Source organism: Juglans regia, chromosome 10 (assembly GCF_001411555.2).
Source record: "Juglans regia cultivar Chandler chromosome 10, Walnut 2.0, whole genome shotgun sequence".
In the NCBI taxonomy this organism is placed as follows: domain Eukaryota; kingdom Viridiplantae; phylum Streptophyta; class Magnoliopsida; order Fagales; family Juglandaceae; genus Juglans; species Juglans regia.
Genome location: NC_049910.1, coordinates 35,315,832 through 35,387,920, shown reverse-complemented (window position 1 = coordinate 35,387,920; position 72,089 = coordinate 35,315,832). Strand labels below are relative to the sequence as shown.

The window sequence follows — 72,089 nt, the reverse complement described above, 5'->3', positions numbered from 1 at the left end:
GCAAAATTAAAGACCAGCTGTAAATAACATAATGTATTCCATGTTTCCATATTTGTCTTATCATGTGCTATACAGATTCATTTTTTATGATGCAATCTCTACAATTTCTCTTCTTCTTGTATTTTAGTGTACGTCTCTTGCAAACAAAGATATCAATCTTTTTGGCCATTTCTTGCTTTCTTACTAGTAAATTATCAATACATCGCTTTGGGAAAATGAAAGACGAACCCAAAATATCTGACATGGATATACGAACCATGGTCATGTTCAATTTTTTAGAGCTCTCATTTGTTTTGAAGCTATCTTCAGCCTAAAAGTGAACTTTGCATAGTCTGAAATGATCTCAATTGATTTAATGCGTAATATTCAAAGTTTGGCAAATGTTTAAAATATGAAAGGAGTCTTTACCCACCCATAAAAGAGTATAATTATTTTATGCCTCATGTGATACATTTGGCTAAACAGAAATGCTCAAAGATTTGAAGATCAAACGCACTCTTTGAATCACTTTGGATGCTTGTTTTCCACGCCTTATTCTTGTACGGTTATGTTATTGTCTTCAACGGAGCTAGTTTCAATGAATTTTTTGGTATCTATTTCTAGATTCTAACTTGTATATAGATGTCATTTTATATACTTTCTCGTATTTAGGTCCTCATATTTAGGCTTCGCCTATTTATTTAATTTAATAAAAATTTATTTTAACTATCAAAATAATACAACCCTTGACTGTCAAAGTTTGATAGATTACATCAAAATGATGTGAGAAGCCGAAATGGGTGTGAGATAAATGTAAAAAGTTTTACTACTCGTTATCCTACACACCATACTTATTTTTTTTCTTACTAAACTAATTAAATTTTTTTTACTCATCATCTGAGCCTATTATTTTGTTGATTTTGTTGTAAATCAATCTTGTAATATTTGTTGTAAAATTTTCTAACTTTTTGTAGTGAATCAATTTTGTGAAATGTAAATCACTGAATCGGTGTTTTTCTCTCCCTCATTCCTCTCTCTCTCGTCGAGCCACCGACAGCAACGGCAAGCCAACTGAAGAAAATCGAGATCGACGTCGACGATTTTATTCCCCTTCACCGGCTAGTTTCGATCAAGATATTGGTATTTTCAATAAATCGGTACGGTTTCAATTTTGGACCATAACCAGAACTAGAACCGCACCAAGACCTTTGGTTTCCACCCCTAATGTCTGGTGTAAAGATGATGGTAGAATTTTTCAAATGTGAATCATCATTCAACATTTTTATCATGAGAAAGTCCACTTTTCCATTATAGCCAAGGCCATCCCTTCTTCAGTGATGAGCACGTCTTGCCATCTACAAGCTGCTCCCACTCCGTTTTTCTTCGGCTTACCTATTTTGGCTGGCAGAGTGGCTGCGTATTCTACTTGAATATACAGACAGGCCTACAGCACCTTCCATGTGCATCCATTATTTTCGTTCCATGAACAACCGATTACAACATAATTTGAAAAATGGTCTCCAGAGCTCTACTACCGTCAGAAATTAACAAGACTCGTAAGCATTATCCATGCTTCATGAAAATGGGCACCCAACATCACAAGTAGGAATGTAAATAAACCACCTGAGCTATTTCAATCACTTCCTGCAAAATAGGTAATATCCAGAGCATACATAGACTTAAATGAAATTGCCGTTTTCAAAAAAATTATTCAATGAGCTGTCCAAGCTTTCAAAGGACTAGAGAAGAAGTTGACAACTAAAGTCACAATGGTTTTCCAAACTGTATCTTGTCGAGTAATTAAAAGATATATCCAAAAACAACTAGTACAGTTTCCAAATAATAAATGCCTACTATTAAGATCTACTAACACTTGAAAACCTGAGAAGTTTGGAATTCTGCAAGATCTACTAACATTTATCTCTTAGAAAATAGATAAATGAAAAAAAAAAATCACTTACACTGCTTCCAATCTCAGCTACGTGCAGCATTATTATGAGTCCCAGAAACTCTCAAGCTTTTCTTGACAGAGATATTCGAAACAAAAGGATCTGCAATTATAATGACAAGAGAAAAGACAATGTGCATAGCACTCTTTATCCAGGATCTAGACCAGATACCGGATATACTCGACCCCGAAACCCGAGATTCAAACCCAGGCTGAATTCTAGCTCGAATTAGCCCGGGTTATGACTTGATCAAATACCCAGAATCCGGATTTTAGAAATCCAGAAAATCCAAGTACCAGGTTGTACGCATATTTTTATTTTTTAAAGTTCATATTTAAATAAATTTAAAAGCATAAATTTTTCAGTAAAAAGGCATATTTTATTAAAAGATTTTCAAGAAAAATCCATGTTTAAAAGCATAATTCTTTTTATGTAAAAGCCTATATTTATATAAAAAATTTCAAAACGAAATGTTGAAAATCAAGACGAAACGCATAATTTCAAAACAAAAATTTTCAAAGCATAACTTTTTTATATATAAAAGCCTTTATTTTATTAAAATAATAATATTCTAAGTCAAGTTGAAACGCATAACATTTGTGTTCTAAAAATATTAAAATGCATGTAAAACAAAAAAAAAAAAAAAATCCAATATCCATCTATGCATGCAACACAATCCAATCCACTACATATTACATTATTTATTATTTATACATTACATTACAAAATAAAAAATTACAAAATATGAATTACAAAATCAATAGCATGGTCTTCCATCAATGATTTTCTCACACCAAATAACAACGTCATGTGATTGGACTGAAAGAGATCCTACAAAGAACAAAAAAGTTTTGAACAACTTTCAGTCATTCGTGCAGAAAACTGGGAAGTAGAGAGTTATATTATGTTTTGACAGAAATCTGAAAGCAGAAGGTCAGGCTTACAAGTACAATGAAGAAACCCAAGCACATTACGGTAGAAGAGAAAGTAACAAATGCATTAAAAAAAACAAAAACAAAAAACCTTCAATTAACAAATGCATAATTCAAGCAAATACATATAATAATAAAATTTATTCTTTATTTTAACATAGAACTTCCCAAGACTCTAGTTTTTCTTCCTCTTATATTTATTAAAATTTCAATTTAGAAGGCAATTAGGATTATCCACCATTGTTCTTCAATTATGGGTATAGATCTGACACTGTTTTAAAAGCTTCAAGTCAGTTCCTTTCTTCATCGCATGGTTCATGCCAATGACACAACATTTTCCACAAAAATGAGCGGAAAGGGTTTCCACCCTTTGACTAATAGGTTGCACCTGTTCTTTTATCAAACCAAACGATACGGTACTAAATGATAAAAATCTGAAAGGATGGACAACAGTACAACTACAATGGAATTAGTGACTTGGTGGAATACACAAAAGTGAACTTTTTGTAACATACTTGAATTTTAACATAACCCTGAGTTATTATGGTTAGAAAGAGTAAGTGTGCAGAAGATTAAAACGAGGGTCAAAAAGACAGAAACAGGCCAAGAAGTTCTGGAGTGAATAACTCTAAACATAGCATAATGGCAGAAAAGAATTCAGATAGCAAAAGTCCTATTATTTCAAATAAGCTTGTTTGTATAAGCAAAACATCAAAACGCATTTTGCTTTTGAAAATTACAAAATCATCACAGATCTATTGATGACCCAGGCCAGATTACCTGCTTAGAAAGGGCCTTCTCAAAAGAGCCCCAAACAGGAAGGATGAATCCACCCAATACATTTACTTCCTGAATTCTTCTGCCACCTGTATAAAGGTTGCCTAGCTTACAATTGGGGCCATGCATGCACTGCAGGAAAATATACCATTAAGTTGTGTAGGAAAAAGAAAAATAACACTGATGATACAGGATAGGCCTATGCAAAATACCCGTTGAACCCGTCTGACCCGATGAGATCCATCTGATAGAGAACGGTTTTGCATCAACGTTGGGTCGAACCCGATAAATAACGGGCACACCCAACTCTTACAAAAATAAAACACTTCAGTGTGATCTTCAGACACAAACCTAGCAACCAAGTCGCCCTTGTTGGTCACCGATGATTGCAAATCGCTTGTTTCATTTGAACTAACATTAGATAACCATTAATCAGGTAAGATTTTACATAGATTTCATTTGCCCTTCCCCAACTTAGGCGACCTTTCCTCTTCTTCACTCTGCCTCTTCTCGCGTTCCCAGAAGTTCATCGCATTTTCTTGTTTCAACAAAGCCTGAACAAGACAGTTCAATCTGCTGAGCCCGTGAACATAAAGGCATCGAAGCCCGTGACGATGACGTTTACAGCATCTTTGTGGGCATTGATGGGACTCTAATATAACAAGCAAAGCTCTTCGTTCAAGCTCATGCACGACACTGCATCGAAGTATTTTATGCAAACGACGTTGCGATGGCATTGGATTTTGTTGAGATTTTCGTTTTGCTTATGAGAAATTTGGGATTTTTGTTTGGTTGTGACTGAGGAATTGGGTTATCTTTGCACTTGGGACAATGACGCAGCTAGTGAGGTTCTAACCGAGGAGCGTCTATTGCTGGTTCAAAACTATTTCCAAACCCCTTTTTCAGCGTGTGTTCAACCTTGGCCGTCGAGAATTTCTGGAAGGGCTCCCCTCGGGGTAAAGCTCTACAAAAAATAAAAAAATAAAAAAGAAGACGACTAAGGAATTAGGAAAGTTTTCTCAGAATCGGTGAATATCAAATGACCCGACCCGCATATTACAGATTGGGTTGTTTCTATCTGAGTATGCGGACGGGTCAGGTCGGGTCAAAAAGTAGTGCAAGTTGGACGAGTTGCAAGCCTAATACAGGATCAACAGGCAAATATCCTTTAATTGATGCTAAGAATATCTAAACTTGAAGAAATAAATTAAAAAATTTAAGCAAGTACTGCAAGTATAAAAAACACATCATAAGCATCTTTGCATGAAGTGTATGTTCCAAAGAATTGAGCCATGCACTTGAGCAGACAATGAAAGACTTCCATTGAATTCAACGACAGTGCCTCCTCCCCAAATCCCAATAATGGAAAAACAAACCTTTATCTAAACAGATTACTGCTAATACTTTTTTATCTACCCTATAAAGAGGAGTACAGAAACATCCATTATACTCATTGGTCGCCTAGATCAACCTCCTAAACCCATGAAGTCGTGCAGGATTGCACAATTGCAGAGTAATCATGCCACAATCAACCAAACAAGATTACAGAAACAAAATATTATTATTAAAAGCCACATCAACTGGGTTATAACCAGAGATACTTTCTTAAAAGACATTTCATAGAAATTGGTCTTTTAGAAAATATTGGACACACCATTTTCATAACTAGGACTCCAGAGGGTGTAAGAAAAGATCAATAAAATAAAACCAACAACAAAAAATAAAGCAAAGTGAATGGTGGATTATAACAAAGAGCAGGCAAAGCGAGGCCAGTTATCATTTTGGGGCAAATTTCCCTCAAAATAACATAACAACAGTGGGTATATGACCACAAGCTATAAACGGGGTCATCTCACGATCTGTAACCATCCAAGTCTACATCATGCAGGCACCAACCAACCACTAATTAATACTCATAATCAAGTAAGCAATGTGGTCATTTTTTTGGTGAATGAAAAATTTTTGGAAACAGACAGTGGGTGAAGAAATGAAAGAGGGAAATGAAACAAGGACATTTAAGGAATTATAAAAAAATATGAAAAGTTTCAAAGAGTGTTAAGAACGAGGGGCCAAATGTTATCATTTTCAATGAAATGGGGCTATTACTCGTTTCAAAAAAAAAAAAAGGGAGATAGAACTTTTCTTCAGTCGATAGAACTCCGGAGAAAAAAGAAACAAATCGGTACCGATAAACAAAACCCACAAACCCAAAATCTGTTTCCAGAAGATCTTTACCATCAAATCATCTGACTTACCGGAGATACCAAATCACAAAATTCACCCAAGAAAATCACAACCGTTCCTCAAATATTCCCAAGAACATATCACAAACTGAACAAAAAAATAAAAGAAACAATCAGATACAATTGAAGAGTGACTCACATGCCATCAAGAATCTAACAAAGAGATGAACAGCCGAACCATGGCCGTGGATCACAAAAACACAGTCTCTCGCCCACAAGCAACTCAGTGACCCACTTCCATAGCCATCAGTTTGCCAAACAAAAGCTAGAAAAATGTGAGTAGAAGGAGGAGAAGAATGAGAAAATGGAGAGTTGAAGAAGAATAAGAGGGTCAAAGGAGACAAAAAAGAAGACAGACTAATATGCAGGAGGCTAGAGTTTCAATGCAACAAAGATAGAGAAAGAGACTAGAGAGAGCTAGATCGTTCGATGGGGGTTTGAATAAGAGAATCAATCGGGCGGAGAATAAGAGGATGGTTGAGGTTCTAAGCAAGGGCATCTAGGGTTTGAATGAGAGAAAGAGAGAGAGCCAAATGATGGGGGGAGGGGGGGTTGTTCAATGAGGATTTTTTTTTTTTTTAAAAGAAACCAGGTACCCAATACACAAATTTTATTATTGTATCCGGACCAGATAAGTTCGGGTAAAGTAATCCAATTTCCGGACCAGGTAGTCCTGGGCCAAAAACCGCATCCAAAATCTGGTATCTGGGTTCCGGACTGGGCTAAGAAAAAACACGACCCGAATGAACAGTCTTAATGTGCATCTCAGTTGCCCTTGGTGGTCTACATTTTAATCTATGTTGATGATACCCCCTTCACAGGCTCCATCACAGCAACTGCAGACTCCATCATTAAGCTCCTTAATGCTGATTTTGCTATCAAAAATCTCAATGTTTTCATTGATCTTGAAGCTCCCCGCACAACTAACGATCTCTTCCTCACACGAGGCAAGTATATAGTTGATCTTCTCTATCGCAGTAAAATGGACAGAGCCAAACCTTCTTCTACAACCCCAATGGCATCTATCTACTCCTTTATCTGCCCCTTTTCCAATCCCAGCCTATATACAATAGAGTCATTGGAGGTTACCAATATCTCTCCTTCACTCAACCAAACCTTTCTTTCTCAATCAATCGCGTGTGTCAATTCATGCACCAGCCTTATCTAGCAACATTGGCAAGCTGTAAAAAGAATTTTTCGATATATGAAACACACCATTTATGTTTGCCCATTCTTCTCCAAACAGTCCAATCTATCCTTCCAAGCATTTTCCGATTCCAACAAGGCTGGCAGCTCTAATGACTGCTGCTCAACAGGAGCTTACTGCATTTATCTTTGTATCAACCAAGTTTCATGGAGTTCTCGCCAGCAGCAAAGGGCAGGCTGCTGTGATTGCCCGCAGCAGCACTGAAGCTGAATACAATCTCTCCTAAGTGAGCTCTGTTTTCCAGTCTCCTCTGCCCCAAAGCCACTCATATCCACCAACCCGGCATTCCATGCCCTCACCAAACATATAAAAATCAATTTCCACTTTGTTCGGTACTTGGTTAGCCAACAGTAATTACTTGTCAAGTTTATATCCAGTAAAGATCAGATTGCAAATGTTCTCACCAAACCATTGTCTCAAACTTGTTTCACTATTCGCAGCATCTATTCCCCCAAAATTAACCTTGCAGGGACATATTGATGATAAATCCTCTCCAGATTCTTCAGTAACAACCCAAGATTCAAGTTTTTAAACTTACTATCCATTGAACATATCAACAGATGGTACCTATCAATTTGTAGCTTTCAAATATTCACATACTTAACTTGTAATCACCATATATGAGTGTGCACATCTGTGCATACAACCAACGAGAAAACTTTTACAAACACAAATCTAAATTCTGTTTCTCTTAGGTAAAGGCGTTAACTGCAGTCTGCAGATTCTATTTGGCAGCATGCTCTGCTCTAACTTTCAATCATCAACTGCTTTCCCAAGCGTAGTCATCAACAAATCAAAATTCTCTAGTTTTTTCTTACCCAAATATTTTCTATAGCTCTAAGAGCTTTGAGCTATGGACATAACATATAATCTCATTGTAATTAATGCAGAGATCCAAACTATTCACAGGATCAACAATTTAACTATATAAGATCCATGTATCTATCTTAATCTACTAAGAACATATGTTCCAGGATCAACAATTTAAAAAGAAACGAACACACAAAAAATAATCAGTATGAAGAGTCTACAAAAATACTAATAGCGATTCCAGGTGAATATGCATATCAGACAATATTAGATGGATTGTAATGGGCAATCTCCCCATTACGCCCCAGTCAATTGTCGACAAAAAATACTTGCCAGTTAATGCAATGCAACATATTCAACAATTGGTTAACCTAAGCTTTCGGTCATATGGCAAAAGAAAGACTTCCCAGACCATAGACAATAAATAACAGAAACTAAGGACAACATCTCACACGGTGTAGTGACGGTATACAAAGTGCTGAAGCTTGAAATGATAACAAAAACGACTTAGGTTTTATGTACATGAGTTTCGGTTTCACACAACAAATACGTGGAGCAAAAAATCTCAATTCGGAGTGGCTAAAACCAGTTCATCCCTGACTCGTGCCTAGGCCAAGACCAGAGCGCAACGTTGTACTATATCTCAAGCAATCCAACACAAGCAGAACAAAATTCAACAAGTATCAAAATTAGTACCTGTAAGTCTTGGATGATCGAAACATAGATAACAAGTGCTTGGTTTTGAATCCCAATCTTGCAACCAAGAAATGCCACCGGTTTGCGCAGAAACCCTAATTATCAATGGCTGGCTAGCATCACATTGCAAAAGTGCAACTATTCTTCTTCAATTGCTCAACCAAATTAGATGAACCTAGCCAGAAAGAGATATATCATGTGAGATTACTATTACAGAATGCACATAATATGCATCGCTCCAGATTAATCCAGCCAATTTGATGTGGAGAACTATAACCGCGACAGTGAAAGCGAACAAAGGAACGATTTCTTCAGAAACCAACTTAACTGAATAATACAAAGCAAAAGAAGAAAAAAAAACTGAACAATAATAATAATACATCTGAAAACTATTTCAAATTGTTTTTCCAAGGCCATATATGGATCTAAATACACCATCAAAGATAAAACACCTAGGCTCGAGACTACCCCTACCAACACCTACGCTCTCTCCTCTCTCACTTTCTTCCCCTCTTCGCTGTGGCCCGCTTCGCCGGCGACCTCACGCTCTTGAGCTTCACGCTTTTAGCTGGAGCCTTCTTCGTTGCTGCTGCCTTCTTCGTTGCCGGCTTGGGAGGCGGGGCTTTCTTCCCGGGAGAGGTCCTCGTCGATGTTCTTGGAGCCTTAGCCGGCTTCTCCTTAGGTTTTGGCTTCGGAGCCGCCTTTGCCTTAGCCGGAGCGGCCTTTGTCTTCGGAGCAGGCTTGGCCTTAGCCGGAGCAGACTTCGGCTTCGGAGCAGCAGCCTTGGGCTTCACAGCCGCTTTTGGCGTTGGCTTGGCCTTAGGCTTTGGTTTCGGCTTCGCAGCAGACTTAGACTTTGCCGGCGCAGCCTTAGACGTCGCTTTCACTACCTTGGCCTTCGAAGTAGAAGGCTTTGCTTTTGGCTTCGGTTTCACAGCCGTAGCCGGCTTCTTCTTTTCGACTGCCGCTGCAGTTGGCTTCGGAGATGGAAGCTTGTACGAACTCTTAACTTTAACGAGCTTCCCAGAAGCCACAAGTTTCTTCAAATGAAACAACAAGAGCTTTTTGAAGTTCGGCGGAAGCTGTTTGTGCTTGTCCTCGACGAGCTTCGCGATCGCGTACTGACTCGAACCGGTCTTTTCCTTCAGCGTCACAATCGCTTCCTTAATCATCTGCAAATAGAGGCCACGAAAACCACACAATTAGATCCGACTCGCATAATCCAAATCAAATAAATGAATTCCTTTCGAAAACTAAAAGTAATACATACCACTTCATACGGAGGATGAGATGGAGGTTTTCTCGGTACGGGAGGCTTTTTGGCTTTGGGTTCCTTTGGTTTCCTCGACTTGCTAGCTTTGTTGGGGGCAGGTTTACCCTCTGCCGGTTCAGTGGACTCCGGCTCTGGAGCGGACTCAAGAGGAACGGTGGGTTGCTCTTCGGTGGCCATTGCAGGACCGGAAAACGCCGAAAGATAAGGAAATCTAGGGTGGGAATGAGGATTCGGGAGAGGATAAGACTGAGAGACTCGAAGACAGATTTAGATCTATGCGTCTACGTTTACTGGTAATTTCGTTGTGTGAGAGGATGACGGAAATGGAAGTGTTTAAATAGTCGAGCGCGTGGGGGCAATATCCAGGAGCTAAGCGTCGATTGGTGGAGAGGCTCGGCACACGGATCGCTCCATTTTGAGAATTTGAATATGAGCCATTGGATAAAAAGTAATCGACGGTAGAAAAGGTTAGATGGGGAGGGGAGGGGAGGACAGGGGGTTTAGGGATGGATGGATCTTGGGGTATGTTTAGGTGTGCTTTTAAGCTGGATTGATCAAGGCATAACTTGGGCTACACCAGTTGGATTTTAATGAGGTTTTTTTTATATTGTAGGGAATTATCTAAGCTTTCCAATGGGTATGTTTTATGGGTTATCTAGATTTATATTTTGTGAGTAATTTGGTTTTGAAGCTGCAATGGTCAGGATTAGGGTTTCTCTTGATGTTGTGGTGGTTTTGAGCGGTTTTAAGAGAATGCTTTGAACCAAATTGGGATTTTTGTATCTCATATGAAACTAGTTTAGTGAAGGAACCCATTACTTCAAGAATCGCAAAATTTCGATAAGAATCGGATATTAAACCATCGCTTCGAATGTCGTCGAAGTTGAACATATTCTTTAAGTATATGAGGTGTGACATAACACATGGAAAAACATGTCATGCTTATAAAATATGAAATTGGTTCATCCTTATGCATCAAATGTATAGATTACGAATGCTTAATTCATAGGATAAAATAGTGAATTAATTGTAGGTAAAAAGTCAAATGGTCATAGTAATGTTTTCCCAAGAGGATTTTTCTACTTTTATGTAACAAAAGTGCTTAGAATATAGCCATAAGGAACCAATAAGCACCATTTAATGTTATAGACATCTGTTTATCTTTCTATGGCTGCAGAATCTGTACATGATTGTGTATTTCTTCCTCAATGCAAAGTTTTTCTTGTTAAAATGCACACAACAGAGATCTTTATCCACTTTGATCACAATAGTAAATAGCTCCTCTGCTACAATTGATGTGATGAAGCCAATCAAATGGCTAGATATTTAAAATTCCAGATTACAACTATCTGAGCAACCTTATATTCTTTCAAAAATAGGTTCCCACATGTCCTTTAAAACATTGAATGCAATTGCATGCATATAAATATATGCCAATAACATTAACATTAAGTAATCTTCTTATTGATTAATCTGGATTATATGACCGATTAAGCTTATGTTTTTGCTATGAACTAAGAGTGAATGTATTGATTCCATTTTAGAGCTAGCTTTAACCATTAGGTGGCTCAAATTCTACCACAACATACACTTCTGGTTCTCTTTTACATCTTACATGTATAAGGATCTGATTGGATTGTCTTCCAGAAAGATAATCTGCCTGCAAAACAAGTACACATGTGACATATTCTTAGAAAGAAGCTCTCTCTACTTGGTTTTCTTCATAACCCATTAGAGTTATGGTATTGTTAGCCTATACCAGCCTTACCAGGCTTGTTGTTATGGTTGATTACGAGTGTGTTTAGATGGACATTTAACTACAAGGTGGTCGTTTGGTCCAAAATTGAGAAGTATTTAATCAAATATTTGATTTTTTTGATATGCAATTTAATGTGACAACTAACAAATACTGCATGCCGACAACAAGCATATAATATAGTTGCATAGTGTTTTTACCATCCCGTATATTACATCATTTTTCACTCTTACATAATGGCTTGTACCACTAGTTGTCAAGACAAACCTCGGACCTTCTAGAAAAGCCAGTTAAGGCTCGGTTTGGATTGAGAGTTAATCTCAACACATCTCGTCTCATCTTATCTCATCATTACAACTTTAACAAATTCTCACACAAAATACAATAAACAATTCAATTTTTTCAAATTCTAAAACAATAATAATATTAAAAAATAATTTTCTAATAATATTTTATTCAATTTCAACTTTCATCTCATCTCAACTCACTATCCAAACCTAACCTAATGAAGTGAAGGATTTGAGCCAACAAGAGCGAGTACGCCCAATGTCTTGGTTTGGCCTTAAGCCGAAGTAGTAATCATGATATGAACTCACAAGAATGAAATTTCTTGAACACACAATCAATTTAAAAACTCTCCAATAAAGTCAAAATCAAATTATCATTCCTTAGCACAACCAATTGCGAGTATTCGCGGGTTGGTGGGGGGAGACACATTAGTAGTGCATCTTATCCCCTTAATTGTGATTATTTTGTGAAGTAGCTCCTGAAATTTTAAATCAAAGATTAAAAAGGAAGGTATAATTTGGATAGATATTATTAGGAAAAGAAGATGGATTACTAATTTTGAAAAACCATTACTACTATCGTTAACAGAAGCAGGTAAGCTCAAGGCTATGCAGCATGCCCCCATGGTTTAAAGAATAAAAATGGCTCTAAGTTATATAGATTCCTTTTGTAATATAATTAGTCTTCCCCTCTCTTTCCTTTGAATTTCTAGAGATGATTACCTTAAGGTTAGTCTCTTAGAGCCCATGAATTACCATCTCATTGTCACTTACTTCTAATATCGAGGATATTTTTGTCTTTTCACACATTTTCGTCGAAGTTGATGGTGTTTTTATATGTATAAGTTAATTAGCAATAGGGTACAAGTTAGACATTCAAGTTTTAGGGATTAGATGATTATGACATTAACGCCATGACTTCATAGGAAAAAAAGATGATAATCACATTCGATACTCCTTTATTAGTTGTCTTTATTTATGGTAAAGGGATATACTTTACAAGTAAAAACTTTAAATTACAATAAATCTCAAAACCAAGCTTATATACTAAACTATAGCCCAAGGACTGAAGTGACAAGGTTTCAAAAGACATTCATAAAGGTATTAGATGTCTAAAACTAGGTACTACAACTTTATCCAATGCAAAGATGATTAGATCTCTCTAATGGACAATTTGGCTAGGTGTAAAAAGAAAGTTAAGATCATGAAGCCACTTCAAAACTATTTTGAACAATAAGACTGAGTGATTGGGAAATAGCCTCAAACTTGACAACATTTCTTGCCAACCATAACTCAAAGAGGACCAGCATAAACATACCCTTTCCTTCAAACTATGCTCGACACTTGAAGATCGAGCAGCCAAAGATGGAAGAGAAATACTGCCATAAACTAGCAACAATGCTGAAATCATGAAAAGATGTTCAATGTTACTCTGCTCACAACTTGTGTACTTCAAGGCATAAGAATTGCCAGCTTGATACATTGATCAATAGGAACACCATAGTGCCATAACTTCCGAAGAGAAAAAAAATGCAATTTTGGTAGGGAAGATAGAATTGCAAATTAGTTTAGAGAAAGGAAACACAAAAAAGTGAGTTCTCAAAAGACTTCTCGTTTGTTTTCACAATTCTTCACAACTCATCTCATCTCATCTTATCTAATCATTACAACTTTCTTAAGTTTTTACACAAAATAAAAATAAACAATTCAACTTTTTTAAATTCAAAAAAAAATAAAAAATAAATATTCTGATAATATTTTATTAACTTTTAACTTTAATTTCAACTCATCTTATTTCATTTGCGAAAATAAACGAGGCAAACTGATTTGGAGGTAAATGAGCCATCAACTATATGCTTCATTTTATAGAATTCAAGCCCCTTTTCAATAGAAAATGGAGCTTGCAAACGTATAAGAGGAGGGCTGTCAATAATTTTGAGTTTATAAGTATTCCAACCTGTGGCCTTTGGGGAAATAAACACCTTTCAAAGACCATTATTGATGCACTACAGTGTAACTTTCGTTAGCTAGAGAGATTTTCATAAATAAGGATGATAAGACTTTAAAAAATTAAATCTTGTGGCATATATTTCTTAATATATCTCTATCGTAGAAGAGTTGACCAATGAGAAAAATAGTAAAGAAAACTCCATGCCTAGTTACATTGTAGACTACTCAAGACATCATCCAAATTTTTAATATCCAGCTCACCCACATTAAAAGGCATGTAGATTTAAGCCAATAAATCTATTTTCTTTCTAGGGACCCTGATCCCTTGAATTTCTTTCTCAACCTTGAGTTTCTTATAAGTAGGAGAGAGAGAGAGAGAGACATATTAAGTGGGCATTACAATATTTATTGATACCTGCAACATTAGACGTGTAATAAATATTGTAGGACACATTTTATGTGTTTATATCTCTTCTACTTGAGACCCTCAAATTTAAGTAAAAACACGGGAGGAACTTTTTTTCTCTTTCTAGTGTTATGATTTGTATCACCCCAAAAGAACTCAATAAATTTTCCACGAATCGCATCCAACTCCTTTTTTAGAAGATTTAATGGTAACAAAATATGTATAGAAACTAAGTAAAGAAAAGATTATACGAGAGTAAGTGTCCAAAGGAGACTCCCCTTCCAACCAACCACTTTTTTCCTCAGCTTTGCGAAGAGTCACTCAAACATAATGGTGGTTACTCAATTGAGGGGTGCTACCCGCCCCCGCATGGGCTTGGGTGGAAAATGTTTCCCTATACCCCACCCCCCATCCATGCGGGGGTGGGGTACCTCGTCCACTGCCCGAGATGCGGGGGTGGACCTCCATTCGTCCGCCCCCGCCCCTACTGAGTCTTCGGCCCAGTTCAGTTATATGGGTCATTAATGGCTTAGAATCTGTTTTTGAACCACTTTAGACCCATAATTTAACTAAAAAATATAAATATATTTAAAAAATGAAAACAAAAAACAAAATACATAGATAGAACTATTAAATATATACTAAGTTTCAACTAATACTATTAAGTATTAACTAATTAACTAATAATCATCACTAAGGCATTAATCTATTACAACTTACAATTATACAAATTAAGAGAACTAATAAACTATTACAATATTACAAACTCATCTAAAAATAATAAATATTACAAATTGTACTAGCAATATTATAATTAATTGTAAATTAACAAAATTATAACATTTCAATTTGGGGTGGCGCCGTGGCGGTGAGTTCACTGAGTGGTGAGTTGTGTCGACCACTGTAAGACTAAAAATCAAGATCATAAAAGTTAATAAGTTATAAAACCTAAAATATTAATAAGTTAAAAATAAAACGAATTAGAATTATAAAGTTATAACAATGAAACAAAAATTTAAAATGCAAAATATTAAAGTACTAACCAATATGAGATTCGGCCATTGGAATTTGGGATGAAGATTAGGCCGATGAGCATAGATCGATCATTTGGATTCAACATATGTATATTGAGAATATAAAAGCTAAAAAGCATATAAACAAAATAATTAGATACTAAAATATTATATAAAATTATAAATGCAAAAAATAATTAAGGAACAAATTGTACAAACTATGGCAATGGTGGGTTCAATACAGAAAGTCATACTACATCGGAGGTAGCCGTAGACGCCGTCTCATGTATCACTATAACAATTAAATTTGAAATGAATTAAATGAAAATAAATAAATTAAAAAATGAAATTTAAGTCTCATGATTACCAAATCCAGACTGATCACCACCATCCTACTCGACGTCGGCCTCCTCATGCTCAAGAACATCTGGAACATGAATTGAAGTTCCCTTAATCCAATCTGCGTGCAAATCACATCCTCTACAGTGATAAGAGCTAATGAACTCTGAAATGAATCAAATACATGTCCTCTGGTACTAAAGGTTGACTTTGAGGCTACGATGCTAACAGAAATTGCCAAAATAATGCACACACAGTGACACATTGTTCATCAATCATCAACGATTCAAACCACATGCACAATCAAGTCACCAAAGCACACAATTCACAAAATCTCATCATCCATCTTCAATTAAACATCATCCTTCCTCCAATCTCCATTCCATAAATCACAAAAAATAAAACTTTAACATTGTTTCTTACCTTCGGCAACAGAGATAAAGACGAAAGGCTATGGCGACAGCGTACTGCTCAAGACAACGACGTTATAGTTTGCTTATTCTTAAAAGGCGATGGAGATTCGAGAATCGGAGATGCAGAGAGAGGGAGCGAGACTCAAAGAGAGAGAGAGAGAGAGAGATGAGAGAAATGAGAAGAACGGGGCTCGCGCCGGGGGGGGTGGATCTTAACAAATAACGAAACGACGTCATTTTGTAAGTCATTTGTTATTAAACATCGTTTCACGCCTGGGGTTTATGTATTTATATATACAGAAATACTTATATATATAATTATATATATTATATAGGGCGGGGCCACCCGCCCCTTGCATCTGGCGGACGGGGTAATCCGCCCCGCCATACGGAGGCGGGGTGGGCTGGGGCCCTGCTGCCCCCTACCAAGATAAGTAAGGCCTCGTTCACTTTCACAAATCTTTTCAATTCATCTCATCTAATCATTACAATTTTTCTAAATTTCTACATAAAATAAAATAAATAATTCAATTTTTTCAAATCCAAAACAAAAATAATATTAAAAAAAAATATTTTAATAATATTTTATTTAACTTTCAACTTTTATCTCAACTTATCTTATCTCATATGCAAAAACAAGCAAGGCCCAAGAACTTTCTGCAAAGAACCTTCAACAAAGCCTGTTGCTTCAGCCACCAAGAGCTTTCTGCACCTTGGTACATATATATGCATTAGAAATACACCTTTTTTATGGTTAATTTTTTGGCTTTCATAAGCATCTAAGTTCAACAAAGATGCCATGATCTTCCTAAAACCATTAGTGAAGGTCATTAAGGCATCAACAATAAAAATGTACGAAGTATGATCACAACCTTGTGGGAGAGCATATGATACAACAAACATGCATGTCTGGACAAGAGATGATGGAGTGGATCCCATTGCATTAAACCCCTACCAGTAGAGGAAAATCCAACATGTGTACCATTATAGCAAACAGAAAAAGTTGGGTACCTTTTTGTAACAAAGCAACTAAAAGGTTATTGAAACCAAAGAGGTGAGAACCTTAGAAAGAAAGATGAAACCGTATTTATTGGTTTTTTTTTTTTTTTCAAGTAGCAATGGCATGCCCTTGCAGTTTTCAATTTGCACAATAGCTTAGAATTCTTCATCATTACAGACCGATCCAAAGAGCATTTTCCTTGGACAGGAGGAGACACAAAACTTCACTGAAACAATGGGGAACGACTCCTTAGGCAAAAGACGATGTGAAAAGTTCTGAGCAGAGCTTCCTCCATTGCACGAGGAGTCTGTCCAAGCTTTAACTAAATGCATGTTAGGGATTGGGGTAAGAAATATAATTTATAGTTTTAGGGCTTATAGCTTATAAATTAAATAATAAGTTTTACTATTAAAAGGTTATTTACTGTTTAATAACTATATGTTTAAAGTACTTTCAAACATGTTATGTTTGTTTGAAAACAAATTAAAAAAGTAATTTTCGAGGTAGAAATGAAAATTATTTGAATTTTTAGAAATTATGACCATATCCATGAAAATTTAAAAGTTGTAATTATCTTAAAATTGTATGGATATTTTTGTCCATTAACAGTCTTTTTAAAATTCGAATTACGTTCCGCATTATTTGAAAAAGTACATTCGTACTTTTTAACTTATTTGAGATTAAAAGTACTTTAATATGTAACACTCAAACAACTTTTTTTTTTTTTATTAAAGAGTTTTTAAGACTATTTAAACACTTTTTAAGAGTCTTACCACAACCCCAAACAAGACCCTAAGTGTACTGTCCACTGTAGCTTCATTAATAAATTAATAAATACATGAAGTTGATGATCTACCAAACCCACAACCACAGGCTTAGAGAGATTACATTTAATCGTAAAATTGAATAGTAACCATATAAAGTGGTGAACACAACCACAATTCCCTCACCCACCACCTATCATAGTGAAACCCAATCAACACTAAAGATTCTTCCCCTCCAATTTTGCATTAACTTGTTTCTTTGATTAAGGGGTTTTATTTTATTAAGGTTTATTAGTGAGAAATGATTTTCTATTAATTTAATTACTTTTATTACTTTTATTAAGGTTTAAGTATTTCTAGATCCAATTTTCTATTGGTCCTTGCTAAGCTCACTTGAATAGTAACGAGAAAACAAGAAAACAATGGTAAATTACTAAAAAAATACTGTCGCAACTCTCACCACATTCTCAAATGCATCTAGAATTATTTCAATAATGGGTATAATTGATGACATTATCAAATGTTGAGGGCTGATTTGATCCGGATTTTACACCATCCAACATGAGATTGACCCCTAAGTTAGTTATTAAATTTCAACAATAATGCTAGATACAGTTATGAGTTGTGCAAAAGCCGCACATTCATTTTGAAAAAAAGTGAAATCCATTATTAAAAAATTAATTTTTTTATGTAAATCTTATATTTACTCAATTTTGTTTTAAAGAAGTGCACGGCATTTACGCACTTTATGAGTGCAAATACCATTTCTGAAATTTTAAACAAATTGAGATGCAAAAGATTCCTACCCATATTTGAAAAAAAAAAAGAGAAAAAAATAACAATCTAAATCTTTCTATGCCACATCTTTGTTTGCTAATCCCTCAATCCTCCATCAAAAACTTCTAAAATCTCAAGGAAGAAAACCAATTGAGATGGAACAAATCAATTTAACGCCAAAAGAACTAGATCACCAAACGGATCGGGACTCCATCAACTGTCCTTTGGTGTTGATGGCATTGCTATGCCCATATTTGGAAAGCAAACCTTCGAAATGTGAAATCTTCCTCAGGTCTTTGAAAGCTTGAACTCCAACTTAATCCCGACTCTAGCATGAGCTGTCTTCTAGGCTGTGTTTGTGTAAGATAGAGGAGCGCCCACATGGATAAACCCCTCCTATGTCGTAACGGCATGTAACGGCCATGCGTTACATGCTTGAGAATAAAAGTGGCAGTGGTGACTTTATTGCAGGGATTAAAGGCTGGCCTTAAAGGCCAGCCGTATGTGATGCACATGAAAGGCTATATATAGTCCCCATCAGATGGTTCTCTGACAATCCTAAAAAGTACAAAATCTCTCTATATTTTTATTCTCTCTTGAGAAAGTATCTAGGTTGTGGGTGTATTGAATGTTACTCTACTTTATTCTACGTAGTACACTTCACCACCAAGAGGAGACGCTTGAGACTTGCTAGATTATTTGTTTAGGCTGGATAGACTTGTGGAGCAACTCAATAAGCTGTGTTTGAGGTATTCCATTGTGCAAACTTACATTGGTATTAAAGTGTATTTTTTTAAGTTGCTTCCAGTTTACAGAAAGCCTATTTTTTCGCATGTATTTTAACTGCAATGAGTGCCACTTATATATATTTTTTTTAGTTTTAAAAATTCTGTTGGCTGCCTGCACCAACAACGGTGATGCACGCACTCTGGTGGTGTCTCGTCCACCCAAGTGCAGGGCACACCCTGGGGTGATCTGCATACCCAGGTGCAGCGCACACCATAATGGTGCTTCGTGCACTGCGATGTGCATTGCTGGCGGTGCCGCACTCACTATGGTGGCGTTGTATGCACCCTGGGGTGCTGCAGGCCCTACACTGCGGACCATAGTGGTGTTGCGCGCACTGCTGGTGGTGCAGTGTTCACTGTGGTGGTGTAGCGCCAACCAGGTGCTGAAGGAATGCCGTGTCTCAGCAACGACAACGACAACGACAACGACAGCGGTTGCTTGTGTGTGTTTGTGGCGGCCGCAGTGTGTGTACTAATCATATGAATGGTACCCTAGTGGAGGTTGAAGATGATTTATGTCATCTAAAATGGGCTTGGGCCCTTCGGCCCATTATGCTTTAAAAAAAAAAAAAAGTTGATGGGATAATTTTTAGTGACCCAGTGTTTATAAGCCCAAAGTTGTTTTTCTTTAAAAATAAAACAATGAAAGTGGTACACCTGGGTTTTGAACCCAAGACCGCCTCATAAAACCAATCTGGGCGAGCCACTGGGCTACAAATTTCTCTTGGTTTAGGTGGGGTTTATAAATGTATTTATTATACATTTTACTCTTTAAAAAAAAGCTTGCATGATTTATTTGTTTAGATACAGGTTTTTTTTTTTTTGTTAATCCATATTGTTATATTTCATGTGATCTTTTATTTAATATTTTAGATTAAATGTGATTACATGTATGTGTGAAATGAACATGTGGATATATGCTTATTTTATCAACTATGTATATTAGGCTTGAATGTTTAGACATTAGCCTTCATTTTTTTTAGTAATAAAATAGTAAGTTCCCACTAACTAGTCTTAGTTAGTGTTGTTAGTATGAATGATAAGTTGAAAGAACTGTAGTGACCCTAATAAGAACTGTAAATTCAATGTATAGTCAAAGGATTACAGTAACCCCAATAAGAACTGTAAATACACTGATGAGACAAGAAAAATAGACTATAATGGTCTTAAAAAAACCATCTTTGTAGACTGACCTAACAGGTTGTCATAGTCTGAGTAGTTGTCTTGTAGAATAGCCCAAAAGGTTACTATTATTTTAGTAGGATCTATCATTACATGTGATTAGGGCTAGATGACTACTTAAGATAGTGAGAGTATATTTGAGATTCATTTGGATTTTATCTCCCAAAGAATTTTTAAATTTGCGCAAAAATTAGGTTAGAAATTAATAATTAGACATTGTGGCACAATAGATGATTATAAAGCATAGTGAATTTATGATTTTGCGACATGTCTGTATTATTTTTTTTCTAACTTGGATGGACGCGGTATATTTCTTAGGTGTGTGTGTAATATCCATTTTTGCGCATTTTACAGTGAAATGGCATCCAAGATTATAATTGCCGATTTAAACAATGGGAGAAACTAGATAGGGAGAACTATGACATTTGGTATAGCAAGATCTAATATGTCTTAGATGAGTAGAAGGTCTTGGATGCCTTAACTCACTCCTTTAATGAGCACGAAAAAAAGGACTCAGACCAACACAAGAAATCAAGATGCCTACGATGAATGGCTAAAAAGAACCGTTGTGCACGCATTATCATGTTAAGCAGTATGCACAATGATCTCATGTATAAGTTTGAAGCCTATGACACAGCCCAGAAGATGTGGCAAGCACTAAAGATGATGTTTAGGGGAACTTCAACCACAAGTTTGTGTGGATTAATTATGAGGTTTGAAGACAGGCAAGCGCGGGAAGAAAAAGTCAAAGTTAGAGTGCTTCAACTGCGGAAAGAAAGACTACTTCACTCGTGACTGCATTGAGTTGAAGAATATACACTCTGACTATTCTCGCATTATTTTTGTAACTAGCCATGTGATGGTTGCTCATTCATATCCTGTGTGGATTGTTGATTCAAGAGCGACCGAGTACATAGTACGAGATCAAGTCAGTTTTGTGGAGTATCGTAGGATTCCAACTGGGAGTCATGATATCAAGGTGGATAATAGAGCTAGCGTGGAGGTATTGAGACTTGGTACCTACAAACTGGACTCGTGGGGTGATCACACTCTATTTCTCCACGATGTGCTATATGCTCTTGAGATTCGATGAAACTTACTTTCTTTAGTTACTTTATGAAGATTTAGTTTTCGGATTGTATTTGAAAATAATGATGTTTCCTTGTATTTGGGCAATGTTTTTTTATGGTTTTGTTTTTTTATCAAACGGTTTTATGACAATGAATTTGGATTATTCAAGTATGAATGAGTCTATTGCTTTTCTTTCCGCATTTAATAATTTGGATTCATATAAATGGCATGCTAGGTTTGGTCATATAGGATAAGAAAAAATGACTAGATTAGCTAGAGAAGGCCATATAGAAAATCTCGTTAAGGTTACGTTGCTTACATGTAAACATTGTCTAATGAGAAAATCATTTGGAAAAGCCACTAGGGCATCTTTTCCCTTGCAATTAGTTCACTCAGACATCTGTGGTCCAATGAGTGTGGGGGCAAGACACGGAAGTGTCTACTTCATTATATTTATACATGACTTTTTACGTTATGGTCATGTCTACTTAATCTCTCATAAGTCTGAATCATTGAAATTCTTTAGGCAATATCTTAAAATGGTTAAGAATTAGTTAGGCAAAAACTTAAAAGCTCTAAGGACTGGCTGTATATGTGAATATCTCTCTGAGCAATTTAAAAGATTCTATGATGAAAAATAAATCAAAAGACAGTTGACAATGTCAAGTACGCCGCGGCAAAATGGCGTGGCAAAAATAAAAAATCAAACATTATTTGAGATGGTTAGATCAATGATGACGCAAGCGAACATACAAATTTCATTTTGAGGAGATGCACATTTGACTGTTATCTACATTCTTAACCAAGTGCCCTCTAAATTTGTATCTTCCATCCCATATGAACTATGGACCGGCGAGAAACTTAATTTGAGTAACTTATGGCCATGAGGTTCAACGGGTTTTGTTCACGATATTTCTCTTAAATATGATAAGTTAGGCCCTAAAAGAAAGAAGTATATTTTTATAAGGTACTCAGAACACTCTAAAGGACATGTGTTAATAGGTGAACAATCTAATAGAACTATAAAGGATGAGGTTTGTCTCGATTCGTCTGATTCTAGCTATACTAGCGTACATGGATTTGGAATTCTATTAGATGGACGTTAAGACAACATTTCTCAATGAAAAACTAGATGAGAAGATCTATATGGATCAACCCACAGACTTTGTGATCAAAGTTCACGAGCACAAGGTGTGCATGCTCAAAAAATCTATATATGGTTTAAAGCAATCATCTAGATAATGGTATCTCAGATTCTATTGAGTTATTCTCTCAAATGGGTTTACGATGCCACAAAGGACTATTGTGTCTATGTCAAAAAGTCTAAAAAGAGTTTCATTTACTGTCATTGTATATTGACGGCATATTACTGGTTGGAAATGACAAAAGGGTGATAGTCGCCTCAAAAGAGTGGTTATCCTTCAATTTTGAAATGAATGACATAGGTGAGACAAAATTCATTTTTGGAGTTAAGATCTATGAGATTGATAAAAAAAACTCATGTGTTTGTCTCATCAAACTTACATAAAAAAAAGTTCTCAAGCGCTTTCAAATGTGTGAATGTAAACACATTGACATTCTTATTGCTAGAGGCGAGAGTTTGTTTAAAGAGATGTGTCCCACGACTCAAAGAGAAATGGAGAAGATGACTCGTGTCCCTTATGCTAATGTTGTGAGCAGCCTAATGTACGTAATGATGTGTACTTGGCCAGACATATGTTATACAATTGGCTTGGTGAGTAAATTTCAATCTAATCCCAGGTTGGCTCCCTGAAAACTAGTCAAGAGGATTCTGAGATATTTCAAGAGAACTGCAAATTATATGTTGTGTTATCAGGGTTCAGATTTGCAGCTGAGCATGGTAGCTCTCGCATATGTTAAGGATTTAAAGTATCATGAAAAAACCAAACACATAGATATCATATATCACTACATCAGAGACATGGTGGCGCAAAAGGAAGTGATTCTAAAATACCTTTCTATGAGTCACATAGTTGTCGATCCCCTGACAAAACCTATAGCAAGAGATACTTTTGTGGCTCATATTAGGAATTTAGGACTGCGTAGATTGTGAATGTAATTTATGATTTAGTTGATATTCAGATGTAAAATTTCCTGTAGGATATTAATGCAATATGATTTTCTTGAGTTCTTTTTTTATCATATTATTTTCAAATACACACACAAGGTATGTCAACAGGCTTAGATCAGCTCACTCAAACGAGCAATCACCTCTGGCGCTTGAGTGGCGAGTGGAGATGAGATATTATTTCCTTAGGTACTTGTCTAAGGGAATAAGTTGGTTGACATAAATATTTGTTGTCTTAGTGAGAGCTAAGATAATATCTATTGTATTGAGATGACCATGCAGGGTACACCCACAATTCATGTGGCCTGTGGTTAGCCATATGTGAGATCTTCTTTGGCATCTTGGAAATGAGCAAATGGAGGGATTCGAGTTAGACATTTAATGAGCGGCTAGACTAAGGTCTATATGGTGTTGATATAGACATATGTTCTTTGAGAAAGAAAAATTCATCGTAGCATGTATTTTATACTGCATGTGTCTTATTGACCAAATGAGCAAGTGAGTAAATGGTTCTTTTCTTTCCCATTGTGTGAGTCTCATATTTTGTCAAGTGTCTTTTATTTACCTTTACCTATGTCATAAGATGGAGTTTGTGGCGCCTTCTACTTTGGTGTGCTGTCTATGACCATGATTGATACAATCTAAAGAGGTATTGGTAGGAAAGCAGTTCAATCAAAGTTAAATGACATAAGGGCGAAGTGAAGACTATTCGACATCTTATCTTCGATGGAGTTTGCCGACTTTGAACTATGGCGCTACACATTGGTAGCGACTAAGGTTGTAAACACGTCGAAATGATTTTGAGATAGTCAAGCATTGTTATGGGTTTTTTAAACTCAAGAGGGTTCGAAAATGCTTGATCTGATGCGATCGAATGAGTCTAGGACATGATAATACACAAAGCACTAGCAATAGCTTATTCATCTTTATCTTTATCTTCATCTTTGCATAATTTGTTTTTAAATTCATCTATATTGACTTATGCATCTCTAAATTTTTACATAACTAGTTTGAAGAAGCACTATTCACTCTTCAAACATTATTTTTAATGTTTTTTCTCTCTCATACCCATTAAAATCAACTTTATAGAATTTGTATTAAGATGATTTTGATATATGAAATTTATATTAAGTTGATAATACAAAATGTTTTTTAATACATGATAATATTTATTGATAAAATTGGTTGTTTTGATATATGAAACTGATAATATTTAGATATATGGAATCTTTATTTTTGAGCAAATGGTGCTAATTGTAAAATATATAAAAAATAATAATTTTAAGAAAAAAAAATTAAAAATAATAATAATTTATTATTATTTGGTTAAAAAATGCATAATCCAATATGGGGGTTTTCTTGATATGCAAAATAAATATTCAAAAGATGTGGTTTTGAAGATACATATAGATAAATCAATGTTAGTGCTCTTAGGGATGTTGTTATGCTGGTCTTCTGTGAGAGAGATTTGGTATAGTGCTCCCACCTTTCTTTAAAGCCCGGCGTATGTGATGCATAGGGAAGGCTATATATAGCCCCTTCACATGGTTCTCTGACAATCCTAAAAAGTACAAAATCTCTCTATATTTTTGTTCTCTCTTGAGAAAGTATCTAGGTTGTAGGTGTTTTGAGTGTTATTATAGTTTATTCTACGTAGTACACTTCACCACCAAGAAGAGACACTTGAGGCTTACTAAATTATTTGTTCAGGCTGAATAGACTTGTGGAGCAACTCAATAAGCTGTGCGTAAGGTATTCTACTGTGCATTCTTACAGTTTAGATGCTGAGGTGATCTCAGATGAACTGAGTTGATATATGAATAGTAATATTTTGTGAGTCTCATTGAGATTTTTTCTAATGTAAATAAGTTGAGATTTGTGTTTGAATGTATGAAGTAGATTGAGATGAGTTTAACTTTTTTATGATAAGTTAAAAAAGTAGTAGGCCCCATCAATGATTAGTTTGAGATGAGTTGAGATCACTCCAACAACCAAACACAACTACTCTTTCTCAAACAACAATGACGTATTTTTATTTGTTGATGAAAATGGAAGTTGTTTACTAATACTTACCCAAACAATAGTTGTTAAGTGACCTTCAAAAATTGAGAAAAAATTTATCTCTAATTTTTAATTTAAAGAAATGAGCTTTGGAGCTAAAACAAAAATCATCATATTCTTCACGAAAATGAGAGGTTTGCTGAAAGTAGTCACAATGTAAAGAAACAATTGCAAGAGGGAAAAATGTGAAGAGAAAAATTTGACTAATTTAATGAAATATGATTTATGTTGAAGATAATATCAAATCATGAAATCTTGATTTGATTTACACAATTATCAAATCACTTTGATTTGATTTTCATAATGATTAAGATATTTATCTTATCTTAATGTAATTTTTCTATAAATAGAGATCTATGCCTTGTATTTAATAACAATTGAGAATGACAAATATGTAGCCCTCAAAGTCTATCTTCATTCTTCTCTCTTCTCCATCTTCTTTTTTATTTTATTTTATTTTATTTTCTATCATGGTATCAGTGCACTTGGCTAACGCCAAGCTTAATCCTATGGAATATATATTCTTCCGCTAACTTTAACTTTCACAAAATTTTCATCGCCGTTCAATTATGTATCGTCTCAAATCCATGCATCTGAAATATCTTTTTTTTAGCTGTGAAACCTTTTTATTGGGTTTTAATATGTTATGAGCATTGTTTGAAGCCTCATATCTAATTTTGATCCTATAGTTGACGTAGGCCATATATAGTCTATTGTTAGTCACAACTCTAGATTTGATATTCTAGTTGCTAGCCACTTCATCACTAGCACCATCATCTTATCGGCGACCAATTAATGGATATGAAGGTTGCTCTCAAATTTCAAACCCAAGATTTCAAAGTTTTCCACTTTGAGTTTGAGGGGGGATGTTAAAAATATTATATTGATTTGATTTTATATTGTCTTGACTTAAATTTCACAAAGTAATTTGATATTATCTTGATTTGATTTTCGTAATGATTAAAATATTTACCTTATATGATCTCAATGCAATTTTTCTATAAATAAGGATCTATGTCTTGTATTGAATAACAATTGAGAATAGCAAAGATGTAATCATTTAAGTCTGTCTCCATTCTTCTATCTTCTCCATCTTATTTTCTATTATATTTTATTTTCTATCATCAATTGTATGTGCATTTTTTAAAAGAACATTGTAAAGTTAAGATGTCAATTTATCATTGAAGAGTGTAAAATCGTCTTTCACATTCCATCCAAAATGAAGTTAAATTCGTAAATATAATATAGTTATACTCCAATCTGTTTAAAAAATACTCCATTATTCACTGAATCTTTCATTCGGTTTTTAAATCTATAGATGTGAGGCCCAACCAAAAACCGAGACTCAGCCCATTGAAAAATCGAAGTAATTTTTGTCCCTAATGCACAAACCCAATTTCCCTTCCTCATTCAGCCAACCCTTATCATGTCGTCTTCCCCGCCCCACTGCAAACCAACCTCAACTCTGACATTTATTGGTTGAACCCTAGCTTACACATGTGTCTTTAACCACCACCCATCTCCACCAACTAGGGCACACACTTGTTCCGCCCTTAAGGGCCTTCCCATTCTATAAATGGCATGAAACCCATCTCTTCGTCTACACTGCTATAGCTGAGTACCCCTACCCGACGGCACCTTCTCACCCTCTCGGTTTCCCCTCTCATTTCTTTCGGTCTCACACTCCCATATTTTCCTTCTCTTTCTCGCACTCTCTTTCTATTATCTCCTATCCCTTTATTTTTTTTTTTTGTCACTGACATCGTTCGATCTAAGACGACTGGTAAGCTTTGCCAATCTCCTCCCTCTCTCGATCTCGAAGTTAACCCCGCTTGGGTTCAAAATCCCTAAACTCAGCCGTGCTCTTTCCCCCTCCGGTCATCACCGTCGTCAATTTGCCTCGCCGTGCTAGTTTGACATCAACAACAGTGAGCTCCTCCTCTCTCGATCTCTCTATCCATCTCACTCTCTCAATCCCATAAAGCCCAAACCTATTTTTGGGTTCAAAATCATTAAATCGTGCCTCCTCCCTTCGGCCACCGTCACCGTCTCACCACTCCTTCCCTGTCCGGCATCACCACAGTGACTCCTCTCTCTCTCTCTCCATCGCTTTCTCCTTCTCTCTAGCTCTCCCCTTGCTTAAGTCGCCTACCACCTTTCTTCTCCCAACATTCCTCTATCCAAAACCCACCCCAACAATTTTTGGCCACCCACACCAAGACATACCTCCTATTTGCCCAAACACTCTATTTTCTCTCTCTACCCAAGACACAGCCACCACCCACAAGCTCTAGGAGACCCTTTCACCTCTAGCCAATGGGGATAACCACGGGAAGCTGACAACGTGAAGCTCGGGACACCAACGTCCATCCAAAAATTCTCCCCTGCACACGATTGTAAGTGACTCTTTAAACCAAATTTGAAAATGGGTGTTGTTGAATTTTTGAATTGTGAACATGCTATGTGACCTCTGCTTTGGTCATGTGCCTCTGTTATGGGAGTTGTGAATTTTTGTGTTGATCCTCTATTTTGGTCGTGTGCCTCTGTGATGGGAGTTGTGCATTGTTGTGTTAGTTCTCTGTTTGGTCGTGTGCTTGGTGGTGGGAGTTGTGACTTGTTGTGTTGGTTCTCTATTTTGGTCATGTACTTCTGTGATGAGAGTTGTGAACTGTTGTGTTGGGTGTTTGATTTGGGCCTTGCACCCCTATGACGAGAGTTGTCAATTGATGTGTTGGTTATTTGTTATGGGAGTTATGACTTAATATGTCGGTTCTTTGTTTTGGTCGTGTGCTTCTATGATGGGAGTTGTGAACTGTTGTGTTGGGTTTCTAATTTGGGCCTTGCACCCCCTATGATGGGAGTTGTGAATTGCTGTATTGGTTCTCTATTTTGGCTGGGTGCCCCTGTGGTGGGAGTTATGGATTGTTGAGTTGAGTTTCTGATTTTGGCCTTGCTCCCCTATGGTGAGGATTGTGAACTGCTATGTTGGTTTTTTTATTTGGCCCTTGCGCCCCTGTGGTGGGGTTGTTGTGGTTGGTTTTGGTTTGGTTCTCGAGTGCTCTGTTGAACTCGTACTTATTGTCTATTTGATTATTTATGTTGCATAAATAGTGTTGTAAATTTCCTGTTTTAATTCTTGTATTACCGAGTTATGTTGTTGAGATTCTTCCCTCATTCATACTATTTTTCAGTCATAAAGAGGTGTTGAAATTTTTCACTTTTGTACTGGTTTACACTTGTGAATGTTTAATGAGAATTTCCTCCCTTGCACTAAATTATAGATTGTGAATGCTTGTTGGAAATTTCCATTCATGAATTGTTTTTCATCATGTAATTGTTGCTGAATTTCTTATTATTGGGTTGTTGATAACATTTAAAGCACTTGCTGAAATTTTTGTCATTGGGTTATGAATTAGTATGTAAATTGAATTCTATAATGTTTATCGATTTATGGGTTAAATGGTTTTATGTGGGTGTGTGAGTATTACGACCCCAAGTCTAAATGTGGTATTATTTTAATGGATCTTCTTTGGTTATTCGGGAGTGCATAATATTGAGTGACATCTCCGTCCCTTTGGTTGTCGCTGGGTGACAACATGCTCGGACAAAACGGTAAAGCTCTAGGGTTGAAGTTGTGACCTCTCAAATGGCAAAGGCCAAAGGACGTCGTGGTCAAGGACGATGTGTGAAGCCAGGTGCCACTCGTAACGAAGTCACATGCAAGGTCGTTACTTGTGGTGTGGCGAAAAGAGACAGGGTGTGTGGATGAGAGACCATAGCGCACACGTTAATAAAATGTATGTTGTTGAAAAACGGGATTTCTGGGTGTGTTTCAACTTGCTTGGGATTTGTGTTGAGTACTTGAATTTTGTTAAGTGGTCAGATTTTGGTTGAAGTTGACCATTACTCTATGTTTAATTTATTTAAATGTGAAATTTCTATTATCATCTTTCCTAGCAATAATTACTTGCATAATTTTCATTTTCACATGTATGCATTTTTGGGTATTGGTCTCCGTTTCATGTACTGAAATCTTTTAAAATCTCACCCTTATGGTTCCACGCTCATTAGAACAGAAACTTTTGATGCAGATGGAAATTTGGTGGTAGTTATGGGCATGGAGATAACACAGTTAGAGGATTGAAGATCAGAGCTCTTTCCCCACTTTGTTAAGTTACCATGTTTGAATTTTATTGAAAAATCGGATGATTGTAATTATTTTTTTGCTCATGGTTTGGAGACATGTGGCTTATAGATATTTTGATTACGACGTATTTTAAATTTTCTAGTATTGTTGTTTAGATTTAATGACAACCATTTTTCTTATTTTTCATTGCGAATTAATTATACACTCTTTATTGAGCATGTGAGCACACACTTGTTATCACAACATGCAAGAAGTGAATGACCTATGCAGCCAACATCCCGACGTTACGACTTTCGCCGATCCGATTCGCATGGAAATCGGGGCATCACAATAGGTTTTCGAAAAAAAAAAAAAAATTTGTACTCAAGTTAGTATTTTGAATAAAATGGTCCTTCCGTCCATAAATCAAATGAAAATTTACAAAAAAAAAAAAAAAAAATGAAGCCAGAAAATTTTCTTAATGAATTTCTTACCCAAAAAAACCTAGTTTCTGAGCTCCGATTGAGTTACCGAATCTTTTCCGGGTAATTTGAAATAAAAATCGTAATCCACTTCTCATTTGTGTTACCCTATAAATATATAGACAAATAATTACTCAACCCTCCCTCGCTTTCACATACCATACCAGCGCGCAGCTGTGAAGTGAGATTTGGTTTTTCAAATATTCAACCATGGTGAATGTCCTCTTCACTATCAAGTTTGCCTCTCTTTTTTTATTTGCTTTCCTGAGAGCCAAACGCACATTTCAATCACTAACGCTCAATCGTTCTATCTTTGTGTTTTTATTAGGCGGATGTGGAAGCCGATGTTGCGGCGCCAAGGCAGCTGAAGAAGAGAATGTTCAAGAAGTTCAGCTTTAGAGGTGTCGATCTGGACGCACTTCTCGACATGTCCACCGACGAGCTTGTCAAGCTCTTCCACGCCCGCGCTCGCCGAAGGTGATTTAAGAGGAATAGCCTCGAAGCTTAATTTCCATTTCTATTTCGAAAATTAAGCATATATGTATGCGTATAGTCACAGATGTATGCATATTTTGAAGGATATGTGTGTGATTGAATGCATATTTATGTCATATGTTGATTTGGCGTTAGGTTTCAACACAGGTTGAAGAGGAAGCCAATGGCGTTGATAAAAGAGCTGGGTAAGGCGGTCAGTGATTATTTTCGTGTTTTCTACATCTAATAGTTGACCGTTTTTATTATTATTTCTGTGTTTTTGACATATGCCAGTTGGCCTTATTGATTCGTGGGTGGCATACCTCGGCCATGATACCACTGAGTTAAAATTTTATGAACACAACTCTTTGTAAATCGTACATCAAAATGATCAAGATGACCAATACAGAGTGGAATAAAGGCCAATTAGTATGGCCTATGAAAGAAATCAAAGCACAAAACCAGCCACGAAATCACAGGAAAAAAAAAAAAAAAAGAAGAAGAAGAAGAAGAAGAAGAAGAAGAAGAAGCAAATTAAAGCAACTCTGACATTGATAGATTGTGCTTTTAGAAAGCAAAGTAATTAACAGATAAGACTGTCATTTGCTTAAGCTTTACCTGAAAGTGTCATAAAAGTCTTTCTAAAATTAATTGCGTGCCAATTCTCAACATCAAATAGAGACTTCGCAACATACATATCCAATAGTTTGATCAATACATAGAGAAAGTTGTAGAGGATAAAATCTACTGTATGAAAAATAAATAAGACAGAATAACCTAAAAAAAAAAAAATTCAATCCTGGTAAGGGATGAAAAGAAAGGAATCTAATCAATCCTTTTTTAATTTCAGGATCTATGAGATTTGAGGAATTGAGACGTTTGGAAACAATTTTCATCTTATCTCATTTCCTTCTCAAATATTATTAAAATACAAATTTTTTCAAACTAATCATTACAAATTTTCTAACTTTTCAAATAAAAAATAAAAAATAATTCAACTTTTTCAAATCTCAAAATAAAAATAATATTAAAAAAATTACATTCTAACAATATTTTAACTTTTAATATTTTTTATTCAACTTTTTCTCTCTCATTTCCCGAAACCAAATAAATACTTATCTCAAACTGTCTCACTGCTATTCACGAACCATTTTACTGTTCACAAAATTTTCATCTCATCTCATTTTCTAAGCATTCTCAAAAACTTAAAATTAATAGAGTTTGAGATAGTTTTAACGTCTTAGTAGGCATAAGAGAAATTCAAGAAATGTGATTATCTATTTAGTTTCCTTTTCTTTTCTTTTTTTAAAAAAGCCACCTAAGTTAGCTGCACTATCCTAAGCCCAAGATAATGAAATTTTTAAGGTATAGTTAAATGGGTTTGAGCAATCTAACCTAACAAGCTTAACGTTCAACTAGGCGTAAAATAAAGTATGTTACATAAATACTGGATCTGGACCTTATACTATCTAATGTTGTCCAGACAATAGACGATGTGGACTTCTCATTGACATTTAATAATGTGTCGGAAAATTAAAGAGGATCAAGTTCAATTGGTCATGGAAAGTATGTTTTACTTCCATTCACAGCCATAATCACACGCTAGAGGGCATCTCTACCTTGTCGTGCAAAGATTAAGGCCCCGTTTGGATACAAAAATAGTTTCATCTTATCTCATCTCATCATTACAATTTTTTCAAATTCTCACACAAAATATAATAAACAATTCAATTTTTTCAAATCTCAAAACAATAATAATATTAAAAAATAATATTCTAACAATATTTTATTTAACTTTCAATTTTCATCTAAAACTATTTTATCTCATCTCACTATCCAAGCAAGCCTAAAGGAGTGTCTTTGTAGAGTTTACTACAAAGAAGTTTACTAGTGCTGAGGAAATTTTTGGCATTTGGGGCAGGCATAGTCTTAGATGAGCATGTTGTCTTATAGAAGTACAATATTATTATTGCAATGCAAATTAAATGGTAGCTTGGGAGTTGATTGCTTTATCTAAATTCATGAGCCAGGCTGGTTTGACTTGGTTTGTTTACATCAGCTTCTTTCTTATTTTCTGCAACTTTTTATTTTCTTTTGCAAGTCTATGTGCAGCCACAATAGAACAATAATAAAATCATTAATAAACTAATTTTCTTGCTGACTATTAAGATGTGTTTGGATGTTGAAGTGAGGTGAGTTAAGTTGAGTTAAGATGATAAAATATTGTTAAAATATTATTTTTTAATATTATTATTATTTTAATATTTAAAAAAGTTAAATTGTTTATTATATTTTGTATTGAAATTTGAAAAAATTATAATGATGAATTGAGATGAGTTGAGATGAGTTTGACAACCAAACTCACCTTTATAGTTAACTGTAGAGGTTTGGTTTTCCTCGAAGTAAACCAATTTGTGATTTGATTTCTGTTGAAGTAAACCAATTGGAGATTTGACACTTGACATGCTTCTTGTCTTGAAGCTTGCTTGGTGTCCTTGAGATCCGAGCAAGAAAAAAATGATACAACTGATGGGAGAGATGTGTTAAGCATCAACATTACTTGCTACGATTGCTGGTCTCCGTTAGTTCAAAAAATTAGTTCAAGCAAAAATTTAGTTCCTCCATGGCTAAAAAACCTATGTTATAAAGCCCAATTCTGTCCCTCTTTACTTCAGGTGCACGGTTTTTGTTCCTCTAGAGAGGTTGAGGATTTTTGGGAATGGAATACATTTCCAGATATTGACATAGCTCAATACTCTCTGAGAAGGTTAGGGATAGATCATCGTGCTCAGTGGTGATAACTTTAGATATAGAATAAGAAGATATGGACGCCTTGAGGAATGCGCTCAAGCTTATTTATAATTAAGTTGCATCGTTCTCAATGAGTGGGTCCTTGCTATGTAAGAAGCACAATTTGTTAGGAACTCGAAGGATGGAATGGTGTCACAAAATGTGAACAAGATGTTGTAACGCCCCTTCTTGTAGGTACGGAATGTTTACATTCCTAGCGTAATGCTAGGTAAAGAGATTCGACACCATAAAAAACAAATACCTCATTTATTGAATCATAAACTAACTTAGCGCAACAGAGTCTCATAATAGAAAAGCTAAAACATACAAATAACATAAACTAGTTCTATGTATCAAAATTAGTTATTCAACTGTGTAATCATAACTAGACCCATGTGGCACTAACACTTCTTCAAGGTCTAAGTCTTTGAAAGAATAATCTACTAACGGCACTCCCGCTCTGTATCCACGAAATCATAATTTGGGACGTTAAAACATAAAACATAGAAACAAACAAATGAGTCGAAAACTCAGTAATAGCAAATCATATTGTAAACTTAACTTAGCTTAACATTAGGCTTAATTTTGAAAACTTACGTACATCGTCACACATAACATATAGATCATTCATTCGTAACATAAGTTGGATCAAACATAATTATGGCAATACATGTAACATGGATGCATGAATGATTGGCTCCATGCATTTCCTATAATTCATACATAACTAATTCATCTTGTCTTTCATAACATAGTGGCCATCATAACAGACGTGGATCGGTCCAATAGTTGTTGACCGCATAAATCATTTGGTGAACTACGCTTGGATCTGTGGCACCGTATAACATATCATAACCTATAGTAAAATACGCTTGGTTCCGTGTTATCACATAACATATGGTGAACCACGATTGAGACTGTGACACTGCATAACATATCATAACATGTGGTGAAACACGCTTGAGTCCGTGTTACCTCAAAACATCATAGCATGCATGTGGTGGACCATGCTTAAGTTTGTGGCTTGAATATCCACCCATATCATAAGGCAAAACTCAAAGCTTGTCATTCATTTGTCTTCTTACTAACTTTCACAATGCTACTCTTACTTAAAAAAAAAAAAAAAACTTTCACAATGCATGTGAGCATGTTGACTTCATGAATTTATATGGCGTGACATACTCTTGTGCATGACATAACGTTAAACATGGCATATTAACATGAGCCTTACGTAACATAGCATAGCATAGACATGGCATAACATAATTTGAACATTACATGGCATACGTGTGATTTTCATGACATATTATCCATTCTAACAACAATTCATATCAGCATAGCATACATAGTCTCATTCACAAGCATATCATCGTAATTCATCGAGGTTCATGAAAAAGGGCTAACCTTGAATTGGCTCGTAATGTAGCATAGGTAAACATTACATTTTTCATGCAAAACAGAATATTTACAGCACACATAAAGTCATGATCATGCTACATACCTTTTAGCACTGCCTCTTGAATCTTACTTTGTAGTTCTGAAGCACTAATTGTTACTAACGTTTTTAGAAAAACGTGTCACAACATTCGACTTAATTAATCACATGCTAGGGAAATTAATCTAATAAAATATTTGGTTATACACTAAAATTAATAACTACAAATATCATATAATTATTTAAACGCTAATATCATATTTAATCTTTCAAATATACTTAGTAGCGTAGATTAGGCTTTATACAAATCTTTAGACAAGCAGCAGAAATCTCACTTTATAACATAGTTCAAAACGTTTAGAAATAACATCTGAACCCTTATAATATACTCCTGTAAATTGGTTTGTAAAAAGATTAATACTTAATAATATAATTTAACTCCTAAGCATTTTCTGAGAAAAATAAGGTTTTTGGGCTAATATTTGCCCAAGCAAAACCCAGCCCATGTAAAACAATATTAAAGGTTTTCTGTAAAATACAACCAGTCCAATTTAAACAACAAGCCCACATGAAGGCAGGCAGACCACTTAAAATGTTCTAACAGTTTTTGAAATATAATAAAACCAAGCCCACGTGAGAAATCAACCCATTTAAATTAACAAAAAGCACCTAGCTGAATGGGATTAAGGCCCAGGCCCACTTTCCATTTTAAAGATATACTATGGAGATAGCAAGGAGCTGAGCCACATACACACAAACGGGAAGGCATGGTCGTGGGACAGAGGAATTTGGGACTCATTGAGAGAGAAGGCTGAACGCAATGGTGGCTCTAGCGGCCGGACTAAAATCGAAAGTCAAGACGGCCTCTTCTGGTTGTGACGGAGAAAATCTGAGAAAATAATTTTTGTGGTCTATTAGACCAAGAACCACAACGGGAAGAGAAAGAGGAGGAAGAATCCGGTGTGGGCTTACCGGGAAGGTGTGAGTTTGATAGGAGGCAATTGGTCGGCAGTTTCTGTGGTTGTCCAAGTACCTCCAACCCTTGTAGTGGTTGAGGGTGGTTGAAACAGAATATATAGAGGTGATTTTGGTTATTGATGATGGAGAGAGAAAAAGACAGAGAATAGGTCTATGGGGTCGACGCATGTCATGGGGGAAGGAAAGCTTACTGACGGTGTCTTCTGTGTTGGTTTCCAGAGCCTTGGTTTGCTGTGAGGAAGGCTACGGGGCTTTTGTTTATATATATATATATATATATATATATTATGTGTATATGTGTATGTATATATATATTATATATGTATAAGGGTTTCTTTGATGTGTGAAAAATTGTTGGTTACCAATTAGGGGATGGTTGGAAACAATTTCCATCTTATCTTATTTCCTTCTTAAATATCATTCAAATATAAACATAAATATTTTCAAACTAATCATTACAACATTCCTAAACTTTCAAACAAAAAACCATTTAACCTTTTTAAATCCCAAAATAAAAATAATATTTTAACAATATTTATACTTTATAATATTTTTTATTCAATTTTTTCTCTCATTTTCCAAAACCCAATAAATATTTAATACAAACTATCTTACTACTATTTACAAACCATCTTATTACTATTCATAAAATTCTCATCTCATCTCATTCTAGGAAACCAAAACCGATAGATATGGGCATGTAGAGAGTGGTAGAATCTCACTCAAATAAACCACCATTTCAAAACTGATCTTTAATAATAATAATAATACTGAAAATAATAATACTAATTATAAACTAGCAAAAATGATAATAATAATCCTAAAATCCTTAACTTAGAACCCGTATGTTACAGATGTGGACAAAGGCAACCTTGGGGTTAAGGTTGTTGAAGGGAGGTGGAATGTTGTGGTCCAATATTATTTGATTAATAATTATTATTATTGTTATTATTATTTTTTTTAATGTCGGGGAACCTTTGCAGGGCCCTTCGAACACACCCCTGCAGAGTAAACCTCGGTCCCGTGCACCGTACCTTCGGAATTTTCCCTACACGGAACTAATTAGTAGTTATTTGGGTATTTTGTTTGTGATAAAATTTGGGAAAAAGGTCAAGCCTCTTGATAACTCAGTTTACTTGATATGTTAGGTGTTTTATGTTGTTTAGAAGTTGAAGGGCAGGTTTGAGGGGTGAGATGATAATTTTATGTTTTGTTTGAGAGTTTAAAATATTGTGTTTTAATATTATTATTGTTTTGAGATTTGAAAAATGTGAATTAAGATTTGAAAAATTTGAATTGTTTATTATATTTTATATAGGGATTTGAAAAAGGTGTAATGATGAGAAGGGATGAGAATTTTGTATTTCATCCTACCTCCCAAACCTACCCTCATAGTTTAACATTAATATAATCATTGGTGAAGTAATTCTCTTGTCGAGTATTATAGTTAACCATAGAGGTCGATTCCCCTCAGAGCAAACCAAATGGAGATTTGATATCCCTCGAGTGAAATCAGAAAACTCATTTCTTCCTGTTAAACTCCTATCAAAATCTAAGAATCTTTAATAAGGCACTTCTTGGAAAATGGCTTTGGTGGTACCATTAGGAAGGGGAGTCTTTGGGGCTATTATTGAGTTGAAGTATAGGAGCTTGTTGTTTTGTTGGATGGGGTTTTTTTATTTTTTATTTTTTTTTGGGCTGCGCATGGTGTAAGTTTGTGGAAGAATATTAGAAATGGATGAGAGATATTTGCTTGTTTTATTAGCTTCGCTATTGGAGAGGGATTCAGGATCAAATTTTGGTATAAAACTTGGTGTTGTAATTCTGCCCTCAAGATTGTGTTTCCTTCTCTTTTCCAAATGGCTCATGATCAAGAGGCATCAATGTCAAATCCTTTAGACAACTCTAGTGGATCCTCATAGTAGAATGCTTGTTTTCTTAGAGCTGCCCATGATTGAGAAATTGGAGTTATTTTCGAATTTTTCATTTTATTGTATGCTTTGAACATTGGCAGTATCAAGGAGGAAAGGTGCCATGGATAATATTGGGAATAGGAAGTTCATTGTGTGATCTTTGTACAAGGCTTTGTTATGTCAAAATCATATTTTGTTTCTCTGGAAGTGCATTTTGGAGAAGTAAGGTGCTGCCTAAAATTGCTTTCTTTGGTTGGATTACATCTTTGGGGAAAATATTGACTATGGACAATTTGAGAAAGCGTTTGTCCATGCTTGTAAACTCCTCAATACTAGTAAACTCCGAACGATCGTATTATAGATATATCTTAATCCCTGGACATTCCAAGTTAGAATCGTGGGCTTCATAATACAATTGGTTTTGCCCTCCCTCTAGTCCTCCTCGACTTGGACTACCTCGCTTAGCGTCATGGTTGACTGTCCAAGTAAGACGCTTTAACTCACTGCTCTTCTTAGATCTTGATTTTGTTCCAAGTAAGTGGCCCATCTCAATTACAGTGAGTACTGCCTTGAATTGGTCCTCAAAATCCTCCACATGTAATCCCCACACACTGATGTATCTCGTTGATCACTGGTAGAGATATCAGGGGGACAACATTTTCTGTAGACTCTGCTCCAAAATGTAGACGAGGCCCTAAATATCTCATCCACAACGCCATTGTTGATGTCACCACTATGTCCAAAGTTATGTGTCGACCCCCAATGTGCTTGAAGAGGTACCGAGAAGCTGGTTCCCTCCTTCATGGGTGGTGGAGCCATGGTCACCATTTGAAGTTTTGGGTTGGCGGAAAACCCACAAACTCCCAAGTCTCCATAATATCTTAGGTTCCTTCACTTCCGGTGTGGGTGTCGTCGTCTCAACGGAGGGAACATTGACAAGGGGTGTGCCACTCACCGACGATCCTTTATGTGCTACTTTGATAGATGCTACACATCCCCAAGCCTCGATGTTACACCATTTTCCTTCAACACCAGCGTGAGTGTCGTCATTTCATCGAAGAGAACATTGACCAGGGGTGTAACACTATAGACACTTTTGTATCACCCGTGGCAGAGGGCAGTCTGTTTTGGCTGTCTTTATATTGATACCTAATGTAGAACCCACTTCGAATATAGTTGACCCAATTCTCCTTTTGACCCGCCACACTCTCCTAGGTCTATTACACCCCATTCCTGTAGGTTAGGAATATCATGTACATACGCAAATAAAGCCAGGCAAGAGACGTGCATAATTTATTAAATATGAAATTCATAAAAGAGTTATTAAAATAACATGTGTCCTAAACAAACTAAATAAAATGATTGCCATAAAATAAAATTCACTAAAGTTCACTAGTATTCTCCTTCTAAGCTTGGCTCGCTTGCTAGTAATCATTATCCTTACCTGGGTGGTTAAAAATATGAAATAAAACTAAAATGACTCGAAAGCTCAGTAAGATATCCATCACAATGTAAACATAATAACCTTAAGGATTTTCATAAAAATTTTCACTCTGAGAATTAAATCGTACTCATGTTAATGCTATGCATGACTTGTCTTGATTTATCTGAATTAACTGATTGATTTGACTTATCTGATTGGCCAACACACATAACCTTGTGTGAAAGGTCGTGCACCAGCCTCACATCCCATGCTACAAGGGGAGCTGTTGAGTAGCATTTTGGCATACTATGATGAACCACGTTTGAGTCTGTAGTTTGCACATTCACCCATGAATTTGCATTGGTACCATACATCTGAATAACCATCTGATTAAATTGATTTGATCTTATACTTGATCGTAAGAAAGCTTACGTGTCTTATGCAACATGAGATGCATGACATACATAATCCGTACATACTTAGAAAATGCTGAATTAAACATGATGCAGAATTAACATAATCATGTATTATGATGAATGACATGCTTGCATAAATCATGACGTGTGATACATAAAAATTGGTTGACAAAGAATTGGATTTAATAATAATCTATCTAAACTAAATAACGTGTGCCGATCCTAATTTATAATCAAGCTATTTACCTTATTGCTTTACTTTCTAGATCTTACTTCATAGCTCATTACCTATACAAAGTACTAAATGTTACTAACATTTCTAGAAAAATATGTCTTAGCATTCTGATTAGTTAATTACATATCAAGAATATAATTAATAATTATTCAATTATACTAAAATTACTAAATAGTGAACTCATAACATATTCCTTTATTTTCTAATTAAAAATATAACATAATAATTTCATCAAAGTCAGTCAAAATAAAAATAGATAGTTGTTCTGATAACTAGACTTGATTATACTAAAAATTCAATTCCTTGAAGTTTATTACTATAATCAAACCATAAATTAATATTTGATAATATAATTTAAACTCTTAAATAATTTATGGGCTAGCATAATTATTCAAGTAAAACTGAACTCAATTAAGCCCAACTCAACTTAAAAATAGTTTTTGAAATAATTAATTTAAGTCCATTGAAACTCAAGTTAAAATTGGAATAAACCCAACTAAAACAAAAGCCCATTTGGGTTCAGCCCATCTAAAAAGGTTAGAGTCATTTTGATAATAACACTTAAAAGGCTTCCCAACTTTTACAGGAGGGCTACACATCAAAGGGTTTTTAATGGAAACTGTGTAAATGCTAAGGCCTCATTTGTTTTCGTAGATGAGATGAGATGAGTTGATATAAAAGTTGAAAAAAAATATTGTTGAAATATATTTTTTTAATATTATTTTTGTTTTGAGATTTTAAAAAGTTGAATTGTTTATATTATTTTATGTGAGAATTTGGAAAAGTGGTAATAATTAGATGAGATAAGTTGAGAAGTTTTGTGAAAGTGAACGAGGCTTAAGAAATCTACACATGATTGACCGATAGGAGTTAGAAGTGTAACACCCCGTATTTTAGTGTATTTTTACTGAATGATTATTTTTATTTATTCAAAAATTTATTCTCTTGTTTTAAAGTTGTTGGATTTTTAGTTGGTTTACTTTTATGATTTTAATTTTGTAAAAATTATTTTTTTTATGTACTTTCTTAATATTAATTATTATTATGCATTTAAATTTCTCTTTATTTTAAAATAATTTATTGTTGGATTTAATTATTTATTTTCATTTTAATCACTATGTTTGAATTATTTTATTTTACTTGCTGTTTTGAAATTGTTTCCGTTGGATCATTTTTATAACCCAAAATGTAAGAATTGGATCTCATTTCTTTCCCTCACTTTTTTTTTTTTTTTTCTCTTTTTCTTTTCTTCTTTCTCTTTTTTCTCCTTATTTCTCCCCTACTCTTCCTGCGCGCAAAGGCTCTCTCCCTCGTGCGATTCTTTCTTCTCCACCCAGCCACCGCCACGCGCCACCTTGTGCCTCACCGCCCAGCCCACTGCCTTCCCCACCGGCTGGCGACCCCACCCCTCCATTTACAGCACCTCTCACGCCGCCATGAGCCCCCACACACGGCTTGAAGCCGCGGCGTTCTTTGTGCTCGCGCTCCCTCCGGCCACTATTTCTTCACCACTTTATCATCGACCTCATAGCAACCTAATGCACCCATTCTCAACTCCGATCCGCCAGCGGTGAAGTCCATCCAACTCCATTTCCGTTTTGAGCATTTTGGCCTTAAACTGCCCTCTACGCCGCCACCCACGGCCAACCACCACCACCACTAGCTTCACCGACATCCCTAAGCCCTACCCTATCAATCTCGGGTCTTGGTTTGTCCCCGTTCAAAAGTGGGTTTTTGAGACCCACGGCCACAATGCATTTGGCATTATTCTGTTGTTGTGTTGTCACTTCTTGCAGCTCCGTAATCCTTCAGAAATTATAAAATAGCACTGTAAGTATTTTCTCAAAAAACTTTCATGATTTAAATGTATTTTTGTACTAACTCATTTCACTGTGAACTGGTTGGTTATGCCGGACTGAGTTCGAGGAGTACGGGGGTCAGATGAATTGGTGGATAAAGTTGTTTGTGTGTTTGGGCTGTGTTGAGTGTTGTTGGATGTTGGTTATTGAGATGTTTCATGCACATGGTATATTTGCACGTATGATCATGTTTGTAAAGGAAACTAAGTTTTCGTGTAATTTCATTCATGTTCATGTGTTTATTGAAAACTGGGTTTTCATGTGAAATGATTTTTGGGTGCATGTGTATCACGACCCCAAGCCGAGATGGGGCATTATCTCGGTGGAGCTCATCTGGTCACTTGGGAGTGGAATATACTGAGTGACGTCCATGGATTGTCGCTAGGCGACAATGGGATCAGACGAGATGGTCTCGGGCTAACTCCGTAGCCCCTCTGTTGGCGGGGGCTAAAGGATGTTTGGCCACAAACGCGCTGGGCGCGGAACTGGGCATCGCTACGAAGCCAGGACGTGTAGATGGTCCCTAGGGGAGATTATGGTGCATATGGTATTAATGGATTAATGGACTATTTTTTGGGAAAGTAGCGTGTGTTGGATATGGATTTGGTGTGAATCATTTTCTGGAAAAATGTTTTACGGATATGTTGGGCCAAAATGAGATTTTGGTGTACATTGGAAAAATATTCATTTTCTGGGAAAATGACGTTTTGGGGCATAATGCATATTTCATCATATGCATGCATTATTGTTGGTGGCATTAATGCATTCTTATCTCGTGGTTGTTTGGATTATACTTACCTGTGGTATCGTTTATGGTAATGCAGATTTCGATGCAGATGATGCTGAGGGCAAGTTTGGGGATTCGGCTCCGCCAGAGGAGTGATCTGGGATCACTCGTTCATGTATTAGACTTGTATTATATTTATTTTGGATGACTATATAACTCTTTTAAACCACTTTTACTGTTGTTTAAATTGTGTTAACAATTCTAGTACTTAGTTGACTTAAATTATCCGCTCCGTTGTTTTTGTACACTGTTGCATATACACACACTTGGCACTATCATTGAGATGCGTGACAGTGTTGTCACCATCCAGGTGTCTCGATTCCCGTGTTCTTGTACATGGGGTTCGGGGGCGCCATAAGAAGCATAAAGGCCCATTTTATATTGCAAGGAACAAAGCCTCCTCTAGAGCAATGAAGGAACCGAGAACACTTGGGGAGAAATAGGCGTGCAACAGATCCTTTGAGAGAGGTAGAGGGCGACAAAACAATGGCTGGGCTGAGATCGATGGTGGCGAATGTGGCAGAATGGCACTGAGAGATGCAAAACCTCATATCACACCCAACCCATCAAGTTTCATTGATAACATAGCAACCGCTGCCCCTTTAACTCGACAAGCTGGTTTTGCATCTCTGTCAATGTATTGAGCATCTCTCTTTCAACCATATTGTCATTGGGAAGATCAAACCATCCCTTGTTGCGTAAGAAATAGTTCTTAAGCTTTCAGAAGAGTCAGACCCCATGTGACTTGGGTTCTGTTCGTGCATGATTTCACAATTTCTCTTCTTGCCCCTATTATCAAACTGAGTCACCGAAGCATGACCCATATTCAAAGCTTCTGCATATCATCACCTCGCCACTGTGGTTGCGCTCTATATTCTTCTCTTCATGAGCAGATGTGTTTTGGATTTTTCCCAATGACCCATCTCCATGAATGCTAAAAAAAATAGAGCAATGAATCTACGTAACTCGACAACAAATTTCTTCCAACCCAGGCATTCATACCCTTCCGGAATGACTAGAACACCTCGCCAACCTCCTCCACCATATTTGGTTACAGTTAAAAATCTACCATGTACATTGGAGCATTGTTGAGCCTAGAAGGCTCTATTTCCTTTGCACGTGTTTAATGAATTTTGATTGTCTCTCCGCCTAAAACACTGCTTCCACTGTAGCTAGGGGTGATACCCGCATATGCGAGGCCCCCCCACCCCGGTGATTATAATAACTTTGTATATGTAGCTAATTGCTGACCAAATACAAGGATTTTTTTGTGTTAATGGTGGTCTTATGTTGGAACAGAAACGTGAGGCACCACCCGGTGAGAAGCCAGAGCCAGTTAGGACTCACCTCCGCAACATGATCATTGTACCTGAGATGATTGGTAGCATTATAGGGGTTTACAATGGCAAGACCTTAATCAAGTTGAAATTAAGCCAGACATGATTGGACATTATCTAGCTGAATTCTCAATCAATTACAAGCCTGTCAAGCATGGAAGGCCCGGCATTGGTGCTACCCACTTCTCCAGGTTCATTCCTCTCAAGTGAAGATTTTGCATGTGCCTTGAAATTGCTTTCCCTTGACCATCTATTTTGTTTATTATGTTTTATCTATATACATTAGAAGTAGATATTACGGTATAATTATTTTGGTGTCATCTACATTTTTGTCGGAATTTAGTTATTTGACATTCTGAGCTTCCCCCTATTTTGGTGCAATCAGTTAGATCGCATTCTGAGCTTCCCCCTAAATAAAGTAGATGTTCAATATTAAAGAAAGAATGGATTTAGTCTGATCGCTATTTTATTCTATCTCTGCCCTTCTCTCTCACTGCTGGTTACTTAGCCAAGCCTGGGTGGTGGTAGAGGCTTCTCCAGGTTTCACTTTCTTTGCAGGCCTTTTCCCCCTTTCCTCGACAACAGAGTTTCCCACTTAGATTTATCGTGTCCAGTAGCCTCTTGCTACCCATGCGAGCCACCTAGATGGCTTCTCAACCCAATGCTCTTATCCCACCAACCTTGTTACCTTGACCTGCAAGTTGCAACCCACAACGTGAGTCATGAATCTCACACTTCATTATCGGATGATTATGTCATTGTTGCAGGATTTTCCACTTCTTTTGTCTAGGGTTCCATGCTTCACTATCTGTTGCAACCTCCCAGTCTTCTCAGCCTTTGGTCAAGAAAAACATGGGATCGCACCAAACATTTTGGCACCATGTTCTAGTCTTTTTTTTTTTTTTGGCATTTCCTTGCACTTTACTGATTGTCTTTGGGTGATTGTTGGGGTTGACCCTCACTTGGTATCCTAGTTAATATTATAATGAGTTGGTAGTGAAGGAAAGAGGTTGGTCCCCATGTTTTTCTTGGTTTAATAAATGAAATTATTACTTCATCGTGACTTAATCCCTAAACTTTGGTTTTGTACAATGAGATATGTTGGGGAGTAGCCGGAAGCCGTAGCACACTGTGAAGGAAAATTTATTTATTTATTTATTTTTTTTTTCACCCAGCACGTTGGGTGTGCTGGGGCTTCTTCACACAGTAGAGTGTGAAGAAGAATTTTTCTTGTACAATTTATATCATACTTAACATCTCAGTTGAAAACCACTGTTCGTTTTAACTGAAGTGGCTAAATTAAATTTTTATTTCATTGGAAAGCTAAATTTTGATATTTTGATTTTTTGTGCTTCTATACATTTTTGGTAAGAGAAAATCTTGGATGCAGCCACTGTTTGCTGTATCCAAATTGCACACATTACGTGTCGAAACGTGGGGCTTCGGAAATTTTCAACACATTTTCAATTTTCATTCTGTCTCTCCTCCCGCGTTAACCTTTCTTCTTCCCTCCCTGTTTCTTTTTCCTCTTCTCCCTTCCCGTTTCTTTCCTTCTTCTCCCCCCACCCCCTTGAGCTCACGAGCTCCTCTGCACTATGATTTACCGGACGCGGCTCTACATTGAGATTTCGAGTTCCTCTGCACTGCGATTTCGAGTTCTCAAGTGATCCTAACGATTTCTTCTTCTTCTTCTTCTTCTCTGAGATTTCTTCTTCTTCTTCTCTAAGATTTTTTCTTCTTCTCTAAGGTTCGTCTTCTTCTCAACTATTAAACCATACACATCTCTTTCTCTCTCTCCGATCAAACTTCTCAGTCATTGCAGATCCTCTCTCTCTCTCTCTCTCTCTAAAAAAATACCCCAAAACAATCATCCAAATTTTTGAAGTTCTAGCGGTAACAAGAAATGGATACGGAAGGCTTATCAATAATCTGTGCCAGTCTCAGAATCGCTGAAGAGGACGAGAACGGCAATCGAGTCGGTTACTCAAAGGGCGAGTACTGTCTAGGTATTCATTCTTTTTCCCCACAATTATCCCTTTGGTTCCCGAGAAAATATGCCGAAAGTAAGCTGGGAGTTTACGATTTGTTATTTTTTTAGAGTTTTGTTTCCCAAAGGTTGATTGATGTTACATACGTCGTTAAGTTGCCCACAAATTTCCGTTTGATTCCTAAATAAGAACTATTAGGAAAATTTTGAATTGTAAATTTACTTTCCCAGTTGACTGTTTGATTCTAATTTTTCTTGAAACTAATTAAACCACCCTATTTGATCGCACCCTTTTTGTAATCTTTGGGTGAAATTTGTACTGATTTTCATTATTTTGAAACGAGTCCTTCTATATGAAATCCACTGTAGCGGTGCACTCAAATGCACACACTACGTGGATGCATTTGGGTATTTGTTTTTTTTTTTTTAATCACAACGCACGTTTTGATTCTAAGACGTATTTGAAAATTGTATGTTTTGTTTCATCCCATTCGAATTCATGCCGCGAAAACCCTGCTCCATCGCAATCTGCGTCTACTTTCACAACCCAGCACCTCCTGGCGACGCCGTCTCTCTCTTCAGTGCCACCGAGCGGCACTCCTCCGTCTGCCCAGCGCCTCCACTATCCCACGAGCTCGTTGAACGGAGCAAATTCAAGCTACATCTTAAGAGGAGCAGAAAATCCTCTACTTTTCAGCTACATCTCTTTAGCTCCCATTTCGAAAAAAATGCAACAGGCATACTTACCTTAATCTTTGTACAAACACTTTGATTTGGAGAGAAACAGGACGTGAAGCCGCATAGGTTTTCGATACATCGTATCAAGACGATTATCCAGAGTGAGAACTCCGATTTGCGCATTACGCAGGAGGCCCTTTTTCTGGTCAACAAAGCTACGGTATTTTATCCTTTTATTTCTATCATTCACGGATTTCAACTCGGTTTCAACCCAATCACAAATCTAGGGTTTTCAATTTTTATTTTTTGGATGAAGAAAATAAATGTGTTTGTGTTTATGAAGGTTTATTTCAATTGTTTGCAGGAGAAGTTCCTTGAACAATTTACTTAAGATGCGTATTCATGTTGTGTTGGGGACCGTAAAAAATCGCTCGCTTACAAGCACCTATGTAGTGTCTCTAACTGTCTTTTCTGTCTAAATTTGTTATTGACCGACGTATTTCTTGTTCGATAATTGCATTGCCTTAGAAATGTGTCATTATTGGTTTGTTTTCTCAAACACTTTCATTGATCTCGTTAAAAAAAAAAAAAAATAGAACACTTTTTTAAGATTTGGATGAACTTTGGCCAATTCTTTCGTTTTAGCTTTTAACACTTGGCTATCTGCTCTGCGTCAGTAGTTGGTTGTTTTTAATGATATCCTCTTGCTTGCGTTGCGTAGATCTTGTTGAATAGCTGGGGTTCATGATCTTGATTATTTAAAATCAATGAAGCGTTGAAAATAAGTTTTATAATTTTCAATGAATGTGGTGATCTTTGTTGCACATTTTCACGGTTTTGGTTCATGATTCATGGAAGGAAACGCAACACCAATGCATTGCTACCTATGGTTTTTAATATTTTACTTGTTCTATCTAGTAAAGTTGGGGCCTTTGTGCTGCATGACTTATGCTTTCTTTTGGGATAAATTATAAACTATTGTGGCTGCAGTAATATCGATTGCATGAAAAAATCATTAACAGACCATTTTCTACCCTTGATTTATTAGAAAGCTTAAGGGATGCTTGGGAAATGAGATGACATGAAAAATATGTGAATAGTAGTAAAATGATTTGAGTTATGGTGTTTTATTAGATTTTGGGAAAAGAGAGAAAAAAAGTTGAATTAAAATATTATAAAATTAAAATATTGTTAGAATATAATTTTTAATATAATTTTTGTTTTGGGATTTGACAAAGTTGAATTGTTTTTTGTGTTTTGTTTTGGAAGTTTGGAAAAACTATAATGATTAGATGAAAAAGTTAAATATTTGAAATTGAAAAGTGTTTGTGTTTGAGTGATGATTGGGAAAAAAATGATATGAAATGAAATGAGATAGGATAGGATGAGATGTGATGAGTTGAAACCATCTCTATTCCCAAACAACCTCTAAATTTCAGACAATTTGCTTGTTACTTCAATTGATTCTACACTCAGCTTGTAGAGGGTTCAAAGACTCTTTAAATGTTTAATGTCCCTTATCTGTGCTAGATTTTTTGCAAGTCAATACCGTTATTTTTATTCAAGCTGTATTAAAATGCTTCTTTCTCATTTCAGCATCGGTCATTTGTAAAACGAGGAGATATGAATTTCTTTCAGGTATTTGTATGCTTCTCTTGGTGAAACATTTCCATGTTAAATACAATATATTCTAAACTTTTCTGCAGTTTCTGATGTTATTTACGTGTCTGTAGATCTTGTCCCTGAGAAGATAAAAGCTGAAAATGCCTTGGCAGAGAGAAAAGTAAATGAGACAGAAGTGGGCTAGGTCCTTCAAAATGTGCTGATTGGGATGATAATCCTGCAATTGCTTAAACAAAGCTCATTTATTGCCTTGGATCATGATCTTCCTGCTCAAAGTGCTTAGTGTACTCAAGAAACCCATTACTTGGACAATTGTGGAGCACATCCATGTGTGATCACATCTACCTCTTAAGGGTCTTACAACAGTTGAACCATGTGCATGCTGGTCTAGCAAATGAAAAACAGTTGGATACATTTGATAGATCACCTCGTGAGATGGCCAGTGAGCTGGTTTGAATTGAATTTAGAGTTCTGTAGATATAGTTAATTTTTGTTCTATGAATTTTTCGAGCAGATTGTTCTTAATTCTGGTCAAGTGATCATTGTTTGAATTGAATTCTATTTAACGGTTATCGATTTTAATTTTTAATTATGAATATTAGAGTGAAAGATTAGTTTTAACACAGCATGGCATATTTAATCTGGGTTCTATAGTGATAGGAAACATCCTGCAAACCTATGAACAAACTTTGCATTACTCAATTGGAAAATATACCCTATATTGATCAGGGAATCTTGCTAGAACTTTGGATTACCATTCCAGGAGGAATGGATCTAACATCCATATGCTTATGCTTCTCTATGTATATCTAACACTCCTGTTCTATAAAATGAGTTTGTTCCTCCAAATCAAACCCAGTGTTGCAAATTTATCCATAGCAAGCTTTGATTTTATTTGCTCTTTCAATCTCAATCCATTTACATACTGGCAGTATCATTTGAGTGGCAACCTCAATAGGTTCCCTCTAGAGTTTGAACTTCTCTCTCCAAAATACCATACTCTGGATTTGGATGTTACATACTCAAGACACTCATCAGGCACATCCCCCTCCCCCAAAAAAGAATAAACAAGATGGAGAAATAATCAAAACCCACCTACATTTAAAACCAAGTTATAATCATCTTGGCAGTGTTCAATAATAGGTATCAAATCTTTTGATACAGTGTTCCATTTACAGACTTGCTTAAGCACATCACGAGTTTGTGGATCGTCACGCCTCAAAAACCTTAGCAAATCCTTCAAATTATCTGCAAAAAGGTTGGCAGGCAATGAAGTATGGTAAACCAAACCACTCAAATCTCTGCACCTCAGTGGGCCAAAAAAGGCTAGTGTAAAATGCGACTTCCTCTTTTATTATAGGAAGTTAAAACATTAAATTCCAAATCTTATGGTTTTCATGGGACCATAGACAACAAACTCTTGTCAACTGATAATACATTATCCTACCTTAGGCAAGCTTTTAGATTTCTGAAACCCAATGTCAATACCACATAAACCACAAACTGTAACTTAACAATTTTAGTGACGTAGTTATGATATCAGTTTATAGAGAAAAATAATAATTTTTGAGAAATTAAGGCAGTACATTGCGAAGTGTTAATTGAATGAGAATGATAAAAAATAAAAAATAAAAAAACAACCTTTAAGTGAGACTATTTTTAAAAGAGTTCTTCTACGGATCAGCCCATTGTTCACGACTGTGGGCTGATCCGTAGCACACCTTAGCTGTCATTTTCTCTTTTTTTTTTTTTTTTTTTTTCAAATGCAAAACGTGTGTTTTGCAATTTGCACGGTAGTGTTTTTACTTCCCAATTCGAATTTAGCCCCCACGTCAAATCTTCTCCCCGCCCGCGTCGAACCTCCTCTGCCCACCGCCACCGTCTCCTTTGCCCACCACCACTGAAAAACGTGTGTTTTCCCTCCTGATGGAAAGACTCGTTTTACCCAAACCCAAATAGTCAGTGCATTTCGAATCCTAGGTTCATCCCTTGTCTCCAGCTCCCTCGTCTCCAGCACCCGTGTCGCCTGCCCAGCGCCACCCTGCGACGACTATCCTCCGTTTGCCCAGCGCCGCCACTCCCCAAGAGTTCATTGAATGAGGCAAACCAGGTTGCATCCCGCGAAGACCCCCCTTCTCTCTCGCCCAGCAACCCGCATCGCCATCCCTCTGCCCAACGCCACCCCGCGACGCCGTCCATCTGTTCAGCGCCACCTCGCGACTCTCATCCGTCTGCCTAGCACCGCCCCTCCCCACGAACTGATTTAATGGACAACGACACATCTACGGTGGAGCTCTGTTTTGCCGCCGCCCCTGCCCAGCTTCGTAGGTAATTGATTCACCATTTTTTCTTCCGTTTTACCTTCCATATTGTGAACCTCAATTCAGATGCTGAATCAAATGGTACTGATTTTAGTTTCGGTTGGTGGTATGTGCATAAGCATTTCCCTTGGAGTACTGATTTTAGTTTCGAATATGACATTTTTCCTTTTGTTTGCTGGATAAAGTGAAGATGCTTGATAACTTTTTTTGGATGTAGGGATATTGATTTTGCCAATTCAAAACTTTGTGGATCTAAAGAAATATTAAACAAATAACTATAGGCCGTAAAGACAAGCATTTTTCAACCATTCTGCCTAATAGTTTTTTTTTTTTTTGCAAGTGGTGGGTCTTTGCAGATTTTAATAAAATTATGTTGTTTAATCAGCAATAGTATTGAAAACAGTTAGGCCCAATTATGAAAAGTTTCCCCTTTTTTTTATTGTTTTCTTTGTATCTGTCCCTTTGGCATATGTATTTCTCTGGTTGTCCCACCACATTCTGTTATGATCATCAACTTTGTTGGTTCATATTAACCTTTCTTTGATTTGGTTGCTTGATTGGGATTAGTAAATATTCTAGGAATTAACTTGGATAAATTCGACTCTTTGCTGGCACTATATCATGCAGAGGGTTACTCTATGGACAACAAATTTGAATATTCAATCATTCATTTCGGTCTTTTTCTAAATCAATAGTTGTTGAGAGAGTGATACCAATCGGTCCTTGAACATGAAGATTGGGACTTTGTAGGCTAAACGAAGTCGATGAGGCCAAGTTGTAAACTATAATGCGGGTTTATGTAGAAACAAAGGAAATAGCCTTTGGGTTTGTGGTAGAATAGAAGAGGAGAAGAGATATCTGTGAGTCCTTGAACTTGAAGATGGGAAGCACTATAGGTTCCCAATATAGGAGGGGACTGAAAACAGTTACTTGGATTAGAGGCTGTATGATTGAAATAATGATGGAAGCAAGATTCTAAGGTGCTATCCATGGTTGTGAGTACTATTTGTTGAACTGTAATTTAGTGTTCTTTAGGCTGCTACCCAAATTTTGGCTCCTACCTCAATGTTGCATCACATATCTTCAAGATTGCCTTCTCTAAGGTGTTGTCCAGTCTGTGAGTACTATCAGTAAAGAAATGACGTCGTCATAACCCATTAGAAAAGCCTTACTGTCATGCAAAATATTCGGATTAGGTCCATTAAATTGGGAACTTGTTTTTGTTTTAGGATGCAGATTTTGGGATTGTAGATTTTTGTATTACACTGTGTTGGGAGAGAGAGGTTTTATGAATTGTACTTTTGAAAAGGGTATTTTTGTAAACAATTATATATATATTTGATGTAATGATGTATTTTACAATATTATTTAATGCATTCTATTAATTAAGAGATGAACTGCCAATATATGTGGTGTGCAAGCCTATTTAACAAATAAAGATATCACAAATCGTTTTGGTACTGTTTCTTTGCTGATTTTTTTAAATGACCTTGTATTTGCTAAATATCAATATTTCCGATGTTCTGATCATTTGTTTTTGGATTTATTTTGTTCCATACAAGTTTCATGGTACAATTATTTGCTTGATGCAGAATTTTGGGGACAGTTTTGTCCCCAAAATGACTTTAATGATATTGTTTTGTTGATTATAAATTATTGTGAGTTGAGCTTGCATTTAAAATAATAAGAAGCTATATGCAGAATGTTCACCCCATTGGGTTGTTCTATTTGATTCTTGTGCAATTCTATATGAAATACAGCTCTTAGGGTTTATTACTTGAATTATATGCAATTTTTTTTTGTTATTATATGTTATTTATATCTGAGTTGTAGACACTTGCGTTTTGGCCACTATTACATTGAAAGATGTGCTTTGAAGCAATTTGTAAGTTTTTCTTTCTGCTTTATGTTGAAAGATGGGAAACCCGCTTTGAAAACATGATTATATGGATAAAAGATTTTAGTTAACAGGAACAAAAATTAAGATGCCACAATCTAGATGTTTTGTAATTTTGAATTGATGCTTAGATAAATGCTAATTTTCCTTTTCTGTTATGGTTCCTATTCGAATAGTTATAAGCATTTTGTAACTTCTCTGTCCATCCGTCACTGGTGCAGATTTATTGATATAATTTCCCATTTCTTAGTCTGTGAATGGCAGGTATAGCTTGAGCTACATCCCTTTCACGAGGTCCATGGTTTCAAAGGTCGTGGTTTCCTGTTTTGATACTGATTTTTAGAGCAATGTACACCATATATAAGAGACCATGATGTAATCCATTCAAGAACTACTTAACATGATCACCCTATGTGCGATTTTTGCGAGTTGATGCACACAGGGAGTCTAGTCCACTCTGAACGCAGCAGAGCTGCAGAATTGAGATTTGTATATGCTGGACTGAGATTGTGATCAACTTTACCTAATTTCCTATGTTAATTGAAATTGAGCTGTTATTGAACTGTGTAGTCTTTTCACCTAGGCCGTTGAACTCCATTGAAACCAACTCCACTTTTGCATGTTGACAAAGTACATTTGCTGAAATTGTGGTGATCGTTAATGGAGATGTATATTATCTGTGGAAGAAATGTTTATTTTATCTCCTCTTAGAAGAATTTATGGCTAAATTTATAGCAATGAATTTGAGGTGTTTTTGTGTGAAATGATATTAATGAGCTGATCTTGGAGATCCTCTCAGTAACATGTTGAAGATAGCAATGGAGACAGAGCATATGAGGATCTATCATTGGTTGAATAGAGAGGCAAAATATTAGAGCCTATTCACAGAAAGCTCAAAAAGTAGTAGTGTCGTCTCCCTCTGACGTGGGATTGCTAAAATCGGTTTATATGAAGTGAAGATATTGGCCACTAGAAAAATTATAGCTTATATACCGTTTGTTAGCTACAAGTGCTGGTCCAGTTCTCTCTCATTACCTTGTAAGAAAATATGTGCTAGACTAAGATATGATTGGCTGAACAAGCATAATTTATGAGAGTGAAATCAAACAAGTTGGCTTCTTTCTTTTGCAAATTGCAATCCATCTAATCCTCTACCACCCTCTTGTATTGAAGAAAGTTATCGTCTGGACTTGATTCTTTGACAGATGATATCCAAGTAGAAAGAATCAACCAAATTAAGCTCATCTTCATGCCAAAAATTCTTTTTTTAAGGTACTGGTGGTGATTTTAGACTACCAAGTTTGATTGATTGTGGTTGGTTTGTTGGCATAGCAACTTCATTCTAAGTTATTCTTTTACCTCATTAAGCTACCTCTCACACAAAAACCAAAAACCAAGCCAGTTATATTTTTATTTCCTTCTTTTCTTCTTGCGGACCCAAAAACCTTTAAAAACCACACCAAAAAAAAAAAAAACTCGTATTAAAGCAGTCCCGAGTACAATTAGAGAGTTTATTTCCATCACTTTTCTGCAAATATGTCAAAAAAAGCCCCACAATTCACTTCAAACAGACATTGAAACTGCTAATAATCATAGATTGCTTCAGGAACCTTACAAAAACAATTGAAGACAAACAGATTCCTAAGCAACTATTCACGACAGAACAACAAACAGACACCAAAAGTCAAAATTTTAAATAAATCGATTCCTTAGAAGGAAGATTACACAATAACTGAAAAAAAAAAAAAAAAAAACTTCAATGTAACAATACATTAAGCTAAAGCCTATTCAATTCATCATAGCTCCTTCAAAAATTCAATTTTTTTTAAGTCAATACAGCGATACTCCACAAAACTTGTACCTCATCTTAACTAAAAACAGAAGAAAACCAAAATTTTCTTCAATACACAATCCACAACAACGCAATCCAGTCAAATTGTTAACAATTCAAACAAGCTTGACACGAATCCTCACTCCAAGTACCATGGCACTTGCAAATACTGAGGAGCCCATTTCTTCGAAAAGCTCGACATGGCAGACAAAGGCTACAAAATCAGCCGGTATTTATAGGCAACTTCAAACATCAACGTCCCCAATTTCTCCCAAAAATGGAAGATGAGCAGCGACGAGGAAGAAATCAAACGGCTGGGGCGGCGCGAAATTCTCATTGCATGGAGAGGCACGGTGACGTTCCTCGAATGGGTATGTGATCTCAAAGATATTCTCCACCCCATCGTGGAGAATATTCTCATTGCGGCGCGAGCTTTCGTGGAGACCCATCGATCAAGATAGAGTCAGGCTTCTACGACTTGTACACCAAGAAAGAGGAGAACTGCAAGTATTGCTCATTCTTAGCTTGTGAACAAAGGATCGGGGGAATTTCCGATGGGGAAATCACAAGGATGAGCCGATGAGGATGAAGGGAGGGAGGATGAACAAAGGATCTAGCAAATGGAGGGGGTGTTGGGCAGAGTGAGGGTCGACGGCGACAGGGCAACTTTGCAGAGGATGGGCAACGCTGGGGGTGAGGGAGAGATTGGGCAACGCGGGGGTGGGGGTGGGCGACACAGGGGTTGGGGGAGATGATGGAAGAATTTCAAATGGGTGAGGGTATTCGATGGGCGGTAAGTATCAACTGTGAGGAGAAGGGGGAAATTTTTTTTTATTTGACACATGATCACTATTAGTTAAAAGTTAAATTCAATGAGTATTTAGCTATTAAAGAGTAAAATATGCTCACATTAGATTAGTCAAATTCCAAATATTTAGAATTTAGCTACAGTGACTTTCAAAAGTTTTTCCAAATTTGAAGGTTACTGTACATACATCAAATACATATTTTATTAATTATTTCTCTCTCCCTTTCTTTCTATCACATATTTTATCACAATTAATATATTAATAGACTTAGTGATATATTAATTTAATAAGAACATAATTATTAATTAACATATAATAAGTAGAATAGTAAAATATGATAAAATTAAATAAATTAATAATTAAAAAAATTAAATATTTTTGAAATTATTAATTATTCATTACCATATAATGAATAAATGTATAATCTAATGTGAAGATTTAATGTGAATAACCAAAACAAAATTCATCTTATATTATATTATTATTATATAATGAAAAAATAGCTATTCCAATGTGAAGATTTATGTGAATGGAATAGTCAAAAGTCAAATTTCTCTTACATTCATCAAAATTGTCCTTTAATTTTGGCTAATCCAATGAGAGTGCTCTTAGGTGTGTTGCGGCTGCAGTCAACGGTACGGTAAAGATTTTTTCTATTTGAAAATTGAAGAAAGAAAACAATTAGCCCTGAAAATTCATCATCCAGGCTTAGAGCATCTTCATTGACTTGATCAAATTTATCTTTAAAATTTAGCTAATATCACACTTTTTTAAATTTATCTATTATATTTAAATTCAACCCGACATTGGATTATCTATTCACTCTCTATATAATAATAAAATATTATTAATTTTTTATTTTTTATTTAATTTATTTTTATCACATTTTATATCTCTACCAATTAAATGTTAATAATAAATATATTCTAATTAAATTAATATTAAAAAAACATATTTTCAAAAGTCATTTAATATTAATAAAACAAATTTGATTAAACTCATTTAAAATTCTATCTAAATTTTTTAATTATAAATCAAATAGTATTTTTGCTTGGAGTGAGAAATTAATATTTTAATATTTATTTGGAGTGAAAAATTAGTATTTTAATATTTGATAAATTAATTATGGTTCTTCATATTTGACCAACCATTATAGTAAAAGTTTAAATTATTTTAAATTTATCCAATTCAATGTAAAATATTTTTAACATTAATTATATAAATTTTAACTAACTTTCTCATTTAGTAAAGTCAATAAAAATGCTCTTACGTTGCTAGCTTCCCCAACATTGATAGCTACTTCCTCCGACGGACCAATTTCTGGCTTGTTTTGGTCGGAACAAGGTTCATGATGGTACCAAAATCAAGTACCACAAAAAGACCTGTACTTTTTAGGCGCAAAACTGAAAAGTGTCAAATCCATTCCAAAAACTAAATACCAATGAATTGTAGCCATAAAAAAGAGTAATGTATTTTCTTACGACTCATTTTTGCAAGAAAAATTCTATTCCTAAACTTCATACATCACACACTAATTTTTTTATAATTTTTTTAATTTTATTTTTTTATTAAATGTGTAATAGATGGATTATGAGTAGAATAATTTAATTATTTTAAGAATAATAAAACAAAAAAAAACTTTAAAAAAAAAAAAAAAAATTTTAGTGTGTGGTGTATGGGCTTATGAATAGCAATGCTCTGCTTGCAATTACCTTCCAATTCAGAAAATGTACTTTTAGGTATCGTTTAGATTTAAAGGTGAATTGAGATAAATTATAAATAATAATAAAATTTATAAATTAAAATTATTAAATAATAATAAATAATAATAAAATAAATTGAAATAAATTGAGATAGAGTATAAATATAAACGAGACGTTATTATAGTAGAGATCCTCAGAAGAAATTCCAGCAAATGAGCGATATTCTGGAGGTGCCAACAGCTACTGCTATGCTGATTCTAATGGGGCTATAGAAGTGCCGAACCTTGGCGATGCCGACAGCTTTATCCACAATCAAATATAATATTCAGTCGTGGCTCGAGGGTTCATAGAAAAGTCTAATAAAAAAAAATTCAAATAAATGTTCGAGATGCTGCCGAATCTGGAACGATTTCCCTATGCTTCTTGAATTTGCCTTTTTAATTTGATCGTTCAAATATTTTATTTTATTTTTAAATATTATTTTATTTAATAATTAAAAAAATAATTATTAATGTATTAATTTTTTAAAAATTTTTAAACATATTTAAAAAATATGCAATTTTTATTTTTTAAAATGCAATTTGCATTAGGTGCATATCAAGTAAACAAACTTGGATGGCATAGTATCACTGCCCTTTCTGTACTATGGAGGCATTGCGATGTGTTTGGCACCTTTTTTTTCAGTAGAATGTGAAAGGGAATTGAGCTCAATCTAAATATTGACCAGCTCTTCTCGTCTTTATTTTTCTTTTCTTTTTTTTTTATCGAAAAATAAGTTGTACAAATTTTAAATAGATACATTTTTTATAAGTTTTTATAAAGAGTGGACTTTATTTTTAAAAAGTGTAAAAAAAATTTCTTTATTAGTATAACATATTTTTTATAAAAGATTTGTACATGATTTATCTATTAGGAATTTGTATATAGTGTTAGGGCTCGTTTAGGACGAGATGAGATGAGAATTTTATGAATATTAATAAGATAGTTTATGAATAATAGTGAGATAGTTTGAGTTGAGTATTTTTTAAATTTTGAAAAATGAGAGAAAAAGTTAAATAAAAAATATTATAAAATTAAAATATTGTTAAAATATTATTTTATAATATTATTTTTGTTTGGAGATTTGAAAAAATTGAATTATATTTTATTTTTTGTTTGAAGGTTAAAAAATATTTATACTTAAATTATATTTAAGAAGAAGATAAGATAAAATAAGATTGAAATTTTGGGATACATCTATTTTCAAAGAAACCTTGTTAACATGAAAGTATTGAAAAAGAATGTCTGAAAAAAAGAGGTTTTTACACAAGTTTCTAGTACGAAGATTTTGGCTATTTCGATCCCTTTTCAGCCTCTGTTCAGACTTCAGTTGAAATAGTTGGAATTATAATTGGTATAATATGTATAAATGTTTTGGTATTTTATAATAGATAGAAGTTTTAAATAAATATTTTCGTACAGATATTATATGAAAAGAATAGATAAAAAAAAGATACTTTTTTACTTCTTTTTTTTATGACACAATCTTTTTTAAAAAAATTAAAATAAGACTTATTTATTTAAAACATAAAAAAATCATTACTCGTTCTGATATTTGTTTTCATAATTATTTTTAATTTATTTTATTCAATTATTATAATTTTTTAAATTTTTATAAAATATAAATAAATAATTTAATTTTAAAAATAAAAATAATATTAAAAAATATTTTATAATAATATTTTATTTAATTTTTAATTTTAATCTAAATTTATTTCATCTCCATTTTCGGTTTCAGGATCTCCATAGAAGTATGCTAACATCCATGAAAAGCCTTTTTGATCTATCTATCCATTAACATGTCTATTTGAGTATGTATGAATTCTTAGTCTTGTTTCCTCATTCCAAAACACAGCCCAACCTCCACTCTTTTCTACTCCATCCACTGTGAATAAACTTTTAAAACCCAAACTACATTTAATCCTCTCCATTTGATATTTTTGTATCTTAGTTTCCATAAAAAACAAGATACTAGACTTGTGGATCTTAACCAAATAGCTAAGATTTCTAATTGTCTGAAGGTTGCCAAGTCCTTAACAGTTCTAATTTAGTAGCCTCATTTCTTCCAGCGGGACTGATTAACAACCTCTACTGATACATTGACATTAGGTGTCATGACCTTTTTTTGCCTCTTGCATCTTGTTGTTCTCTAAGGCAAATAAAATGTTTTCTTCCTCAGTTTTTCTTTTTCTAGTAGCATGAGAATTAACAGGCACCAATACCATATCTACATTAACTCGTCCCATTGCTCTTCTCTTCCACCTGTTAACACTTGCCTTAGATGCTTGTTGTAATTTATAATTGTTCAATTGATTTTCTACAGAATCTGGCCTGACTTAATTATCTACCTCTATTGGAGCTACTATTATGACAGAAGCAGGTTCCTTGTGGGTGTTATGTTGTGTTTCAAGTGTCAACAAAGGTATTTCTTCTGAACTATTTAACTTTCTGTCATAACCACTATCCTGCTTAGATGAATCTTGTAACACCTTCCTCATCTCCTTTCTTCCTGCTTTTTCAATCTCTTCTGTTTCTTTCATCTTTAGCTTCCATAAACTCTGTTGTCCTTCTAACCCATACCTAGGTATACTTGATATCAGTTTTCCATAACTACTTTCATAATTAGAATTAGTTCCTGAACTAATTGAACTAGGGCCTGAAATTGCTGCTCTTAGCCATGATCCAAACTGAGTGGCACTTGTATCTCTAGTTAAATCAGACTTGTTTTTATTTGGCAGCACAACCACTCGAACCATACATGACAACCCCACAATTAAAATAGAACCTAGGTAACCTTTCATATTTAAATTGCATAAACCTTCTTTGACCTAGTAATTCCACTACTTTCCCTCTTTATATCTCCTGATTAGAATTCAAAAATATAGAGGTGCTCTCTTACGTTAATAATTTTAATATCATCACAAAATTTTTAGATTTTGGACATGGTGTTTTTGAAAGCCTCTTGGCTTATCTTTTTATCAGTTATTAATTTACCCATCAGACATAGTTTACCTCTTTCCATTGTGAGTTCAATATCTTTTCCTGCAATTACAACTTCATCTTTTTCTTTCTCTGTTAATGATAATTTGTTCCATACATCTGCTAACCTGCCATCTTCCTCTCAATCTTACCAACCTTATTTCTATTTCAGTTCTAACTCAGCAGTTGAGAATTGTTATCCACCTCTTGCCATTGTCAAACCAGCCATCCACAACCGTGAAGGAAACTTTCCACCTTGCAAGAGACCTCAAGACTCGAGAGGAAACCACCAAATTCCACGAATTTATCTCAAGGTGCCATATTTCATCTCCATTTTTCATCACGAGGGCTATACTCAAAATTTTGATATGCATATTAAATATTCTGAAAGCCAGTGTCGGCAGCTAGAGGCAAGTGCGGGTCCCCCGTCTGGAGCCGCCGTCGCCGCCTCACGGTTCCACGTGATTCCTACCTATTTCCTTTTTTCGTAAATTTAGTAACAACTGACATGTATGTATCTTATTAGACTTTTAACTGCCCTAAATATTATTAAATAATTATTATAGTAATAGTGTAACCTCGAAGTGTGTTCCTGACTCTTTACTGTTATTATTAGTATTATTATTTTATTTTAGGTTAAAGCTGGGTGCCATAATTGTTGAAAGCCCTGCTGTCCAGCAGCCCTAACCTAACATAGTAGTGGTCTCGCGCTGTAGCTCTCCAACCCAAATTGAAACGTGCTGAGCCTGCGAACTCTTTGAACCTACTTCAATTATGGCAAATCAAAAAGAAGAAAAACACAAGTTTCTAGACAACTTTAAACGTTACAAAAGGCAAAATGATAATAATGTTGTCCTTGTAATTGTGGGGTCATAAAGTTTTTCTGTGTATTTTTTTAGTTGTGTCGTACACTCATACTTGTATTGTGGTTATTTGGAATCATCATGGATGACGGATTGTGGCAATAATTATTGAAGGAAAAATCTATTATCATAATTTTTTTTATTTAACCATCCTCTTATAGACCTGATATTAGATAATAAATTTATAAATAATTTTTAATTATTTAATATTATATTATAAAATAATAAAAATTAAAATAATGAGTAATATTACTCATTATTAAATGATATGTCTTTAGAGTCGCATTCCATCTCAAAAAAATAGACTATTATGAGAGGTTTAGATAGTAAAATGAATTGAGGTAATATGAGTTAAAATTAAAATTAAAAATTGAATAAAATATTATTAGAATATTAATTTTAATATTATTATAATTTTAAGATTTAAAAAAATTAAATTTTTATTATATTTTATATGAGAATTTAAAAATAAATTATAATGACTAGATGAGATAAGTTGAGATCAATATTTTATATTTCATACCGTACCGGCCTATACGACTGATATTTACCATACCGGAATAGTGATTGGTATAGAAAATATATGTGTTTCATACAAGATCAAATACCGGCCGTACCGGTACGTTTCGATCAATACCAGTCGATTTTCGATGTATCTACCGGTTTCAATGTACGGCCGAATTTTTTTTTTTGGTAATTAGTATAAAAATTCTTATTTTTTCATAAGTTTCACTCTAATTCTCACATTTGAAGATTATTTTATTAGTTTTTTTTATTATTTTTTTTTCTCGAGGACTGAAAATCAAATTTTTATTTCCCTTTTTGTAATGAAGATGAGTAATTATTTTTTAAAATAGTTGGATTGAGAACTTAGAATTATTATTGAGTTTATAAATATGTTTTAATTTTTTAAGACTTGCATTAATATTATTTTGAAATATAATTTATACATATATAATTAATTTATTATATATAGACTATCTCAAAATGGTACCTAAAACGGTATTGGTACCAAATATTTCATTCCAGTATCTTAACAAAAACGGCCACCGAAACGGTATTTAAAACTTTGGTTGAGATGAGTTGGGTGGACTTTTATATCCAAACTGGATCTTAATAATGCTAGCAATTTCGTGACAAAGATCCTCTAAACTTGAGAAGATACACACCATTTCGTGATTTTGCATATGGAATGATGATTTCGTATGAAACATCTTCATCTACAGAAAATTATAGTAAAACGAGATAAGCTACATGCATGTATCATATGAAGCTAATGGTAAACTTGTTTGGAAATGCAATTAAAAAATGGAGATGCCAAGATAATATAAATGCACAATTCATAATTATTTTACAATACATTTCAAATCAATCAATGTAACCCTGTCATTTTATTTAAAATAATTTATTTTATATAATTTATTTTTTATTTTAAATAAAGTGATAAATTATTATAAATTAATTGTAAATTTATTATTATTTTTACTTAGTTATATAAAATTTGTGTAAAGTGTAAACTAAACATATATTATTACTATATTATTACTCTAATAGTAACTTTTAAGGTGTGTTTTGTTGTTTAACCCAACTCAATTAATTTAAAACTAATTATTAATGACACTCGCTATTTTTTTAATTTTTTATAAAAAAAAGTTAAAGGCATCTCAATCTATTTTATACATTTCAACCTAAAAAAACTAAACTCATCTTAATAAGGTCCAATTTGGATACAACAAGGTCTATAACTCATCTTATTTAATTATTTCAATTTTTTCAAATTCTCACATAAAATATAATAAATAATTCAATTTTTTTAAATCTCAAAACAATAATAATATTAAAAATAATATTCTAAAAATATTTTATTTAACTTTTAACTTCCATCTCAACTCACTATCAAAACCTTACCTAAAACATATAAAATACTATTGTTCCCAACTCAAATCAATTTAACTCATGAACATCTACATAACTATATTTGTTTGTTGAATCAAACTTAACTTATCACAACTCATACCAAATATATTATTAATGAGATTTATTATTTTTTTAATTTTTTTATAAAAAATTAAATTTATCTCAACTAACTTTATATATTTTAGGTTGCGTTTGGATGTTGAAGTGAGTTGAGTTGAGTTAAGATGATAAAATATTGTTAGAATATTATTTTTTAATATTATTATTATTTTGAGATTTAAAAAAATTGAATTGTTTATTATATTTTGTATTGAAATTTAAAAAAATTGTAATAATGAGTTGAGATGAGATAGATTAGTTTGGCAACCAAACTCACTAAACTAAAAAATTAAATCAATCCCCACCTAAAAACTTAAACTCGTTAGCCACAAAGAGCGGTACTACCCATTCAAAATGGCCCGCTTCATGTTATCGCTAGACCAAAATCATTATTTTATTATTTTAAAATATTTTTAATAAATATAAAAAATATTAATATATTAATAATCATTTTTTTAATTATTAAATAAAAAATAAAAAAAATAAAATGTATGAGATGAAAAGAATAAATTGAGCGGGTAAAACATAAAATAATAATATTTACGACTCATCGACGCAATCGCAGCCAACTCGTAAAAATGAATGCGTCTCTGGCACCATCCATCATTAATTATATTATTAAATAACGCAGACAAACGCACAAAACACCAAAGCTGTCGGCGTTAACCAGACTGTCCCCTCCACTATATATGACCTCCGAAAGCTAACTCTCACTCTCACACGCGCACTCCTTTCCTCATTCCAATCCTTTTTTGCTACGTACACCGAGTCAATGCCCGTGGACGCGCTTCACGTCTCTGGAACTCCGACAGGAGAGACACAGTCTCGGTTTCCGGCGCCGGGGAAGCGCATGGCAGTTCATTTCAGGGGCGTGCGCAAGAGGCCGTGGGGCCGGTTCGCGGCCGAGATCCGAGACCCGTGGAGGAAGACCCGTAAGTGGCTCGGCACCTTCGACACGGCAGAAGAGGCCGCCTTAGCCTACGACGAGGCCGCAATCAGCCTCCGAGGCATCAAGGCCAGGACCAACTTTGGCCTCCACGGCCTAGTCATTACTCCTCCCGTCGTTACCGGTGGCTCTGGTGCAAGGGAACTTTTCGGCTGGAGACCCTCTCCGGGCTACGTATCAGGTGCTGCTAATCCCTCGGCGTCGATGTCGGAGTACAAGGGGTACAAGATGGAGAACGTGGATGTGGCGGTGAGCGAGCAGGAAGAGAATAGTCAAACGAAGAAGCCGTTTCTCTTCGATCTGAATCTACCTGCGCCGCTGTTCTGAACCACCGGAGATGGCGGTACCCGGTGAGGATTTGACCCTGGAAGAATGTCGGATTTTGTTTTCTATTTAGATCTGTTTGGGTTCTCTTTTTTTGTCAACCCTCATGGTTAGTTTATGAATCCCGCTTTATGTACAGTTTAATCAGCCATTCAAAGAACACTATCTTGAGCTTAATTAAACAGAATAACAATGATGATGGCGATAATGATGAGCTAGGAACATGAGCGGAGCGGTGGAAGAGGACGAAACAATGAGCGTAGGGGTGCGGCATAATAATAGCGTTTGACTGAGACCGAAACAGAGAGAGCACAGTCTCTGCATTTTGTTGCTTACTTTTACCTGTCGGTCTGATTGACTGACCCACTCTTTCTCCTCCAACTGACACGTCTTTTGTTTTTAACTTCCTCTGCACGTTGGTTGCCCTTTTCCTCTTTTTGTTTCTTGTTTTTTTATCCTTCGACGACAAACACGAGCGGATGGAGTCCAACTGGCAACAGCAATGAAAAAAAAAAAAAAAAAAGTGGGAGAGTCTCCTCGCTGGAGTTGCTTCAGTTTAAGAAAGCCCGAGTTGTCAAGCAGCCATTGACTGAAAACTACGTTTGGTACCAAGAGTACTGTATCCTCGTAATATTTTATTATTATTTATTATTTTATTTTTATTCCTTACTTTTCACTGCACGTTTCAAGTTTCCAACGACATCTTATTTATTATGTCACATTTTCCATTTGTTATGTTACACGTTACAAGCTTACGTTTGTATGTTAAGTTAAGTTATGTTAAGTTTAATTTTTTATAAATGGTATTGAATTAAATAATAAAAAAAATTATATGAAACTCATAAAAATTAAGTTTAAAGTGTATTTAGATGTTAAGATAAGTTTAAAATACTTTTTATGAGAAGTTAAAAAAAATTATGGATCTCATATGTAAGAAGGTTTTGAGTTGAGATAAATTTAATAATTTGAAAGTTGGGTGTTTGAATGTAAAATTCAGTTTAAAATTAGACTTAGTTTAGTTGAGTTTTATAACCAAACATAGCCTAATTATGGTTAAAAACTATAAAATTTAAAATTAAGGTTAGTCCTAATTGCTTATAATAAAATGAAAATGGGAAGGATATAAAATTTGGGCTAACCCCTCAAAAGAAAACTTATATTTTAAGGAGCAAAGACTCGATGGATTTAAGAAGAGTAAAATGATTTGTTATACAAGTTTTACGCGTAAAGCTTATATCTCTAACGTTACACTTTTAAAAACCGTCAAAATGGCAACAAGTAATCGGCGTAGTTGTGAAAATGAAATGGGATCCGAAGCATATTTATTTTTAGCCTAATCTCTGCATTTTCCATCTGATTGGTTGACCGATTAATTGGTATTGCATATTTAATGAGACGTTAGACGGGTTGTCATCCAGGGTCAAATACTCAACCGGGTACCGCCATAGTCTCAAACTTAACTATTGGCCAGGTGGGCTGAGGCCCATATGTTCTGTTTCATTCTTTTCCTGTTCAATCCCCCTCTGCTAGGACTATAATATATAGTATACAAACGAATTGGCGCATATGGGCTGAGGCCCATATGTTCTGTTTCTAATACATATGATATGCCCTCTAAAACAATTTGCCCACAAAATATATACAAATAAGGGAAGACATGGAAAGCAAAAGAAAAACGTTACAGTTATAAAAAGATTTTACAAAAATAAATTTATAAATTAATATATATTATATGTTAGATCTACTTTACAACAAAAGTATCTTTACAATCTTACGTACCATATCAAACTATATCAGTTTGTGGATTTACTTTTGTGAGATTTTTTTTTTTTTTTAAAGTAAATCCCACTTACTGGTAATCGATCCCTGTTAAGAATAAGAATAAATCATGATAAGACTCATCATATGTGTGTATGTAGTGGCTCAGATATTTTTTTGCTTTCTGGATTGGTTCCAACTTCCAAACATGAGAGTAAAGAAAGAAAGTGTAGTTTTAGGCTTTAGCCCCCCCCATTAGCACTAAACTTTATTTATTAATTGGTGGATTTGGATATTTTTTGTGGCAAACATAATGAGTTATTTGCAAACCTTTCTGACTTTCACTTTCTATTTAGGACATTCCATTATTGACTTTAACCTGTTTTTTTTACAGTCTGACAAACACAACCTTATCCAACCCAGATTAGTGTCATCTCTTCTGTGCCCCTAAATTACCCCTTTTTTTTTAAAAAAATAAATAAATAAATAAATAAAAGTATGATATCCCATATGATAAGGATAAGGGAAAAGTTCTTGTTTTTTATAATATTACAACGAGACTTCAATTGTATCATTGAATAGTCATTTTTAAGTATAGTCATATAATTTGGACCTTTTATTAGGACGGTACAAAAAGAGAGAGATCGCCGATTTCTCTCTCCCCATTAAATACGTGTTCAAGTAGCAAAGAAGTTATCACCAAACCAGTATATGATGAACCTGGGAGGCAAGCAACAATATAGCCTCTGATTCTGGTTTTGGAAATGGTCCCAACTCCAAGAAGAAATAAGAATAATATTGGATGGCGTTTGAAGGGAGAATATTGCATAAAAGTGTCGATGTATGCCTACCCATTTTGGTCCCCTTGCAACTAACAAACATGCCTTGTTCTAGACTCCTAAAATATGGACATCTTGAATAATTCTTCTTCGGGAAGTGTAGATAACATGCCTTGTTTAGATCAAATTTATTAGACACAGACAGATTCCATAAGTCCAGAAAAGATTGGGATCCAAAATCCAAATCCAGCCTAAGCTGAATATAGTTTTATTTTAAATTATTACTTCTTTTAAAAATAAATAATATTCATTTAAAAAAATTATTAAAATAAAATAAAAAAATAATTGGCAAGTATATGGTTACTCAGATGTTAAACTCTCAAGATAGTGGCCACTGCCTACAAATGAAGTGACAACCGAAGGTGCTCTGCTAATGATTCAGGTTTCATGAATCCAGTTCATGAACCACTTACTTACCTCTGCACACCCGTTACTATTCCTGAAAACGAAAACAAAATTAAAAATATTTTTAATTTGATAAAATTCTCTAATAAATACGAGTTATGCTAAGTACAATTATTTTTATATATTTTTATGAAATATGAATGGCCAAATCAGTTAATTTATATTAAAAAAATGAAAGTAATGAAATGTTGATGTGCAAAAATCCCTCTTTTCACATTGTAATCAATTTCTTGAGAATTCATTCAATAAATTACTTTAAAAAAGATTCAGATTCAGACAACCTTAATGAAAAATCACAAATATTTCTTACAAAACAGCTATTGCTATATAAACAGCGTGGGCGACTGGAGAGGATGTGTCATGCACACTGACTTGTTGAAAGTAAAAGGACTTGCATCTTAATCCATGGATGCAGCAACGAATCATTCACAAGTAGAGATTAAAACATCGCTTGCTAAAAAGGGCTGAGAGTTTATACAAATTGACACCTCCAATATTACATGATTCTTCAGTTAAAGCGCCGGGCAGCATGCCCACTTTGCCAAAAAAGCTATAAAAAGGGTCGGATTCAACCCTCCAAAGCCACAAAAAAAACTGCTCCCAAATTATATATATCCATGTGAGGAGATGCAAAATATGTACAGGAGCATTCCAAGCCAACCAAATACATTAGATTTTTCTAAATAAATAGCAGGGCTTGGCCTTGGTGAATCTCTCCACGGCAGCTCACGTGGTTGTAGACTGTGATGGTAACCTCGGGTGGTTATGCTCGCCTTCATAAGTAACAATCAGCATAGAAGGCTCTTCCAAGCACCTCTCAACATGCTTCCTTGCAGGACAACCTCTCATGCTGCTACATTTGTAGTATCCTCTGCACAAGTTTATAAACAGCTTCTCAGTTACTTAAGTTAGTTCATGCATACATAAATGGTATTGGCGATGACAGTTTGAAAACATTTCAATTTAGTTATTATCAGTTTCAAATAAATAATAAAAAAGGGATAATTTTGTGATTGTTTTGAGTTGACCCTGCAATTTCTTGACGAATGGATCAACGAAAATAGAACTGGAATCAAACAACCATCTTCGGCAGATTCATGCCACAACTAGCAAGGCAGAAGCTAATTCCTCATCCCCAAAAACAAAGGAAGCAAGACGAAAAACTTCTTAGTGCCTAGAATTGACTTTGGCTTTTTCTAATGTGTGTGCAAGAATTCCGATCTTGGGTAACATGGCACAAGCTTTGTTGCTACTACAGTGGAGACTAGTGAACATAAATCTTAGAAACCTGCCAATGCCCAATCACAGAAAAACAATCAAATGGCTAAATACCTCTCCTGCGTGTGTAAAAGGGAAAAAGATACAAATCTATTTTCCACAGCAATGCTTCTCAAAACAAAGATTAAAAAGAAACAACAAAGATCAACTGTAACGTCCTTGAACAATTAATTCGAGAGTACATCATTATACTCTACAAAATCCTTAAAAAGATGCATAGCTGTAGAATAACAATAAGTAGATACCACATATACTAGCACCAAATTTACAGAGTTAGAGATCAGAACTTAGAACTGAAGCAGAGACTGAATATACCTAGGGTGAGGAGAACCCTTGATTGGCTTCTGCCCATATTTCCTCCATGAGTAATCATCAGGAGGTATATCTGCAAGCTTGTTACTGATTGCAGGTACCTTGATTGATCTCTTCACCCTATGTTTCCTGCCACCACAATTAACCAAGTAAGAAAAATCTGTCAACTAAAAATCAAATCATTCCGCAATTGATGGGAGAAGGAAAAATTGAAAACGATAAGGTCTAAGACCATAATTAAATGGCAGAGGTGGTGAAGAAACAAAGTCTAACCTCTTCTTTGAGCAATGACATCTACCACTGCTTCCACATTTCACACTCCCATCATCTCCCCGGGCAGAACACTTTCTCTTATGCTGTTGAGAATTCTGATCTGAAGAGTGAGGTGCCCCAATCAAATGGAAAGCACTTGCATCCAAGTTAGCTACACTTCCATCTATACTCAAGGAGGACATAAATGACCTAGTGGACGACATTGTGGGAGTACAACTAGAGCTATCAAAATTCAGGTTTATGCCACTATTGCTCCGTCGATACATCATTTCAGCTTGGTGTTTCATCTGTTGCTGCTGAAGCAATAACCTCTGTTGGTGCTGTTGTTGCTGGAGGAAGTGATAGTGTGACGATGGTGTTTGATGGGAAAGTTGGAGAGGGCTTTTCCCATTTGAGTTCAATTCCAAAGATGGGTTTCCCAAACACAAGTTACTCTTAACGTGGGAGCCAATTTCTTGAATTGGATTTTCGGGAAAGCTAGACTGAAGAAATTGATGATTTTTGGGTTGCTGGTCTGTTCTACAATTTGGGTTCTCCAACAAGATGCCTTGGGGAAAAGGGATATGGAGTTTCTTGAGCTTTCTGACTCTTGCATGACCCAAACCAGTGTTGAGAAGAGAAACAACTTTCTTGAACCTGAACACAGCCTCCCCAGTCTCTACCATTAAATTCTTACACTGAACCTGATCTTGAGGCTGCGACAGAAGGCTTAGAACTCTATGGCAGCAATTCACAGCTGCTTTGTTAGCTTCTTCAACCTCCTCCATACTCGGCCCAAACGTAAAAAGAATAACCCTAAGTACTCAAACCCCAAGAACCTAACCAACGCACACCATAAAAGACCCCGTAATCAGAAAGAAGAACTTAAATAATATATATTCAACCATCCATATCCAACGAAACAAACACCCAGATAGTCAAAATCGCATTTTTCAGCGAACAAACGCCCAAGATCGAGTTTTTCATTGAAATTTCGGGAGTTTCGCCAAAGAAAATGCTTAATTTTCCAAAACAAAGAACCAGCACATCACAATGAACTAGGTCAGTGAAAATTGGAACACCCAAATAGAGATCAGACCCTACATAGCTATTTCACAAAAGGAAGTTGATCAAACCATGAGTGAAAAAGCAAGTAAAGAACCAAAGGACGGACCTTGTAGAACTTGGTACTGTCAAACCCTAGATTCTTCTTCCAAGGTTTAGAGATTGAAAGGTGTGAAAGAGAAGTGGGAGAGACTTTTGCTTCGCTTGAGAATTCACGCGGCCAAAAGAATACAAAGACCTCCACTTTCTCTCCTCAACGATATTTTATTATTTGCCTACAGAAAGGAAGGGGGAAAAAAAAAACAGAGAAATCGAGACGGAGGGAGAGAGAGACAGAGAGAGAGGCATTTGAATAAGGAAAGCAAGAGAGCAAATGAAACTGCCGTCTGTGTCAGAGATTTTAAAGGCAGGTCCCACACAAAGACCTTTGTCACTGCTTTTCTTCCCCCAATTTCCAGCTTTAATTAATCTTTTTCTTCTCTCTAAAACTGCTCTGCTCTGATCTGATCATATCTGATCTCATCCGTTCTGGTCTCAGCTTGAGTTTTACTACTTCCAGTTCCAGATTTGCTGTCATGTTGTGTGTTTGTTTGGAGTTGGAGTTGCCTTGTGTACATCCCCCCCATGTTTGCACAGTGTGATTACTTCTTACACTTGGTCTGTCTATTCCCTGCAGTTTCTTTGGGTATATACTCTACTATTATTATTATTATTATTGGTATTTCCATACTTTTAGAGAAAACGATTAAACAAGGTGGAGAAACATATAAAATTCTAGATTTAGTTGATTTAGTGTAAAGCCTAGTTTCATTATTCTTTAATATAAACATAACTGTTTTGGGGTAATGCTACCTGTACGTATTCTTTTACGCAGACCTTTTTACGCACTACATGACAGTGTTACAAGACCATTTTACCCACAAAAATTCCCTTTGTTTATACAAAACCCTTCGTCCTTCACACCATTTTTGTTGCTCCATTTTCGTTTTATATCAAGCTACAGACCCATCCAAGCTCCATTTCTTCTACATTCAAACTCTATAAAAAGAAAAAGAAGACAGGTAATGGAATTAGAAATGGAATAGATAGAGCTGGAGGGATTTGGGGAGTTGTCAGACTTAAGAGGAGGACGCGTGATAGGTAGGAAAGTAAATGAGAGCAGCAACCATGGCTTCCAGATCGAGAAACTCGTACTTGGGCTCTCATGAACGCCATATTACTATTGCTCGCTCTTACTTTTGAATTCGATCTATATATTCTACTTCCACTTTAGTGTTATTGTATTGAATCTGGATGCGACGATGCACGTCTTTTACCTTTTTATTCCAGCAAAAAGAAAGGATAAATGCCCACTTTGTGAGCACTGAGATGGGTTGTATTGAACCAGACTCAAGTGAAGTCTGCTTTCAAGGAAGGCCATTTGATTGTTTTTAGAATACTCAAGTCTCAAGTCGCACGTAACGACTCGCACGTAACGACAATCGCGTAAAAGACTGCGTACAAATAGCATTTTCCAGTGTTTGATTGAATTGAATGATTTACTTCGTAGAAAAATAGATATAATATTAAATATCTAGAACAGATCATAATATTCAAAACTTGACGTTACGTTTTATTTCCTCAATTTGGATCATAAAATTAGATAAAGAATTTTTAAAATGGATATTTATCTACAACAGTTGCATAAGATTAGAAACAGAGTAATGCAACATATATTTATAATTTTATTTATATTTTTATTTCCATGACTTATTTTATTAATTTTTTATTAATTTTTAATTTTTTAATTTTTAATATATCAATAAATAATATGTGGATAAATAAATTTTTTGTATGCTATAATTGCTTCAAAAACACAAAAATTCTTGCTAGGAAACAAGTAAAGCTACTTATATGTGAATAGTTATAAAAAAGTAATAAATAATAATGAATTGTTTATGAATAAGAAATTGCTTATGTTGGCCACCAAATGCATTTTTTTTTATTTAATTTTTAAGTAATTATTTTAAAATGAATATATATTTTTTATTTTTAAAAAATAAATTTTAATAAATTTTAAATTTTTTTTTTAAAAAAAAGACAAAAAAAATTGTTTGCCTATCCTTGTGAATAATAGTAAAAATACTGTTAAACTACTCTTGCCAAAC

The 72,089-nt window shown here is 35.1% G+C and overlaps 3 protein-coding genes, 1 long non-coding RNA gene, 1 other non-coding gene and 1 pseudogene across 7 annotated transcripts; 4 read left to right on the top strand and 2 right to left on the bottom strand.

Moving 5' to 3' along the window:
* Positions 1–4,450: 4,450 nt before the first annotated feature.
* On the top strand, positions 4,451–4,601 carry LOC118349805. Its single transcript, XR_004802719.1, has one exon. It is a non-coding gene; the product is annotated as a U4 spliceosomal RNA (small nuclear RNA).
* Positions 4,602–8,878: 4,277 nt separating this feature from the next.
* On the bottom strand, positions 8,879–10,178 carry LOC108979639 (histone H1-like). Its single transcript, XM_018950347.2, has 2 exons — positions 9,864–10,178; positions 8,879–9,765 (listed from the first exon to the last, which is right to left on the bottom strand). Exons 1-2 carry the CDS (start codon positions 10,041–10,043, stop codon positions 9,091–9,093), a joined length of 855 nt encoding a protein of 284 aa, XP_018805892.1. The 5' UTR covers positions 10,044–10,178; the 3' UTR covers positions 8,879–9,090.
* Positions 10,179–29,408: 19,230 nt separating this feature from the next.
* LOC118349714 lies at positions 29,409–44,227 on the top strand (annotated as a pseudogene).
* Positions 44,228–50,487: 6,260 nt separating this feature from the next.
* LOC108979637 lies at positions 50,488–53,287 on the top strand. Its single transcript, XR_001994237.2, has 2 exons — positions 50,488–50,633; positions 52,774–53,287. It is a non-coding gene; the product is annotated as an uncharacterized LOC108979637 (long non-coding RNA).
* A 10,113-nt stretch (positions 53,288–63,400) lies between these two features.
* On the top strand, positions 63,401–64,508 carry LOC108980597 (ethylene-responsive transcription factor 3-like). 2 transcript variants are annotated; one of them, XM_035694959.1, is made up of 2 exons: positions 63,401–64,059; positions 64,219–64,508. In XM_035694959.1, exon 1 carries the CDS (start codon positions 63,536–63,538, stop codon positions 64,034–64,036), a length of 501 nt encoding a protein of 166 aa, XP_035550852.1. In that variant the 5' UTR covers positions 63,401–63,535; the 3' UTR covers positions 64,037–64,059; positions 64,219–64,508. The 2 variants fall into 2 exon arrangements, with proteins under 2 accessions (XP_035550852.1, XP_035550851.1); XM_035694958.1 differs by having other exon boundaries at positions 64,173–64,508.
* Positions 64,509–67,457: 2,949 nt separating this feature from the next.
* Positions 67,458–70,519, bottom strand: LOC109020122 (probable WRKY transcription factor 21). Of its 2 annotated transcripts, XM_019002531.2 has the most exons (4): positions 70,052–70,296; positions 68,899–69,716; positions 68,629–68,754; positions 67,469–67,906 (listed from the first exon to the last, which is right to left on the bottom strand). In XM_019002531.2, the coding sequence occupies exons 2-4, from the start codon at positions 69,663–69,665 to the stop codon at positions 67,762–67,764; spliced, it is 1,038 nt and encodes a 345-aa protein (XP_018858076.2). In that variant the 5' UTR covers positions 69,666–69,716; positions 70,052–70,296; the 3' UTR covers positions 67,469–67,761. The 2 variants fall into 2 exon arrangements, with proteins under 2 accessions (XP_018858075.2, XP_018858076.2); XM_019002530.2 differs by having other exon boundaries at positions 67,458–67,906; positions 68,899–70,519.
* Positions 70,520–72,089: the final 1,570 nt, after the last annotated feature.

What these genes read in the sequence shown, in the direction of transcription:
- LOC108979639 (XM_018950347.2), bottom strand. Translation starts at nt 10,043, where the DNA reads ATGGCCACCGAAGAGCAACCCACCGTTCCTCTTGAGTCCGCTCCAGAG. An exon ending in CTCATCCTCCGTATGAAGTG is followed by an intron (nt 9,766 to 9,863) that starts GTATGTATTACT and finishes CTCTATTTGCAG; the next exon opens with ATGATTAAGGAAGCGATTGT.
- LOC109020122 (XM_019002530.2), bottom strand. Translation starts at nt 69,665, where the DNA reads ATGGAGGAGGTTGAAGAAGCTAACAAAGCAGCTGTGAATTGCTGCCAT. An exon ending in TGTCATTGCTCAAAGAAGAG is followed by an intron (nt 68,755 to 68,898) that starts GTTAGACTTTGT and finishes TTGTGGTGGCAG; the next exon opens with GAAACATAGGGTGAAGAGAT. An exon ending in AAGGGTTCTCCTCACCCTAG is followed by an intron (nt 67,907 to 68,628) that starts GTATATTCAGTC and finishes AAACTTGTGCAG; the next exon opens with AGGATACTACAAATGTAGCA.
- LOC108980597 (XM_035694959.1), top strand. Translation starts at nt 63,536, where the DNA reads ATGCCCGTGGACGCGCTTCACGTCTCTGGAACTCCGACAGGAGAGACA.